Here is a 72,089-nt window from a genome sequence, read left to right on the forward strand (position 1 = left end):
GATGAGGATGAGGGTGAGGATGATGGTGGTGAAGGAGGAGATGATGATGATAGTTGCGGTGTTGGTGATGATGTGGATCAGAGTAATGAGGATGGTCAAGATGATCATGAGGATGATCTTGGTGGTGGTAGCTAGGCATGCACATGCATTGTTTTTTATGAAGAAATTATTGTGTAGAATGACATTGTTATGTTTAGATGGGTGTTGTGAATTTACCCTATATCAATGAGACATTTTGATTTTGTAATCATACGATGAGTTTGATTTATGTATGTTGTTAATTTATCGTAGAATAACGATATTCATGAAATATTTTGATTTGTTAATCATATTTGAATTTTACTTGTTTTGATTAAAAATAATACTGATTTTATTAGTATTATGTTGCTATTTTATACATGTTTTGAAAATTGTTAATGACACATTGTTATTTTTTTGGATGGATGTTGTCAATTTCTCTTAAATTTCTTTACAAATGATTTTGAATTGTGATATCTGCTTTAATGATATTTAGAAACTATCATATATTTCACTATGAATCTATAAAGGGGGTCATATATGTAAAGAAAAATATACTTTATATAAGAAGTCAAATGCGGATGTAACCATGGATGCAAAATTGAAAGTAAAATTGGATGTTAAACTAGGAATTAATACAAAATGCAAACAATTGACATACAAAGTGTTTTAAATTAGAAGTGAAAAATTGTGCAATAGTTGACACAAAGAAGGGAACAAAACATGGCATACAAAAGGATATCAAATTGGGCAAAAACAAGGACACATAAATGGGCACAAAATTAGATGCAAAAAAGGACAACAACTAGATGTAAAATAAGACGCAAAGTTGAGCGTTAAAAAGAAGCAAAAAACGTTATAAATTAATATGCCAAATGATGATGCAAATAATGGTGTAAATTTGGGATGCAAACTTGGGTGCAAAAAAGGAAAAAAAAAAGATGTAAGAAAAAACATAAAACAAGATGCAAAATGGCGCTGAAAAAAGGTGAAACCAAGGATGCCATATTGGATGTAAAAAATGATTCCTAATCACATGCAAATTTAGGCTCGAACTCAGACACAAAATTATATGCAAATGTGGACACAAAATGAGGCAAAAAAAGATGCAAATTTGGATGGTGAAAACGATGTAAAACTAGACACCAAAAAAATGCAAAATTGGATGAAAAAGTCTGTGTAAATAATGGTGCAACATTGGACACAAGTAGACACAAAAAAATTGTGCAAAAAGGGACATAAAATAGCTTAAAATTGGATGCAAAACTTGGTGCAAAAACAAATACAAAAGTAGACGTAAAAAATGGCTCTAAATTGAATGTACCATTAGACACAAAATAAGATGCAAAGGTGGACACAACACATGACTCAACATAAGATGCAAATATAAATGCAAATTTGGATGCTCAAAATGATGTAACATTAGATGCAAGAGATGGTGTTAAAAATGATGCAAAATTGGATGAAACAAATGACGCAAAATATGGTGCAAAATGAGATGGGAAAAATGGAGACAAATCAAACGTAAATGTGGATGTAAAAAATGGTCCAAAAAAAGATGCAAAAATGGGCACAAAAATGGATGCAAAATTTGGTGCTAAATCAAATTCAACACATGGTGCAAAGATAGGCACCAAAGCTGGTGCAAAAATAGAAGCAAAAACTAGTGTAAGACTAGATACAAAACCTGGCGTAAGACTAGATGCAAAAACTGACACAAAATGGATGCATAAAAAGACGTTAAATTGGATTCAAAATACAGTGTAAACTTGATGCAAATGATGGTGCAAAAATGGAAGCAAAGAATGACACAAAATAGGAAGCAAAAGAGAATGAAAAATAGATGCAAAAAATGACACAAAACTAGAAGCAAAACCTGTCATAAAATAAGATGCAAATCTTGGTTCAAAATTTGACGCAAAAAATGATGCATAGTTTGGTGTAAAAAATGATGCAAAATCTAGCGTGAAAAAGGATGCAAAATCAGGTGCAAAAAAGGACGCTTTAAAAATTGTACAATAGAGCCAGATTTAGCGCCAGGTTGCTCATCACAATTACAAAAAAAATGCACTAAAATCTGGCGCTAAATCTGGCGCAAATCGCTGGTTTTGTTGTAGTGAAGATACCAATCCTCTTCTTCGTCATTGCTGAGATCATCATCACTGTTGCTTCACCAAAGTCATCATTACTACACCTTCACTGAGATATTCATCATAACAACAAGATCATTGTTGTTACACCATTGCTGTTGGAAATAGCAACAAGAAATGCTAAAAATAGCATTGCTATAAACAAGATTTCGGGTACCAGTGTTGGACATAGCAACAAGGAATGAAAAATGGAAGTGCTAAAAATAGCATTGCTATAAATAGCATTTTGGGTTAGATTCCTATTTTAGTTAGCCCCTAAACTAAAATAGAGAAGTAAAATTCGAATTTGATCTTAGCAGCTGTTTGTAAAATAATTAATTAATTCATCTTGAGTTAATTAGTTGTAGAAAATCAAACATGAAGTCTATGTGGGGACATGCAGCAATTATCCCATTAATTGAGGAATTTATCCCTTAGTTAAAGAGATAAGGATGAGTTGTAATATTGAGTTGTAATTAGTTGGTTCAGTTAACTGAGTCAAGTCCAGTTAGATTAATTCAAACAGTTTGTTGAATTAATTGTGAGTTCAGTTAGTTAATGCATGCATGCATGTAACTGCTGCACTTCAGATAACTGAATATTCTCTCATAAATAACTCATGCATGTCAATTCAGTCAGAGACCCAGTTGAGATCAGAGGAAGGGACAATGTACTATCAGTTGGAGGATTTTTCCTATATAGGAAACTCATCCATGCAGAAGGAATTATCTCCTTCAGGTTTGTGCAGTTATTTTTGAGCCAAGTGAGCAGTGTGAGGTGGTAATTCACACAAGTGGAAGCACTGGACCCCAAGAAAAGCTGCACAAGGAAATAGGAGGCTTGGAGGGCAGAGGAGAAGGTTGTGAGAGCCTTTGACTGTTTATGAGCAGTATTGTTTGATTGCAGAGAGAGTAGGATAGCTTGAGAGCTGATTCTTTTTGTATCTTGAACATATTTCCACTTGTATGATAATACAGAGATTGGGGTTTTAGGCTGAGGCTTTCCCTGGGTTATTTCTTCTGTGTTATGTGTGATTGATTTCTCATTCTCAGTTATATGTGTTCTCATTGATCTTACTCATATTCGATTAAGCTTCCGCAAAGTTTGTTGTAGAAGTAAATCTTGTATTTTGCTCTATTATATTGCATACTTTGTTGATCTACAGTGGGAATTTCTATAATTGCCACACCTTTACTGAGATCTTCACCTTGTAACTCTATCTCCATCAGGATCATGACTATAGCGAGATCATAATTGAATCTATCATGATTGCATTTGGAAGTATGTCGAGACAGAGTGTGTCATTATGAGATCTCCTCATCACAAATATACCAAGATCATGATTGCGTCCAGGATGGCTTGGATTTCTTGAATTCCTTAGGCATGTAATCATTTTCCTTTCTTTCTTGATGATGATGATGTTGATGATGAGAGTGGTGGTGATGCGTCCTGGAAGTAGAACTAGATGGTATAATGGAGTGATGCACGTAAGTGCTAGTTCTTTCTTTTGGGATGTTGTTGACACTGCGATTAACACCCTCCAAAATTTTTCCTACACTTGAATTTTGGAGCCTACTGAGGATCTTACGATCTGTCCTTCCATGGTCATTTCATTGTTGATTGATTTTTGCTTAATATTTAATGCTTCTTCTCGATTTCTAACTGTCAAAGTCACTTGATCACACATGCTCGTCGTTGACGATTTCATAAGCAAAATTGTTTTATGCAAGCTTGAATAGGCATAGAGCAATCTATCAAGGCAGTGCATGTGCAATGTTCAACCTATGTCAACAATTAGTGTGCTCTCTCCATTGACAATATCCCTCACTTTGGTTGCAATTGTATTTCTATTTCAATGAGTTTTCCCAACTGTGGCTTTTGCACACCTTTGCTTTCACAAGTGTTGCTTTCACGTTCATGGCTATCATTTTTTCTTGCTTTCACTTTAACAAGTGGTGTTTTCATGATTTCTTCACTTTGGCATGTGTTGATTTCAATTTATTTAGCTTTTGTAAGTGTCATTTTAACGTTTTCTTACTATCCCAGGGTCGCTTTTAGTTGTTTTCACTCATATATGCGTTGCACCTTTGCACAACATTATAGGTAACTCTAACACACTCTTCTACATTAGATGGTGGTAGATATAGTAAGCATATGTTCTAGACACATTCTTATAGCTCAGTGCACTTTTTGGTCACTGTCGACCCTTGTGTCACAACTTATATCCTAAGTGTCACAATGTGGTATTTTAACTGTCGTACTTAGAAATTAGTGTTGCTTTGTTGTCGTTTCAAGGTGTGATTGTTGTTCATGAGTCTTGTGCATTACCCTATCTTGTATTGATGGCTTCCATGTGTGTGATCCATGTTTGAGTCTTGTTCGGATGCTTTTCCCTCTCTTACTCTACTGATCCCACACTTAGCCATTTTGGATCTCTTCTTGGTATTACTTCCCAGTGCAAGTATGAAAGATTCAATCCTTATCTAGGTGATGAGCACTGCCTGTTCATGAGTCTTATTGATAAAATATCACCTTCCTATACTCGTGCAGTCTTTTCATGGTCATCTCTTATGGTTGTGTTGGCATTATGGCTAATGTGTGGTCCTTGATGACAACCTACTTGATAAAGATGTCAACATTGTGATAATAAGATGTTTATGAAAAGTGATACATATGCTATAGGTGATATGGACAAAGAAATGTTATTTTGGAGACAGATGGATGGTAAAGGTAAAGTTGGAAAGTATACGCAGGTCCTGAGAATAAAGGTCGCATACATACGTGGGTAGTTTGAAGAAAAATCACGTACACAATCCGTACCATGGTAATATGGATACGAGGGGTCTTTACCATGGTATTGACCCATAGTAATGGGTGTGACAACGATTATTTGATCTCGTCAAAGAATACCAATGACATTACTAAGGGATTGGCCTAAGGTATTGACTAAGGCTAAATATATATTATGAGATGGAGATCAAGGTGTTGGATGTGCAAGTATTGGGTTGTCTATGAATGATTTGATCTGAAACAGGTGTGCACTAGGGATCAAGGAGAAGGCTCAGATCTAAAACATCTGAAGCATGTTTACATATATGTTTGATTGATTTACTTGTTGCAAATGTCTAAGTAGCTAACATTGATGAAACTGTGATGATGGTAATGTTGTGATCTAAATAATTTATTGAGAAGTATGTAGTATTGAGAGTGAAGAGTAAAGGTTGCATAAAGTGATATTGTGTTTGCGTGATTTTTTGTTTTTTGTTTCTTGTTTTAATATTTGTATGCATGTTCGTTTGGGAATAGTCATGTACATATGCGGATCCATCTGTGCAGGGTCGCATATATATTTTGTGAAATATTTTTCAGTATGTGCATATGTGTATGTGGTTTTTGTGCATGGTAAGCACGTCATACGCAAATATTCCTTATGGAAGTCATGTATAGAAACTAAGGTTTGAACTGATGATTGATATTTATGGTTAACGAAGTTTGGTTTATTTGCTGCTGAATGTCGATGATGCCTCTATCATGATGATCTATGACTGACAGTGAAAATTAAGGTGATTTGGTATTCAATATCATTTACTTGTATATGTTGGAATATTGAATAAGTATAAGGAAATTTATGACAACTGGTTGAGATGTATGAGGTCAACAAATTAAATCAAATCCTCTCCTTGAAAAACAAACTCAAAGAAATGAAGATGAACAAGGAAGAATCTGTGCAATCCTACATCATGAGGGTATCCCGCTTAAGGGATCAATTTCATATTGTAGGAGAGCCTATATTTAATAGAGATTTGGTGATGGTGACTCTCCAAGGTCTTCCTCCTATTTGAGAAACCTTCATTACTACTATAAGAAAGAATAATGTTATCCCAACAGTTGATGAGCTCGTTAGTAAATTAACTCAAGAGGAGACCAAGATGGTTGTCAGAGGAAGGATTAAAAAGCATGAAGGGGAGATCCCTATGCCTTTGTTTCTCAATATAAGAAGAGAAAAGGAAGACCATCTAGTTCAAGAAGGCCTTCCCGTGAATCAAAGGACTCCAAGAGAATAGAAAGTAGAATTGAATGCTTTAACTGCCACAAGCATGGTCATTATGCTTGAGAATGCCCATAAAAGAAAACTTATTCAAGGTCCAACTATAACAACAATTGAGGCTTAAAAAACAACAGGTTCAATAATCAAAGAAGAGGAGATTATAAAATAAGAAGATATGATAGAAGAAGAGGGGGTAATAGAAGAAGAAGAGATGCCTTGAATGATCAAGAAGAAGGCTATCGTCCTCAAAAGTGGTCAAGGAACTCTAGGTCCGAAAATAATGCAATTTCTATTCAATATGAATATATTCTTATTTCTGAACTTTCTAGTTCTTCCCCTCCATATTCATATGATAACTGGTTGGTAGATAGTGGGGCTTCTAGATACTTCTCCTGGTATAAGGAAGTCATCTCAAATCTGGTTGAGAGGGAGACAAGTCTAAAGATCATTCTTGGGGACAACTCTACATATCCAGTGAAGGGGTTTGGTTCTATCAAATTTAATTTTGACTCTGGGGAATCCATTCTTCTTCATGAAATAATGAATTTTCCAGGATTAAGGAAGAACTTGGTACCTATTTTTGCCTTGAAAGACAAAGGTATGAGAGTACAATTTATAAGAGGAAAAGTCCTCACATGGCATATGGAACCCCATATGATGGATGCTTTTACCTTGGGATCTAGAATTGAAGTACTCTATAGAGGCAATGGAAGACCTCTACTGGAAATGGTCTATGACAACAATCATCAAAGTGAATTATGGCACCAATGATCAAGTGCTCAAAATTATGCTAAAAAAACATAGTGTTATAATTTTGTTAAACTTAGCTTCAAATCGAAGAGCTCGTCATTCTGATTCCAACAATGCGAACGCCACTCAAATTCAAGCTCGTATGCAGAAGTTAGAGCAAGTCAAATTTTGGGTTTGACTTAGACACATGGCAGGATTAGATGCTAATTGACGAAAAATTTGGGCTAAAGTAATTGTAACAACATAGAAAAGTGGAAAATTAACAATTACATTCCTTCCAGGACTTCTCCCATTAGTTAAAGTCCATAAAGAGTAGGGGACCTTAGTGTTGTGGTGACAATGGGCCATTGTCCTATTGTTGTTGCTTAACGTGGCAAGCACTTCAACAAATGAGGCGCCAAGTGGTAGGACGCCATTGGCCTCCGCATATCGCAATCAAAAATCGCAGGCAGATCATGTAAAGAATCGGCCCTCGAGTAAGGAAGGGTTGCGATGCAAAAATCGCAATCACAGATTGGCGAAGGGAAGGCTTTATGGAAAATCGCCCCCCAACAAGTACTGGGTTGCGATACGATACCACAATGGCAACAGGGCACAGTCCCGCAGACCTTAAGACTCCATGATAATTCTCTTGGCTTTCACATCCTTTTGGTTATGGATGGCTAGCTGTGTAGCATCAATAGGAGGGGTGAGTTTTTGATATGCAAACTATCAAATCTCATTCTCCATCAACACTAATGCTATCTTGTCCTTCCAAGGTTTGTAGTTGGATGCACCCTCCAAATGTTCTTCAAACCTCAACCCTGTTGACCCTGCATACATGCCTTACAAGGATGGAATTATTATATATAAAAGTACATAAGAAGGATCTAAAAATAGAAGGGCACTATCACCCATATGAGCCATCCCTATATACATGGATCTCATGTTGAACTTTGGAACAAATGTGATTATTTTTTTTCAATTCAAGGACAAAAAGAGGAATTTGGTTTGGTGCTAGGATCACTATGGTGATATGGAAATCCCAACCTGGAGAATATTATCAAAGAATATTAATTTGTTGTCTGTTTTTATGAATCAATCTATTTGGGACTTTGAATGAGGCTTTATCCATGAATGAAATATGATTCGATTGATTTGAGTAACGGAAAGGAATAACAACAATATTTCCCACAAAACCCAAGCGCTTGAATCTTTTCACATGTTGCAAAATCATCATGAACATGAAGTGTTACTAGAATTCTATGGGTTGCCACTATTGGAAATGTTGTAGGTGGTGCCACTAGAAATGTTGTACAATAGAACTACCATAATATCCATACACTAGCACTACCAAAATTCATGTAGGTGGATTTCCAGAATTTCTTGGAAATGGCACAAATATTTTCCCCAAGGAAAAATCATAATTTTCATTAATAAGATAGCGAAAGTTAAATGTAATAGATATTGTAAAGCACGTAAAAAATCTGACTGTTGATCATCCAACAATCATCTATATAACACTAACTGTCCAAAGCTATCTGATATATCATATCATCTAGAGATAAATATATATAGTCAAGTTCATCTGTATAAAAAGTCCACTCATATGCCAAACAGTATCAAAAATAATATCAACTGAAAAAGTATGCAGAAGTGTCTCATAAAAAAAATGCATCAATTACTCCATGACAACATTTCCTGTGTTGTGTTCGATAAATGAACGATGATAGTACCGATAGTGCTTCAGAACATTTTGTTCAATAATCATCCAAGTACCATGATACTGCTACATGCCCTCTTTGGATAACTGATAGGAAAGTGAATTTGTTTCCATGTAGATGTGGAGACAAGATATGTTGTCAAATTATATTTTTATCAACAAAGTTCATCTAATAAATTCCTGTGTGTGAGAGTGACAAATAGATATCTGGTTGAACCAATCGATGATCACTTTGGAATCACCAAAGACCTGTTGCTATCGACACCCTTTTTCTAAAGAAAATAGAAGGAGCAACTTCAAACTATATAGTTCTGAAAAATTATTTGTGCCTTAGCCTAAGTCAGTCATCATCTTAAAGGAATGTGAATTGCTTAGGTAGAGTAATGCACCATCATCACACTTTCCATTTTTTTCCGAACCATCAAAGTAGGCCCACAACTTGGATTGATCATTGATTCTAGTGGATATAATACAAGAATTAGTTTGCTAATATTCACTAGGGAGAAGTTCATAAATGACCATAATCTGTGCTGCAATCCGATCTGGTGTGAATAATTTTTCCTCAAAATATTTCCTGTTCCTTCTTATCCAAATTCCCCAACATATAAGCACCAGAATATTCCACAATTTTTTTGGATTTACCCCATGCCACCAATTCTTCCATGCTTCATTTAAATATTCACCCTGCCATTTGAAACAAATGTTTAAGGCTTGTTAAATAAGGTTCAAAATATAAGAAGCAACGAGACACAACATGAACAAATGATGAACTGATTCCTCATCCTTGCTGCATAATGCACACCATGAAGGGCCCTAAAATGATTATTTTTTAAGATTTTCTCCTATAGGTATTTTATTAGTGAGTAAGCACCACAATAATAACTTGGCTTTTGGTGGGAATTTCAATTTCCAAATAAGCTTACACCACCATATCAACTCTCCAGGTTCTCTAGAAGCATATGTAAATAAATAACCTTCCTTAGGATTGTAGGTCCCCTTTTAAAATGTCACAAATATTGTTAGGCCTCCCAAAGTAATTATGGCCCACTACAACTACTCCAAATAATCCTCAAAACATGGTAAATATTATGTTTAATGACCATGTACTTATTAACCTCCCAAGTTGTGCGAATTGGTAATATATGATAAAAGGGGTAATAAATGGATAAAATAAGTGGTAAATGAATTGATAATGAGCATAAATGATTATTGTAAATTTGTCAAGATTGAGGCTCAACATCTCTCCACACAAACAACTTTCATGTCCTTATGCAAAAAAAAATGCTATTTGAATCATAATAATGCTTATAGTTATTAATCTTCCCTATATGAAATGAATTTTTATCAATTTTTTTTTTTGGACCAAATATGAGATGTGATTTTTATATAAAATAGGGTTCTAAAAATACTCTTGTTACAAAATCAAGTGGATGGTAGTAGACTACAAGACTTTGAGTGGAAAAGGTTTTTTTTCCTTCTTATTTTTTTTTTAAAGTTTTAATAGAGTGTCAGGGAATGAATGAATGACTTACATAAGGAATGAATGAATGAAGGTAAAAGATCTTAAAATTACGCTATCTATTAGTCCCAAAATTAGAAGACTGTATAGAAGTAGAAATTACTTACCCAATTAATTTTACCAATCTAAAGAACACGAGTACTGAAATTCAGGCTATACACTAAAAAAGTGGGTTGAAATTTGGCTACTGGCTACTGAAATAAAGTCTATGAATAGTTGAAGAAAAATCTATTATGCATGATTGAAATGAAAGCTACTATGGATGGTTGAACTTTAGAAAGTAAAGGATGGAAATTACGAAAATGAGAAGATAGACTATTGTGTAGATGAGTAGGCAAGGGAAGCTACCTCAAGCTTTGTACTGAGACAATCACTACAAGGTTGAAGCACTTGACCATAACATTGCATTATCTCCCTGTCTTTGAAGAAAAATTTCCTTGCCTCATCCAACAATCAATTTTACCCTTTTTATTTGCAAAGAGTTAAAACAGATGCAACTGTTGAATATAAGATGAAACCGTAAAGTCTTCACATGTTACAAAACCCGCACTATAATTTTCATCATGTGAAATGTGTGTTGTTGTTAAACAACCAACATTCAAGTCGACCTTAAAAGCAAACATGAATCTAGGAACCACTCCTTTAATGAGTCAACCTAGCTTCAAAAGACATATCACTATATAAATCCAGATGGATAAGAATTATAGTGCACATGGGCAAGAAAAATAAGCAAGAGTGACATAAAGAGGTGATTCAAATGGTGAAGTATAGAGTAAATGAAGTCTTAGGAGGATGGGTGAAGTGATCAAAAGATTTAGATCGAGCAACAAAGGGTGAAGAAAATCTTTAAGGAGGGAAATCATTTGTAATTCAAACTTATTTATAACATTGAATCTTCATAAAATTATTTTCTTCTGGGTTGTTTTATTCCATAGTCATAACTCTTGGTATTTCTAGGTGCTTAAGCATAGCACACAATAGCCTAAATCCTTTGACATATTGAGTTATTGGGCTGTTAATGAGAGACTCTTCAATTTCTTCGATAGCCAATATCCCCAACCCCAAATCACAGCTTCTGCTCACAGAGGAGCTAAGGTGTAGCTCTTGGGGCTTAAGACCCTCAACATATTGGCATCTAGACCCCTAGTAGCAAGGTTCCACTCATAGAGTTCCATACCAAACCTCAAAATTTTGTAACAAAACACTTTGTTATCTCTCTCAAACTTCCAATATTATGAGGTCATTCCACTAGAACCTAGACTTTTGATACCATGGTTCCACATTAAGGTTCTACCCTTGGCGAATATTTTTTGCAAGAAATTCCTTTATTAATTATTTTGGTAAAGTTTTGATACATCGGTGACATCACTATTGACAAAATTATTGGGGATGTGTTATATTCTTTGCACGGTTTTCCCCATGCATTGTAAAATGTGTGATACACAATAAGGAGGTCATAGGGAGGGTGGAAACCCACCCGTTTGGGATTTTCACAAGGGGGCATAAATCCCCATATGTGGGGGTTTCAGGATGACACCCAAAAAAAGGGGAATTTTTTTGTCCATTTTTGGCGATTTTCAGCACATGATTTTTTATAAAAGTGGTTTGATGGTGCATGGTGCTTTTGTACTTTTAGTTAAAGAACTAAATTTGCAATATAATCTGGGGTAAATGAATTTGTGATTCATGAATGTTGTAGGATATATATTTTATTTTAATAATGTAGATAATAAGATAGATTGAAAGTTGGTTTTATCGATTTGTGTTTCTAGGATAAAATATTTGTGTTAATGTGTGTATTTTCCATTACATCTTTTATGTTTTAATTAAGAATATTTTCGTAGCAATTATTTGTAAACCTTGTTATAGTGGGAGATCTACGAAAGTGAATCTTGTGGTGAAAAGGAAATGGTGAGTAATTCAAAGCTAGAGATCAATAAATTCAATGGGTAGAGTTTTGAACTATGGGAGATCAAAATGGAAGTTACCTTCACCAGATGATGGAATGGCAAGGTGGTGGAGGTAGAGATGAATTAAACCCCATGGTTTGTAGCAATGATGGAAGTTTTCTGGTGGAGGTAAGTTGGATCTTGTTATGTCCCTATAATACTAGTGCATTCCCCTTATTGTTATTGTTGTGCCCATGTATTCCCTATGTTTTTATTGTTGCACATTATGAAAACCCATTATTGTTATTGTTGTGCCCTTACATTATTATTGTTATGTAGGCTCTGATTATATTGTGACCACTTAGATTCCTATATATACCATGGAGGTCTTATCATTTGTATCATCCAATAATTGTTCATTTATGTAAGGTAAAGGAGGTTTCCCCCTCGAAGAGGATAAATTTTAAGTCATTGATCTATCTTTCCTTCTATTTTGTGAGTTGGGTGCATAACATTTTGTATCAAAGCTTTGGATTCTAGGGTTTTGTTTTTTCAAATAGGTCATCCTGGAATTTTCGCTATAATTTTTTTTACATGGGGCTTTAGAAGCTGAAATTGTGACCATGTGGAGCCAATATCATGGTTAAATTTGTGTATGAATTTAAAATATTGGTTCACTATATTTTCAGAGATATGATTTGAGGAAGTTAGGGTTTTTGCAGGCTTTGAAATTTAATCTCAAACAGGTTACCTAGGTAGCATCATCATAACTTTCTTTATGAGAATCAAATTTTAATTTCATAAAAAGTGAATCAAATTGCATGAACTTTAGTTTCTTGTGTATAATTTTCAAGGCCAAAGGTAAAAAAAGTGACACGTGGCACTCTGTACAAGTTCGCTCTACTAAGCCAGTCGATAATTAGGTCATCGTGGGAGATTGGGCATAACTCTTTCTTGAAGAATCCAATCTTGATCTGACTTGTTAGGTTGGAGATAAGACTCAAAGGGATACGACATGATGAAATTTCAGACCTTGGAGATCTGAAATTATAGAGATACAACAATTTCAAATATGAGCTCCTAACAAACAAGAAAAAGGTGTGTAATATTTTTAAATTGTGCATAACGTTTGTTTGAAAAATCAGTTTGAAGTGATTTAAAGGGTATAGAGAAGCATATTATCATTTTTTGATTCCAAAGTTCCTCGAAACAAAAAATGGACACATCTAGTAACCAACTAGAAAGCTCTTCTATGACACATGAAGAAGGAAGAAAATCAACATGATATATCAATATTACAAGACCAAGTGCAACAAATTTTACTCTCACAAAGAGTAACCAAAAATGAATTGGAAGCGATGATGAATGCTAAGATGGATGGTTTAAAAGGGGCAATGGATGGTTTAGAATCAAAAATAAAAATGGACATGGAAGGCTTGAAGGATGGTTTAAAAGTAGAAATGGAAGGTTTGACAAAGTTTCTATAAGAAATGCTTCCTAATGGAAACAAAGTATTCCATGAAACTCATGATGAGAAAAAAAGGAATATTAATCATTATTTTATAGACTCTAACTTTGGGTTGAAAACCTACCACATTCCAAAGATTGATATGAGGAAGTTTGATGGCAATGATCCAATAACATGGATACTACAGATGGAGTAATATTTTGATATAAATGATGTGAAACCCTAAAAAAGGGTACATATTGCATCTTTATATTTAGAACCCAATCATTTTGTATGGTATAGATGGATTTTTTCTCATAAACCACTTGTCACTTGGTCAATTTTTACGGAGGAAATGATAGCATATTATGAAGATACAAAGAGCAAGACCTTCTTTAGACAATTGATAAATCTCAAACAAAAGGGTTCAATGGCGAAGCACATTGAAGAATTCCAAAAAATGAATATTAGGGTAATTGATATTCCAGAGGAGCATAGGATTGATGTCTTCATAGGGACTTTAAAGGATAAAATCCAACATGAGGTTCGCCTTTGGGAACCTGATTCATTGGAGAAGCCATTCAGGGTGGCAAGAAAAGTTGAAAGCAAAATTATGGCAAGAAGGAAGCCTAACACTCACAACTATAAAGATGGAAGTGTTGCTTCTCCTGGTCTTCCACAAACTAGAATTTTGACACCACAAAAAGTGGAGGAAAAAAGTGCAAAAGGGCTTTGTTACAATTGTGATAGAAAATACACTAAAGGTCATAAATGTGTTAAGAAGAAATTATTCTACATAGATTGTGAAGAGGCGGAAGAAAAGGAATAAGAAACATTAAAAGAGGAGGATATACACCAGGAACCAACCCTAGAGAAAGAAGAAATGAATCTGACCATATCTTGTAATGCATTGGAAGGAATTACCACTCCTCAAACTCTTAAGATAGAAGGATATATCAAGAAAAAAAATGTAATAGTTATGATTGATTTGGGTAGTACCCATAATTTTATTCATTGTAAGGTATCCAAGGAATTTAATTTCTTTCTATACCAGAGTGTCAAGTGATGGTTGCAAATAGAGGAACTATAAATTGCTCTAGAAAGTGTCATAATATCAAGCTAACTATGGGGGAATATGCATTGAATAGTCTAATGATTTCCATTCCAATGGGTGGTGCTGATGTTGTACTAGGAGTCCAATGGTTACATTCTTTGGGGACTATGACTTTTAATTTTCAAGAAATTTTCTTTAATTCTTTTTTAGAAGAAAAGGAACTTGAATTAAGGGGTATCACAGGGAAAACATGAAATATAATAAACTATAATGGCATGAAAAATCTTCTGAAGAAATAACAATGGGGTGTAATTGCACAAGTATGCTCACTAGAGGTTCAAACATCAAAATCATCTATTTATCCGGATCTCCAAAAAGTATTGGACTGTCATTCCAAGGTATTTGAGACTCCCAAAGGCATCCCACCTATTTGTGATCATGATCATGCTACTCATTTGATTCCAGGAAGTGTTCCTCCAAACATCAGACCTTACAGATATCCCTACGCCAAAAAGAGTGAAATTGAATGTATGGTTGTAGAAATTCTAGAAGTGAGTATAATTCAACCTAGTCAAAGTTCTTTCTCTTCTCCAGTAGTATTTGTGTGCAAGAAGGATGGATCATGGTGTATGTGTCTAGATTATAGGAAGCTTAACAAGCTCACTATTAAAGGTAAATTTCTCGTTCATGTCATTGATGAATTTTTGGATCAATTACATGGAGAAATTACTTTGCCAAGTTGGATCTTCATTCAAGATATCATCAAATTAGAATGAAGACACAAGACATTCCAAAAACAACATTCAAAACTCAAGTGGGTAATTATGAATTTTTGGTCACGCCTTTTGGCATTACTAGTGCACCTTCCATATTTCAAGGTTTGATGATTCGATTTTCAAAGCCTTCCTTAGAATATTTGTGTTAATATTTTTTGATGATATACTAATCTACAACAAGTCCTAGAAGGATCATGTCCAACATGTTGACAGTGTGCTCAAACTATTGGAGGAGAAACAATTATATGCAAAATCCTCCAAATGTTTCTTTGGAGTACAAGAGGTGGAATATTTGGGTCATATTTTATCTCATGAGGGTGTTAAGGTAGACCCTAATGAAATTAAAGCCATTAAGGAATGGACAATCCCCACAACCATAAAGCATCTTCGAGGATTTCTTGGATTGACAGGGTATTATCGCAAGTTTGTCAAGAATTATGGGATAATAGCATCACCTCTGTTACACAGTAATTTGTCACTGTCTCCCTGTCAGTCACCCTACTGTGTCAAGAATTCACAATAATCAAGTTCATGCCTTCTGAACTGGCCCAAAACCCACTTTTCCAAAGTTTTCCTCATCAGCGCGTCTGTTTCTAAAATATCCGCGCTGACTGGCGGCTCTTAGTGTATTCAGTGCGCTGCCAGCGCGGAAGCACATCACTTTTCCGCGCTGGTCGCATTTTATGAGCCAGCGCACCTCTCCTTTGTATTGGGTCGCGCTGACATGACTTTCTCAGTTATTGAGGCGCGACGTCAGCGCGTCAGTCTCCTTATAATCCGCGCTGATCCTGTTTGGGCGAATTTGTTCCAACAGCCAGCCTTCCAGATAACTCCAAGTGTGGTTGTTGGCTTTGTGAGTATCGACTCCCTTCTATGGCATGTCTGTTCGACCCTTTGTAACCATTTCCCTCAAAGATAAGCTCATCCTTCCACCCTTTTAGGAGGCTCCTTCTCCTATATAAACTTCCACCATTACCATGAGCAGCTAGTTTGGAATAGCTTGGATTGTATAGGGCTTATAATGCTCAGATTGCTGCTACTATAGGTATTTGGTGTGCTAGGTGTGGAAGTGATTGATAGCTTAGGGAAGGTTGCTTTGTGTTGCTTGTGTGAGAGAGAGTTTCTTGTCTTGGGAGAATCATTTCCAAAGGTGAATGCTTGAGACGCTTGCTGACTGGCCCCTCCTGAGAAGGTTACCGACGTCAGAACATTTGGTTGTACTCTTCTCTGTTTGATTAATAATAGATGACTGCTATTATTGTTCCATTCTCATTTGTACATGCAATGGTTAAATGTGAATTACATCTTTTCTGACCGATGTATAGTTGCTTTTATCAGATTTTACGCTTGTGTTTGTTCCCTCTTCGTGTGTGCAGGTATCTATTCGCGGGGATCGCGGAGGATTGTGACCAGCCAAAGCGAAGGAGCGAAGACAACATCTCTTCGTCAAACAACAGCGCTGGAATCCAAGTAGGTGCTCTTTACCTCTTGTTTAATTGTAATTAGGAACATGCATAGCAACATTGTTTGATTGTTGCTAGACCCTTGCTGGGCTAGTAGGGATCGCCTCTATCCGTAGAGGGGATTTACCTCTCCAACAATTTGGCGACTCCGCTGGGTTTGGGTTATCCTATTTGGCCTCTCATCTGCTCGTTGCCATCATCACCACACCCTTTGCTCATTCGATGTCAAATACTGCCAAATCCGTTATGGTGCCGCCGATATGTTCAAGAGAAGTTGACCTCTGCAATAGTACAACCTCATCTGCTGTCTCACACAAATCATTTTGTCCTCTGTCTCGTGTCGATGATGTGGGAATCATTATGGCCCACCTTCGATCAAGGTCACTTCCTGTCGACTTCAGCTCATTATCTAGGAAGGTGACTTAGAGACTCCCTTAAGGTGCCTTAGAGCCTGCATGCCCTAATGGCAGGTTCTTCGTGTTCGACGTGAGGTTTACATCATTGGCCTCCGATCGAATGATTCCGTGGGTGTTCGACACCAGCTCATTGATTCACATGCCGCGGATTGTACCTATAGTACCTTGAGGGCCATTGTCATTATTGGTGGTACCTCTCGCGTCTGTTAACAGTTCTCATCATTGACTGGTAATCAGACGATGTTCATGCGTGTTCGACTTCAACTCATGTATTCACATGCTTGAACTTGTACTTTGTTCGGATCGGGACGGAGCGCAAGACCCTGGATCCTTGTCTATTATGGTCCAGGCTGCGATTTTGTGGATGATCATTACATGACTCATTGATGGATGGCTGCGCCCATACCTGAGTCTTCATGGATGGCTGCGACCATACCTTATCATTATTTTGGTCTCTTTAGCTGGATGGCTGCGTCCATTCCACAGACCTTTTCGCATGTCTTTTGGATGGCTGCGCCCATGCCTAGACTGCATGTACTTGATTATCAGAGATATTCGGTCCTTCCTGGTGGTGTTCCAGTTCGGCAAAGCGTTGTAAAGCATTTCACCCCTCCCACTCTCTCGGTCTTCATGCTTTAGGGGGCATCTGTTACACAGTAATTTGTCACTGTCTCCCTGTTAGTCACCCTACTGTGTCAAGAATTCACAATAATCAAGTTCATGCCTTCTGAACTGGCCCAAAACCCACTTTTCCAAAGTTTTCCTCATCAGCGCGTCTGTTTCTAAAATATCCGCGCTAACTGGCGGCTCTCAGTGTATTCAGTGCGCTGCCAGCGCGGAAGCACATCACTTTTCCGCGCTGGTTGCATTTTATGAGCCAGCGCACCTCTCCTTTGTATTGGGTCGCGCTGACATGACTTTCTCAGTTATTGAGGCGCGACGTCAGCGCGTCAGTCTCCTTATAATCCGCGCTGATCCTGTTTGGGCGAATTTGTTCCAACAGCCAGCCTTCCAGATAACTCCAGGTGTGGTTGTTGGCTTTGTGAGTATCGACTCCCTTCTATGGCATGTCTGTTCGACCCTTTGTAACCATTTCCCTCAAAGATAAGCTCATCCTTCCACCCTTTTAGGAGGCTCCTTCTCCTATATAAACTTCCACCATTACCATGAGCAGCTAGTTTGGAATAGCTTGGATTGTATAGGGCTTATAATGCTCAGATTGCTGCTACTATAGGTATTTGGTGTGTTAGGTGTGGAAGTGATTGATAGCTTAGGGAAGGTTGCTTTGTGTTGCTTGTGTGAGAGAGAGTTTCTTGTCTTGGGAGAATCATTTCCAAAGGTGAATGCTTGAGACGCTTGCTGACTGGCCCCTCCTGAGAAGGTTACCGACGTCAGAACATTTGGTTGTACTCTTCTCTGTTTGATTAATAATAGATGACTGCTATTATTGTTCCATTCTCATTTGTACATGCAATGGTTAAATGTGAATTACATCTTTTCTGACCGATGTATAGTTGCTTTTATCAGATTTTACGCTTGTGTTTGTTCCCTCTTCGTGTGTGCAGGTATCTATTCGCGGGGATCACGGAGGATTGTGACCAGCCAAAGCGAAGGAGCGAAGACAACATCTCTTCGTCAAACAACAACGCTGGAATCCAAGTAGGTGCTCTTTACCTCTTGTTTAATTGTAATTAGGAACATGCATAGCAGCATTGTTTGATTGTTGCTAGACCCTTGCTGGGCTAGTAGGGATCGCCTCTATCCGTAGAGGGGATTTACCTCTCCAACAACCTCTAACAACATTACTGAAGAAAGATGTATTTTCTTGGACTCTAGAAGAAATTAAGGCCTTTGAAAATCTTAAAGAGGCAATATGTCAAGCACCGGTCTTAGCTATGCCAGAATTCACACAAACCTTTATTGTGGAATGTGATGCCTCAGAAAATGGAATTGGTGTTGTTTTGCAGCAAGAATGAAGACCCATTGCTTTTGAAAGTCATCCAATTAAAGGAAAGTATTTACACAAACCTATTTATGAGAAGGAAATGTTAGCAATAGTACATGCACTAAAGAAATGGTGACCTTACGTAATGGGAAGACACTTTAAGGTAAAAATAGATCATGATAGTCTTAAATACTTTTTGGAACAAAGATTATCTTCAGAAGAGCAGCAAAAATGGGTCACAAAGATGTTGGGTCATGGATTTGAAATCATCTACAAAAAAGGGAAGCAAATTGTTGTTGCCTGTGCACTCTCAAGAAAGGATGAGGATGTGGAAGCATTGCTTTGTGCCATTTCTATTATCAAGCCTCATTGGATAACCAAAGCAAGGGATGAATGGAAGAATGATGAATAGGTGTAGACACTCATTCAAAAGTTGCAGCAAGGTCCCAGTACATTTGATACATTTAGCTTGAAAGATGATTCATTATGCTACAGAGATCGCTTATATCTTTGTAAGAATTCCCAACTCAAGAAAAATATTCTTTTGGAATTGCACACCTCCCCCTTAGGAGGGCACTCAGGATTTTTAAAAACTTATCATAGAGTCAAGAAGGAATTTTATTGGGATTGCCTTAAATCTGATATTCAGAAGTTTGTGGTAGAATGTTTTGTTTGCCAACAAAATAAAGTTGAGACGATTAAAACCCCATGTCTGTTAAAACCTTTAGCCTTTCCAAGTCAGCGTTGGGAGGAGGTCTCAATGGATTTTATCATAGGTTTACCCAAGCCTGAAGGAAAGAATGTCATCATGGTGGTAGTTTATAGACTTACCAAGTATGCACACTTTTTTGCATTATTTCATCCTTTTAAAGTTGATACAGTTTCTACTGCATTTATGGAAACAATTCAAAAGCTACATGGAAACCCGAAGATTATTGTAAGTGACAAAGATCCCATTTTAACAGGAAATTTATAGACAAAATTATTTTCTTGTATTGGTACTCAACTAGCTCATAACTCATCTTATCATCCTCAATTTGATGGGAAAATCTAGACAATGAACAAATGTTTGGAAGGATATCTTCGTTGCTTTGTATCTGATAAAATAACACAATAGGTCAAGTGGTTACCTCTAGCTGAATGGTGGTATAACACTTCCTTCCATACTGTAGCAAAAATGATCCCATTTATGGCACTTTATGGATATCATCCACCATCCATCACATCATTTTTAAGAGAAAATTCTAAGGTTCAAGCAGTGGAAGATCACATCGAGCATCAACAACTAGTTCTACAACTCTTAAAGGATAACCTCACTCTGGCGTAGAATCAAATGAAACAACAAGCATATCAACATCATAGTGAAAGAAATTTTGATATAGGCGACTGGGTATTTTTACAGCTACAACCATATAAACAAATGTCCCTCAAGCAAGTTAAGAAAGATAATAAATTGTTGCCCAAGTATTATGGTCCTTACATGGTGTTGCAAAAGATTGGTACTATGGCATAAAAATTGGAGTTGCCTGCATCTTCCTGAGTACACCCAGTTTTCCATGTTTCATGCTTAAAGAAGGTTATTAGTGACAAGGTCCCAATTCAAACAGTGCTTCCAAAACTTGACGAAGAAGTAAAATTCATATTTGAGCCTGAAGCAGTCATGAAAACAAGAACCCGACAACCACGGAATCGATTAATTTCAGAGTATCTCATTAAATGGAAGAAATTACCCATTGAAGATTCGACATGGGAGGATTTGAATTTTATACAGAAGCATCCAAAACTATGCAAGCGTTGAGGACAACACTTTTTTGAAGGACAGGGGCATGTTAGGTCCCTATAATACTGGTGTATTCCCCTTATTGTTATTGTTGTGCCCATGTATCCCCCATGTTTTTATTGTTGTAACCCATAGAAGCCCACTATTGTTATAATTGTGCCCTTACATTATTATTTTTATGTAGGCTTTGATTATATTGTGACCCCTTAGACTCCTATGTATACCAAGGTGGTCTTATCATTTGTATCATCCAATAATTGTTCATTTATGTAATGTAAAGGAGGTTTCCCCTCGAAGAGGATAAATTTTAAGTCATTGATCTATGTTTTCTTCTATTTTGTGAGCTAGTTGCATAAAAGATATAAAAAGGAAAGGAGATGTGACAATAATAACATACAAATGACAGGGAAATAGTGGATGGTAGTGAATGATAATGTCAGTTAGATAATGGACCAATGGGAAAATTACCCAACTTGAATACACGTGTATAATATTTAATTAGTTAACCAAAATAAGATAACAAATTAAACATTTAAACAAAATTTAAGTGGACACATGATACTTGGGAATGGTATGATACATCCATTCTAGGTGGGCATGGTTCATATAATATATAAAATGGACTTAAAACATTAAAAAATAAAAAAATAAAAATATGAGGGATCCATTTTAGTCACCATACTTTAGTGTATGGTACACCAAATTAACAAGTAGCTTCCATTGCTGCATTAGTTGTAAAAACTTGCACTAATACATCTACCAAGGTGGGGGGGTGTTATCAGGGTGTAGCCACTACAAACAACATGTAGATAGATATATAAAGAAAACACACATTATCATATATATATCTATATCTATATATATATATATATATATGAAGAATGTAGAGATGGTTACGATAATAGTCTCCATAAAGCTATGTCAACAACTAACCTTCAATAGATCATAACAAGTCTATCTATAACTACTTCAATTATGAGGCTTACATGAACCTCCATGTGGCCTTTCCCAATAAAACCTTGTTATAGAATGTGACAGTCCAACCCCTTCCACAACATTACCTATTGATTTCTCATTGTGTGACAATGTTACCCAGGTGCCATGGCACACCAAGGTGTGAGTTAAGGTGGTTACTACAGCCTGGATTTTAACAATCCTCTCCGCTATTAGAGGATGTTGAGTAGGAGGCTAGGCCTTCATCTAGGTGGTGAGAACCTAGTGCTGGGTTATGCATAGCATTCTCTCTGTCTTGGGAAGACCCATGACCCACCCTTTGGAAATCTCCCATATCAAAGGACTTGGCATGGTGTCCTAACCTAAAATTTACCCATAATTTCCTCAATAAATATAGAGGAAACTCCCTATTATTACAAAGAGTTTTATAAAAAACCGTGATCCATCCAATTGTCTGAGAATAGTTGGTAGGTGCACTAGGCCATGAAAATGTGGTTTTTGTTGGCTGATATCTATTGGTTGTTTCTCAGATCAATGAATAATGATAATAAATCTTGTTTCATAATTTTCAAGTCTCTAATTTGGCCTTTATTTAGACCAATTTTATAGTATTCATACATCCTAGACTTATTAATAGAAATGTTAGTTAATAAGCTTTGGGCATTACAAATAGATGATAGGTTTGAATTTAGCAAACTTTTGAGAGACAATCATGAGGTTTTTTCGGTGTTTTGAATATCATTTATGAGTTCCTTCAAGGTAGTCAAGAATGAATCAAATTTGGCATTAGGATTTCTTTTTTCTGGGTTGGTGTTTGGTTGTTTTGAGTTTGGGGTTTGGTGTTGGTGGGTTTGAATTTTCATTATGCTCCAACTTAGCCATGTATCCTATAATAAAATAAATTTCTTGTGTTTAGGGCATGATTTATGTTTTCTATCCAATTTCAAATAAAAAACAACAACAACAACAACAACAAAGAAATTGCATTGAAATGCTTACCTGGAATCTGAAGGAGATAAAATCCATTGATGTATTGTGTCCATGGGAAAATTTGCAGTTCAACCCATTTGGGAAGGTTCCATTTTTCTCATAATGCATGCACAACTTGATTTTATAATTCTGACATTCCAATCACCATAAAATGTTCAAATTTATAAGAACAGGTCAAGTGCCGCTGGAAAAAATAAAAATAAATTTGTTTCCCTGACTCCTCAATCACCATAAAATGTTCAAATGAATAAGAACAGGTCAAGTGGTGTTGGAACTATTGAGCATGACAAAAAGGGAAGTGAACAAAGAAAGTTGTTTCTCTGAGCCATCACTCACCATGACTTTAATATTATGCATGAAATTAATTATGCTAGGGATTAAAGTTTTGTAAGGAAAGGGAGAAGAATAAGTTCCCTCCATACTAGGATGCACTGTTTGACAATATTTAATTTCATCTGCTATTCTACATCACATCTATCATGACTGGGCATGTCATCTGAAACTTAAAGTTTGGTGGGTATTGATGACATTGCATATTCTATTCTACATCACATTTATCATGACTGGGCATGTCATTTGAAACTTAAAGTTGGGTGGGTATGTGATATTAAGTATAAAGCTTAGTAATTTATATGCGGTGTGAAATACAGAAGGAAAAATTGACAAATGATACATTCAACATTATGATACACAAACTGATAAATGAATAAATTACAGAGGAATATGGTAAACTTCTGTATACATTCAACATTATGATACACAAACTGATAAATGAATAAATTATAGAGGAAGATGGAATTTATTTATCTATATGATAACAACATGTTTAGGCACATCTCATCATACTAAAAATAGCAACTACTGAATGCTAAATTTACACTAGTACAAGCAATTATAATATTAGGAGAGCACATCCCAGTTACTGTCCATGTCTAGAGAAGGAATATTGAGAAAATAATTCTCAAGCTCTACCCATTTTGAGGAGGCCAAGAAGGATGGAAAGCTACAAAAAGTATCTGTTTCTGTCTCTGCCCGTGTCTCCGACTTGGAAGCCGAAGGAGATTCTGATTCCTTAGCCAAATTCAATGTTGTAATGGTGGAATAATCAAAGTATCCATTTATGTCTCTACCCGTGTCTTCGACTTGGAAGCCGAAGGAGATTTTGATTCCCCAGTTGAATTCAATGTTGTAATGGTGAAATCACCACTACTATCGGAATCACAAGTCTCAGACTGGATAGACACAACATGATTCTTCTTCGCATCTTCATCCTGCACTGATCCAAGAGAGCTTGAATTCTCATATGCACATGAAATTTCTTCTGATTCTTGAATCTTAAACATGCTTTCCAAAGGTTGTTTCAAGCTTTGGCAAATTTCTTGTAGCTTGGGATCAACAGACGATGATAGCATGGAATTACTAGTCCAGGGGGTGAAGGAATTCACTTCAAGACAACTTCTTCATTCCTTTTCAAGTTATTCACGCAGTTCAATCTCAACCCTCCTCTCCAGATACCGATATGGGAAGGTAAGAACCAATAGAGACCAACCTGCTGCTCCACCTAGGTCTCAATCATTCATGCCCTTCTTGGTTTGGTAATCACCCTTATAACATGGTTGACTTTATACTGTTAGCTGGAAAGAAAACGATGAAAGTGGTTGTTTTCATTAGTATTTTAATAACCTCAACTTGAAAATCTATTTCTTGCTCAGACCAATATATGTGCTCAATACCTTGTTCCTCTCAGCCTATCTACTTGGCTGTAGGTGGTCTCCCCTACTTTCCTCCTCCCTTCTATGATGAAAAAGCTAATCAATCGAACAGGCTTTGAAGATGGCAGTTAAAGGGATGATCAGTTAGATGATTGGTTGACGAGGATTGACACTTTACCCTAAGTTCCCGAGAGGTATGGGGAGAGGATGCTAGGGTTGATCCTATGGCAGACTATGTATCTAATCTCTTTGAGGAGCTTAATCTGGTTGATGTGGAACCTATGAAGTTAGTCCCTACCTGGAGGAATTTTAGGAAAGGAAGAGATGGTATTTCTAAAAGGCTAGATATATTTCTTTGGCTGGGAAAGTGTTATAAGAGGTAGGAAGCTATCAATCTTGGGTAGGGTCTGGAGGATCCTTTGACCACCTCCCAATTCTATTCCAGCTAGAAGAAGATGATGATAAACCTCCAGCTCCATCCTTTTCAATTCAACAATACCTGGCTCCGAAGATGACAAATTTCTTCAGCTCATTTCCAGTAACTAGAGGATATATGACGCCTCATATGGGGAATCTTCCATGTACCAATTTGCTACAAATTGAAAACTACATATGAATGTGCAAGTGATAAATACATCTAGTTGGATGAGAAACTGTAAGGTATTCAACGTAACTCTAAAGGAAAAAAAACTCTCAGATTTGAATAGATTTACATCATCAAATTCCTCATTGGAATAAGATCTTAGAGAAAATGCAGTTGAAGGCCGAGTTCCAACTGTTGCACCTGATAGAAGACTTGATGAAGTTGATAAAGGCCTAAGGTCATTGTGTCCATGGGAAAATTTGCACTTCAACCCATTTGGGAAGGTTCCATTTTTCTCGTACTGCATGCACAAATTTATTTTATAGTTCTGACACTCCAATCACCATAAAATGTTCAAATGTATAAGAACAGGTCAAGTGCTACTGGAAAAAATAAAAATAATTTTTTCCATTGACTCAATCACCATAAAATGTTCAAATGAATAAGAACAGGTCAAGACTTGGTATTGGAACTATTGATCAAGACAAAAAGGGAAATGAGTAAGAAAGTTGTTTCTTTGGGCCATCACTCACCGTGAATCCAATATTATGAATGAAATTAATTATGCTAGGGATTAGAGTTTTGTAAGAAAAGAGAGAAGAATAAGTTCCCTCCATACCAGGATGCACTATTTGACAGAAAACATTACATCTGCTATTCTACATCACATTTATCATGACTAGGCATGTCATCTGAAACTTAAAGTTTGGTGGGTATTGATAACATTGCATCTGCTATTCTACATCACATTTATCATGACTGGGCCTGTCATCTGAAACTTAAAGTTTGGTGGGTATGTGATATTAAGTATAAAGCTTAGTAATTTATATGCGGTGTGAAATACAAAAGGAAAAATTGACAAATGATACATTCAACATTATGATACACAAACTAATAAATGAATAAATTACAGAGGAATATGGTAAACTTTTGTATACATTCAACATTATGATACACAAACTGATAAATGAATAAATTACAGAGGAAGATGGTATTTATTTATCTATCTAATAACAACATGTTTAGGCACAACCCATCATACTAAAAATTGCAACTACTGAATGATAACTTTACACAAGTACAAGAAATTATAATATTAGGAGAGCACATCCTAGTTAATGCCCATGTCCAGAGAAGGAATAATGAGAAAATAATCGTTAAGATCTGCCCATTTCGAGGAGGCCGAGAAGGATGGAATGCTACACAAAGTATTTGTTTTTGTCTCTGCCTGTGTTTCTGAATTGGACGCCGAAGGAGATTCTGATTCCCCAACATTATGATACACAAACTGATAAATGAATATATTACAGAGGAAGCTGGTAAACTTCTGTATACATTCAACATTATGATACACAAAATGATAAATTAATAAATTATAGAGGAAGATGGAATGTATTTATCTATTCAATAAAAACATGTTTAGGCACAACCCATCATACTAAAAATTGCAACTACTGAATGGTAACTTTACACTAGTACAAGCAATTATAATATTAGGGGAGCACATCCCAATTAATGTCCATGTCCAGAGAAGGAATATTGAGCAAATAATCGTCAAGCTCTACCCATTTCGAGGAGGCCAAGAAGGATGGCATGTTACTAAAAGTATTTGTTTTTGTCTTTGCCCGTGTCTCCGACTTGGAAGCCGAAGGAGATTCTGATTCCCCAACTGAATTCAATGCTGTAATGGTGGAATCATCAAAGTATCTGTTTCTATCTCTGCCTATGCCCAATTTAGAGGCAAGGATAAAAATCTTGCCAGAAGAATGGACAACAGAAAATAATAACAAAAACAAATTCGGATGAGGTTTAAAAAAAAATACTCCTCTTCTGTAACATAGGCACTAAAAATGCCTCTGGTAACCTAATTGATGCAGCCTGTAACTCCTTGGAAATCAAGAACATTATCAAGAAAATAAAGAATAATATGGTCACCCATGCGCGAGATCCACCAGGTTTGAGAACGCTTCCACAACACAGGCACCTGGTGAAGGCCATGACAAGAGCCTAGCTCACCAGAAGAAATAGAAACGCCCCGAGGTGAAACAAAAATGCCCTGACTCCATACCAAGTAGAGATGTCACGACTCCAGTGTTCCTCCTGCGCTCTTCAGCCACTGCTGAGCTGAAATCAATGAGATAAAAAATGACGATGATGGACATAAGCACCTTTGCAAAACCATGGCCGATTCAATGGATTCTCCTTTGCATTGGTTCTGCCCTTGAAAACTCAAGCGCCATACCAGGCCATCAGAGTGGCCGAAGCCATTTGATGGTAAGTTGGGGAAAAATGATGATGAAGAACACAAGACTTCATCATTTTCAGAGACTAGAGAAGCCTCTAGCATTCTTAAGTTCTTCCAGGCATCTAAACCCTCCAACCTCGCATCTCCATGCAAGGAGAAGACGAGCTGGATGTAGAGTCCTTGAACACGTCCTACACGCTTGCATTGAAAAACCCCAAATTCTGGACTTGACAGACACAACATCATTCTTCTTCGTATCTTCATCCCACATTGACCCAAGAGAGTCTAAATTCTCATATGCACATGAAATGTCTTCTGATCCTTTAGTCTTAGACATGCTTTCCAAAGGTTGTTTCAAGCTTTGGAAAATTGCTTGTAGCTTGGCAATCAATAGATGATGGCAGCATGAAATTATCAGTCCAGGGGGTGAGGGAATTCACTTCCAAATGGCGTTTAAGGTGAGGAAACTTGAGCCTAGCATAGTCACCTCTCAGCCTTTAAGCAACCTTGACACCATTGTTGTTTTCTTGTTGGTAGCACCTGCAATGAAGATGATTCGACAGATACCTCCTGCCTTCTTCCTGCCTGGCGAGTCTTATAACTAAATTTGTAACTAATTTTTTTAATTTAATACCGATCAAATTAATCAAATCACTCAAACTATTTTAATCATCTAACACTTAAATCAAAGGCACATGAATGTACACGTAATATGAGAGGAGAGTTTTTTTCAGAGGGAAATGCCTTACGACGTAACTAGGTGCTTGGACCATCCTTAGAATGGCTAATGACATCGGAGAAGCTCACCATTGGAAAAAGGCCAAGTGTGTGGGACTCCCCAAATGAGTCTAAAATAGTGGTGAAATTGATGCCAAAACTGAAGATAAAAAAAGATGAGAAGGTTTAACACGTTGAATGACGCTCAAAATTATGTCCAACCAAACAAGAAAAGAGATGGAAAGGGGGAAAATATGAAAGTATATGCAAGTGCCACATTGATACAAGTAACAATGAACACAAGATATTTTTCAGAATCTTTATTTGACATGGGTGGATATCATTATGATTTCATCCAAGTAATCGCTTGATCTTGATTTGATATATTCGGTTAACTACAAGATTTGAGTACAAGTTATGGCTAAGTAATAATAGAGTAGCGAGGCCATAATATAATATCAAAGAAAATTGTACCACTATCAACTTGATAAGGATATTTTTGGGACAAATATCTGAATTGTAGATACCTTCAATATGTCGTATTTTTACAACGTGAGAAGAAACTTCAATGTGGAGTTGTCGTACTTGAAGTGACAGGAGAGGTCGTTGCCATGGGGTTTTCATTGATTGTCCACTTAATGAATGAATTTAGTTATCAATTATTATTTCTCAACGCCATTTACGAATGGCGTTTTCTTTAGTGCAACTTTTTGGACTTTCTGGTGTCGGAATCCAGTGGAAAAAATTGAGGTGAAATCTTAATTTGTGTTATTTAAATTGGGTTTTTTACTGTATATATGGATTCATGTTAGGTCTCTATAATACTAGTGTAACCCCTTATTGTTATTAGTACAACCCCCTTATTAAATTTTTGTGCCCATGTAGTCCCCATATTGTTATTATTGTGCCCCATAGAAGCCCACTATTGTTATTATTGTTCCCTTACATTATTATTGTTATGTCGGCTCTGATTATATTATGACCCCTTAGACTCCTATATATAGAAAGGAGGTCTTGTCAGTTGTATCATCCAAGAATTGTTCATTTGTGTAATGTAAAAGAGGTTTCCCCCTCGAAGAGGCATATTTCTAAGGTGTTTATCTATCTTTTCTATCTTTTTGTGAGCTGGTTCCATAACATTTGGTATTAGAGCTTTGGATTCTAGGGTTTCACTGCTCCAAACAGGTCATCGTGGAATTTTCGCTATAACTTTGTTTCTGCGATGTTTTAGAAGTGCAAAAAAAAAACCCCATTTGAGATGAAATTGCGTTGAACCTCGGATCCAAATTTCAGATCTTGCCTCGCTATATTTTCGGAGATATGATCTGAGGAAGTTAGGGTTTTTGCAAGCTCCATAATTTCATCTAAAACAAGTCATCATGGAATTTTCGCTATAACGTTTTCACTACGAAGTGTCAGAAGTTAAAAACAAAACCCATTTGATATGAAATCGGTTTGAACCTCGAGTTCAAATTTCAGATCTTGGATTGCTATATTTTCGGATATATGATCTAAGGAAGTTAGGATTTTCGCAGACTCCCGAATTACATTGTAAACAGGTGACCTTGGGAAAATCGTCATAACTTTCTCTCTGAGAATCAGATTGAAAATTTGTAAGAAGTTACAGAAAGAGGATGCACTGTATTTTGTTTGAGTATAGTTTTCAGAACCTAAGGTTAAAATGGTGACATGTGACACGTCGTACAAGTTCACTCTACTGAACTAGTCTATAATTAGGTCATCACAGGAGATTGGGAATAAATATTTCTTTAGGAATCCAATTGCAATCATACTTATGGAGTTAGAAAGAGGACTCAGAGGGCTATTACAGACCAAAAGTTTAGAACTTAGAGATCCGAAATAACAGAGTTACAGTTGTTTCAAGATCAAGATCCTAAAATCAAGAAAAAACGAGATGAGGAAGTTTGATGGCAAGGATCCAGTAAATTGGATACTACAGATGGAGAAATATTTTGATCTACATGGTGTACCATTGTTACAAAAGGTACATATTGCATCTAATTATTTAGAACCGAATCAATTTTTATGGTATAAAGGGCTTTGTTCTCGTAAACCACTTGTCACGTGGTCAATTTTCACAGAGGAAATGATAACACATTATGAGGATACCAAGAGCAACACCTTCTTTAGCCAATTGATAAATCTCAAACAAAAGGGTTCAATGGCAGAGCACATTGAGGACTTTCAAAAATTGAATATAAGGGTAAATGATATTCTAGAGAAGCAAAAGATAAATAGTTTTATCTATGCCATGGAAGCTAATATCAATGGTATGAAAGCATATTGGAAGAAAGGCATGGAAGATTTGAAGAAAGACATGGAAGGTTTGAAGGAAGGTGGGACAAAGCTGCTACAAGAAAGGCCTCCTAATGACGAAAAGGATCAAGAAACGTCAAAAGAAGAGGATATACATCGGGAACCAACCCTAGAGAAAGAAGAAATGAATCCAACCATATCTTGTAATGCGTTGGAACAAATTACCACTCCTCAAACTCTCAAGATAGTTGGACATATCAAGAAGAAAAAGATTCAAGCAGTGAAATATCACATCAAGCATCAACAACAAGTTCTCCAACTTTTAAAGGATAATGTCACTTTGGTGCAAAATCGAATGAAACAACAGGCAAATCAACATCGCAGTGAAAGAAGTTTTGATGTAGGTGATTGGGTATTTTTACAGCTACATCTCAAGCAAGCAATTTATGAGAAGGAACTATTGGCAATACTACATGCACTTAAGAAATGGCGACCTCACCTAATGGGAAGACACTTCAAGGTAAAAATGGATCATGATAGTATCAAATACTTTTTAGAACAAAGATTATCTTTAGAAGAACAAAAAAAATGGGTCACAAATATGTTGAGTTATGACTTTGAAATCATCTACAAAAAAGGGAAGCAAAATGTTGTTGTAGATGCACTCTCAAGAAAGGATGAGGATGTGGAAGCATTGTTTTGTGCTATTTCTATTATCCAAACATATTGGATACACGAAGCAAGGGATGAATGGAAGAAGGACGAAGAAGTGTGGCCACTCATTCAAAAGTTGTAGAAGATCCCAGTTCAAACAATAACAGAACTTTACGAGGAAGGAAATATCATATTAGAACCTGGAGCATCCACAGAAACAAGAACCCGATAGCTACGAAATCGATCAATTTCAGAGTATCTCATCAAGTGGAAGAACTTACCCGCTGAAGATTTCACATGGGAGGACAAGAATTTTGTATAGAAGCATCAAGAGCTACTCAGGCGTTGAGGACAACACTTTTTGAAGGAGAGGGGCATGTTAGGTCCCTATAATACTAGTGTAACCCCTTATTGTGATTAGTACAACCCCCTTATTATATTGTTGTGCCCATCTAGTCCCCATATTTATTATTGTGCCCCATAGAAGCCCACTATTGTTATTATTGTGCCCTTACATTATAATTGTTATGTCGGCTCTAATTATATTATGACCCCTTAGACTCCTATATATAGAAAGAAGGTCTTGTCATTTGTATCATCCAAGAATTGTTCATTTGTGTAATGTAAAGGAGGTTGACCCCTCGAAGAGGCTTTTTTCTAAGGCGTTTATCTATCTTTTCTATCTTTTTGTGAGCTGGTTTCATAACAATTCAACACACTGAAAAACCCCTAGGGCACTTCCATTGTGCAGGGTTACCCATCAAGCTTGTGATTTCAATAAAATCCTGCCAGATTTTAAAGAAATTAGACTAGAAAAACCCACTGGAAAAGCTTCCAAAAAGTCGCACTAAAGACAACTCGTTTACGAATTATCTGAATGGAAGTTTTTGTCAGAATAATTGTTTATGTTGACTAGTTAAATCTTGTTTTGTATATAATGATTTTCTTTATTTAGAATGATTTGTTTTGTTTAGAAGTTTGTTACATCTAAGAGAGATCTTAGATTGTATTTAAGTGTGTAGTTGAGATATTTTCTCAATACACTGATTGCGTGGTTAATATAGTATTTTAATCTTAGACTAATATTTGATGTATTTATATATGTGTTTATAACAATGTAAACATATTTTTGGTATGAAAATTGGTTTCACAAATTTGTGTATCCCTTTTGGGCTTGCCTTCCTCATGAGAGGACCTATGGTTCACAAATTGGTATTAGAGGCTTTTTTTGGCTTGCCTCCCTCATGGGAGTGTCTAGGGTCCTGGAGGGATAAGATAGTGCGTGTTGGTTTGTTCATTTGAGTTTGTTGTCCATAAAATAAACTCGTTGCAGTTATATGCTCTTTTGTATCTCGCCCACAGTGTGTTGAGCGTATGGAAGTTGTTCACAGTGATGCATTGAGTGTATCATTATTCAAGTAGAGAAGGAGAGGATGTCTCCAAATGGACATTACAATAGAAAGACAAGTAGCCAACGATGACCTCCATGCTTTGGCATTTGGAGAATCAGTGTTAAATGATGCGATGGCGATATCCTTGTGCATAATGATGAGATCAGTTTTTGTTATTGCATTGTCATATTCCCAGTTGTCTAGCATATTAGGAATTTGTGCCAATACATGTATACGAGGGGTAACATGAATCTGATGAAATTGACTCTGTTCAGCACAGTGGAAGCCATGGTGGAGCAGCATTTTGGGTAGTTGTTGCAGCCCAAGAGTGGGACAAAGTTGTGCGTGAACCTTGCATGTCGCCTTCACATGTATTGTATTTCGTATTGCTCATTGCTGTATTGTGGTGGTGTGTCCAATCTCAATGAAAGCTTCCCGCCATTTAATGCTACTAAGGAGAAGGAAAGGATATGGTGATGTGAAATCAACACTAACAAAAATAACATTATCATGGCCCCCTCAGTTTCCAACCACGAGTTTCAAGCCAAGGTCAAGGTTAGTCGTCGCCAAGGACAATAGAGTAATTGCTTGAGAAGCAACTATGATGAAATTGTATGGCCATTTATTTTATTTTTTGTCAGATAATTTTTAATTATATTCAATATTACTCTGGTTTGTAGTCTACAATGCAAAAGAGGTCAATGAATTGGTTTTATGGTTTCCAGTGATTTATAAAAGGAACTAGGTGCAGGTAAAAGCTCAAAATGGGTGGTTGTTTAGTTATTTTGGCAATTGGAGATCTAGGGAAGATGTTATGAAACCAGCTCAAGAAAAGATAGAAAAGATAGATCAACGCCTTATAATTCAGCCTCTTCGAGGGGGCAACCTCCTTTACATTACATAAATGAACAATTCTTGGATGATACAAATGAAAAGACCTCCTTTCTATATATAGGAGTCTAAGGGGTCATAACAAAATCAGAGCCGACATAACAATAATAATGTAAGGGCACAATAATAACAATAGTGGGCTTCTATGGGGCACAATAGTAACAATATGGGCACTACATGGGTACATCAATATAATAAGTGGGTTATACTAATAACAATAAGGGGTTACACTAGTAGTATAGGGGCCTAACATGCCCCTCTCCTTCAAAAAGCGTTGTCCTCAATGCTTGAGTAGTTCTTGATGCTTCTGTATAAAATTCTTGTCCTCCCATGTGGAATCTTCAGCGGGTAAGTTCTTCCACTTGATGAGATACTCTGAAATTGATCGATTTCGTAGCTTTCGGGTTCTTGTTTCTGTGACTGCTCCAGGTTCCAATATGATTTTTCCTTCCTCTTCAATTTCTGGCAATATTGTTTGAATTGGGATCTTTTGCAACTTTTGAATAAGTGGCCATACTTCTTCGTCCTTCTTCCATTCATCCCTTGCTTCGTTTATCCAATCTGGTTGGATAATATAAATAGCACAAAACAATGCTTCCACATCCTCATCCTTGAAGAGTCTTCCATTCGGTAAGGTCGCCATTTTTTAAGTGCATGTAGTATTGCCAACATTTCCTTCTCATAAATAGCTTGCTTGAGATGTAGCAGTAAAAATACCCAATCACCTACATCAAAACATTTTTCACTACGATGTTTATCTACCTGTTGTTTTGTTTGATTTTGCACCGAAGTGGCGTTATCCTTTAAAAGTTGGAGAACTTGTTGTTGATGCTCGATGTGATATTTCACTACTTGAACCTTTTTCTTCTTGATATGTCCTTCTATCTCTAGAGTTTGAGGAGTGGTAATTTCTTCCAATCCTTTACAAGATATGGTCGGATTCATTTCTTGGTGCTCGATGTGATCTTCCACTTCTTGAACATTTTTCTTCTTGATATGTCCTTCTATCTTGATAGTTTGAGGAGTGGTAATTTCGAACAATGAATTACAAGATATGGTTGGATTCATTTCTTCTTTCTCGATGTGATCTTTCACTTCTTGCACATTTTTCTTATTGATATGTCCTTCTATCTTGAGAGTTTGAGGAGTGGCAATTCTTGCCAATGCTTTACAAGATATGGTCTAATTCATTTCTTCTTTCTCTGGGGTGGGGTCCTGGCGTATATCTTCTTCTTTTGATGTTTCTTGATCCTTTTCTTCCTCCTCTTCATATTCTATGTAAAATAATTTCTTCTCAGCACACTTATGACCTTTAGTGCATTTGCTATCACAATTGTAACAAAGCCCTTTTTCTCTTTTTTCTTCCAATTGTTGTGGTGTAACCCTTGTAGGTTGTGGAAGGCTAGGAGAAACAACACTTCCATCTTTATAGTTGTGAGGGGTACGCTTCCTGGTTTCCATAATTTTTCTTTCCACTATGTCACAAAGCCCTTTTACTCTTTCCAATTGTTGTGGTGTTGCTCTAAAGAAGGTGTCGCTCTTTGTATCCTCATAATGTGCTATCATTTCCTCTGTGAAAATTGACCACGTAACAAGTTGTTTACGAGAACAAAGCCCTTCATACCATAAAAATTGAGCTAGTTCTAAATATGAAGATGCAATACATACCTTTTGTAACAGTTGTACACCATGTAGATCAAAATATTGCTCCATCTGAAGTATCCAATTTACCGGATCCTTGCCATCAAACTTCCTCATCTTGATTTTTCTTGATTTTAGGAGCTCGACCTTGAAACGACTGTAACTCTGTACTTTCAGATCTTTAAGTTCTGAAATTGTGACCTATAGTAGCCCTCCGTTTCCTCTTTCCAATGCCACCAGTCTGATCCAATTTGGATTCTCCAAGGAAGAGTTATGCGAAATCTCCGACAGTGACTTGATTATAGACTAGTTCAGTAGAGCAAACTTGTACGACGTGCCACGAGTCACTGTTTCGACCTTTGGATCTGAAAAATGCATACAGGAAACTAAAATCCATCCTCTTTCTGTACCTTCTTACGAAATTGCAATCCGATCCCCAGAGAGAAAGTTATGACGATTTTCCCCAGGTCACCTGTTTGGAATACAATTCAGGAGTCTGCAAAAAGACCAACTTCCTCAGATCATATCTCCGCAAATATAGTGCGAAAAGCTTTGAAATTCAGATCCGAGGTTTAGCGCGATTTCTTCTCAAATGGGTTTTTTTTGCAACTTCTGAAACGTCGCAGAAAAAAAGTTATAGCGAAAATGCCACGATGACCTGTTTGGAGCAGCAAAACCCTAGAATCCAAAGCTCTGATACCAAATGTTATGAAACCAGCTCAAGAAAAAGATAGAAAAGATAGATCAACGCCTTAAAATTCAGCCTCTTCGAGGGGGCAACCTCCTTTACATTACATAAATGAACAATTCTTGGATGATACAAATGAAAATACCTCCTTTCTATATATAGGAGTCTAAGGGGTCATAACATAATCAGAGCCGACATAACAATAATAATGTAAGGGCACAATAATAACAATAGTGGGCTTCTATGGGGAACAAGAGTAATAATATGGGCACTACATGGGTACATCAATATAATAAGTGGGTTGTACTAATAACAATAAGGGGTTACACTAGTAGTATAGGGGCCTAACAAAAGAATCCCTCATTTTTTGAAGACGTGTAGTGGTATTTTGGTGAGGTTATTCGACAACTTGGGATGTTGTTCAGTAATTGAATTCGGGAGATCCATGATTCTAGAGTTCGATGGTGGAACTCATGAATCTAGCTTGTCGACTACACCTTTACGAGGGTTAAGAGACAACTTGATGGAGTTAGTAGCTTAGAAGATTTCAAAATGATTATAGGATGCTCATGAAGACCTTACTTGATGGAGATCAAGACAAGTACTCGTTAAGGGAGGGTGTTGGAGTAATTAACTCCTACGTATCTTGTATAGAATGCTTTGCTTTGTTTAGAAGTTTGTTACATCTAAGAGAGATCTTAGATCCTATTTAAGTGTGTGGTTAATATATTCTCTCAACATAATGATTGTGTGGTTAAGGTAGTATTTATATCTTAGACCAATATTTGATGTATTTATATATGCATTTATCATAATGTAAACATTTTTTTGATATGAAAATTGGTTTCATGAATATTTAGATATTTGTCTTCAGATCCATTATATAAAGCATTGATTGCCCACAGGTTTTGAACCGGGACTTACAAATTGTCGACGCTATTTAGAAAGTAGAGGTTAAAATGAAAAAGAAATCTACTTTTCTCCCTTGCCCAAACATTTTCACGCATTTTCCATTTTAAACATAAGCTATAACTATAGCGGGTCAATTATCACTCTTTGCATGCGAATAAGTGTATGTAATGTCTCACCTACAATGTTATGAAACCAGCTCACAAAAAGATATAAAAGATAGTTGAGCGCCTTAGAATTCAACCTCTTTGAGGGGGCAACCTCCTTTACATTACACAAATCAACAATTCTTCGATGATTCAAATGACAAAACCTCCTTTCTATATATACGAGTCTGAGGAGTCACAATATAACCCAGCCGACCTAACAATAATAATATAAAGCCACAAAAATAATAATAGAGGGATTCTATGGGGCACAGTAATAACAATATGGGGACAATAAGGACACAACAATATTAATAAGGGATACAATTACAATAGTAATGGGGTAATCACTAGTATTATAGGGACCTAACATGCCCCTCTCCTTCAAAAACATGTTGTCCTCAATGCTTGAGTAGTTCTGGATGCTTCTGTATAAAATTCTCATCCTCCCATGTGGAATCTTCAACGGATAAGTTCTTCCACTTGATGAGATACTCCGAAATTGATCGATTTCGTAGCTATCGAGTTCTTGTTTCTATGACTGCTTCTGGTTCCAATATAATTTTCCCTTCCTTTCCAAGTTATGGAAATATTGTTTGAACTGGGATCTTGTCACCTATAACCTTCTTTAAACATGAAACATGGAAAACTGCGTGCACTCAAGAAGCTGTAGGAAGCTCCAATTTGTATGCCATAGTACCAATCTTTTGCAACACCTCGTACAGACCATAATACTTTGGTGATAATTTATTATCCTTCTTATCTTGCTTGAGGGACATTTGTTTATATGGTTGTAGCCGTAGGAATACCCAATCACCTACATCAAAACTTCTTTCGCTGCGATGCTGATCTGCCTGTTGTTTCATTCTATTCTGTGCCAACATGAGGTTATCCTTTAAGAGTTGGAGGACTTGTTGTTGATGTTCGATGTGATGTTCCACTGCTTGAACCTTAGAATTTTCTCTTAAATATGATGTGATGGATGGTGGCTGATATCCATAAAGTGCTATAAATGGGGTCATTTTTGTTGCTGTATGGAAGGAAGTGTTATACCACAATTCAGCCAGAGGCAACCATTTGACCCACTGTGTCTGTTTATCAGATACAAAGCAACGAAGATATCCTTCCAAACATTTGTTTACTATCTCAGTTTGCCCATCAGATTGAGGATGATAAGATGAGCTATGAGATAACTGAGTACCAAGACAAGAAAATAATTCTGTCAAAACATTTCCAGTGAAAATGGGATCTCTGTCACTTATAATAATCTTTGGATTTCCATGTAGCTTTTGAATTGTTTCCATAAATGTAGTAGAAATTGTACTAGATTTAAATGGATGTGATAATGCACAAAAGTGTGCATACTTGGTAAGTCTTTCAACTACCACCATGATGACACTCTTTCCCTCAGACTTGGGTAAACCTATGATAAAATCCATTGAAACGTCCTCCCAACATTGGCTTGGAATGGATAAAGGTTGTAATAGACCTGGGGTCTTAATTATTTCAACTTTATTTTGTTGGCAAACCAAACATTCCGCCACAAACTTTTGAATATCCGATTTAAGGCCATCCCAAAAAAATTCCTTCTTAACCCTGTGGTAAGTTTTTAAAAATCCTGAGTGCCCTCCTAAGGGAGAAGTGTGCAATTCCATAAGAATCTTTTGTTTGAGTTGGGAATTCTTACAGAGGTATAACCAATCTTTGTACCATAACGAATCATTTTGCCAGCTAAATGTATCAAATGTACTGGAATCTTGTTGTAACTTTTGAATAAGTGCCCACACTTCTTCATCATTCTTCCATTCCTCCCTTCCTTCGTTTATCCAATCTGGTTGGATATAGAAATGGCGCACAACAATGCTTCCACATCCTCATCCTTTCTTGAGAGTGCATCTGCCACCACATTTTGCTTCCCTTTTTTGTAGATGATTTCAAAGTCATAACCCAACATCTTTGTGACCCACTTTTGTTGCTCTTCAGAGGATAATATTTGTTCTAAAAAGTATTTAAGGCTATCATGATCCGTTTTTACCTTGAAGTGTCTTCCCATTAGGTAGGGTCGCCATTTCTTAAGTGCATGTAGTATTGCCAACATTTCCTTCTCATAAATAGCTTTGTGTAAAAACTTTCCCTTGATTGGACGACTTTCAAAAGCAATGGGTCTTTCATCTTGCATTAAAACAACACCAATTCCATTTCCTGAAGCATCACATTCCACAATAAAGGTTTTTGTGAAGTCCGGTGTAGCTAAGACCGATGCTTGGCACATTGCCTTTTTAAGATGTTCGAAGGCCTTTGTCGCTTCTGGAGTCCATGAAAATGCATCTTTCTTCAATAATGTTGTTAGAGGTGCTGCTATTCTCCCATAATTCTTAACAAACTTATGATAATACCCTGTCAACCTGAGAAATCCTCGCAGATGCTTTATGGATGTGGGGATTTTCCATTCCTTAATGGCTTTAATTTTGCTAGGGTCTACCTTAACTCCTTCATGAGATACAATATGACCCAGATATTCCACCTCTTGTACTCCAAAGAAACATTTGGATCTTTTTGCATATAATTATTTCTCCTCCAATAGTTGTAGCACCCTATCAACATGTTCAACATGATCCTTCCAAGACTTGCTGTAGATTAGTATATCATCAAAAAATACTAACACAAATTTTCTAAGGAAGGGTTTGAAAATGGAATTCATCAAACCTTGAAATATAGAAGGTGCATTGGTAAGGCCAAAAGGCATGACCAAAAATTCATAATGACCCTCATGATTTCTAAATGCTATTTTCGGAATGTCTTTAGTCTTCATTCTGATTTGATGATATCCTGAACAAAGATCCAACTTGGTGAAGTAAATTGATCCATGCAATTCATCCAGTAATTCATCAATGACAGGAATGAGAAACTTATCTTTAATAGTGATATTGTTGAGCTCCCTATAATCCAGACACATGGGCCATGATCCATCCTTCTTGTGCACCAATCTACTGGAGTAGAGAAAGAACTTTGACTAGGTTGAATTATACCAGCCTTTATCATTTCTCCAACCATACGTTCAATTTCACTCTTTTGGGCATAAGGATATCTGTACGGCCTGATGTTTGGAGGAACACTTCCTGGAATCAGATGAATAGCATGATCATGATCACGAATAGGTGGGAGACCTTTGGGAGTCTCAAATACATTGGAATGATTGTCCAAGACTTTTTTGAGATCTGGAGAAATAGATGATTCCGATGTGGAAACATCTAATGAACATAATTGTGCAATTACACCTCTTTGTTCCTTTTTTAGAAGCTTTTTCATACCGTTAGAGCTGATTATCTTTCCCAGTTTCCCTGCAATACCCCTTAATTCAACTTCCTTTCCTTCCACAGAAAATTTCATGAAAAGTTCTTGAAAATTAAAAGCTATTGTACCCAAGGATTGTAGCCATTGGACTCCTAGTACAACATCAACACCTCCCATTGGAATGGAAAGCATTGGGCTAGTTAATACATATTCTCCCATGGATAGCTTGATATTATGGCACTTTCCAGAGAAATTTATCGTTCCTCCATTTGCAACCATCACTTGACACTCTGGTGCTAGATATAGGAAGCAATTCAATTCTTTTGCTACCTTACAATGAATAAAATTGTGGGTACTTCCTGAATTAATCAACACTATTACCTTTTTCTTCTTGATTTGTCCTTCTATCTTAATGGTTTGAGGAGTGGTAATTCCAGCCAGTGCATTACAAGATATGGTCGGATTCATTTCTTCTTTATCTAGGCTTTGTTCCTGGAGTATATCCTCTTCTTTTGACCTTTCTTTCTCCTTTTCTTCTTCCTCTTCACAATCTATGTAGAATAATTTCTTCTCAGCACACTTATGACCTTTAGTGTATTTGCTATCACAATTGTAACAAAGCCCTTTTGCTCTTTTTTCTTCCAAATTTTGTGGTGTCAACCTTATAGGTTGTGGAAGACTAGGGGCAACAACACTTCCATCTTTATAGTTATGAGTGGTATGCTTCTTGGTTGCCATAATTTTGCTTTCCATTTTTCTTGCTAACCTGAATGCCTTCTCTAATGAATCAGGTTCCCAAAGGCGAACATCATGTTGGATATTATCCTTTAAAGTCCCTATGAACACATCAATCCTATGCTCCTCTAGAATATTTTTTACCCTTATGTTCAATTTTTGGAACTCCTCAATGTGCTCCATTATTGAACCCTTTTGTTTGAGACTTATCAATTGGCTAAAAAAAGTGTTGTTTTTTGTATCCTCATAATGTGCTCTCAATTCTTCCATAAAAATTGCCCAAGTGATAATTTGTTTACGAGAGCAAAGCCATTGATACCATACAAACTAATTTGGTTTCAAATATAAAGTTGCAATACGTACCTTTTGTGTGTTTTGCACATTATTGAGATCGAAAAATTGCTCCATCTGTAATATCCATGTTGCGGGATCCTTGCCATCAAACTTCCTCATATCGATTTTTGGAATATGGTGGGTCTTCGATCCAACATTAGAGTATATGAAATCATGATTAACATTTCTTTTGTTCTCATCATGAGTTTCCTTTACTACCCTTTCACCATTAGTAAGCATTACTTGTAGAAACTTTGTCAAATCTGTCTTCAAATCTTCCATGCCCGTCTTCAAATTTTCCATGCCTGTCTTCAAATCATCCATCTTAGCTTCCACGTCATTCATCTTAGCTTCTACACCTTTCTTTAAACAATCCATCTTAGCTTCTACGCCTTTCTTTAAACCATCCATCTTAGCTTCTACATCTTTCTTTAAATCATCCATCTTAGATTCTATTACTTTTTGTGCAAGTGACACTTGTTGCACTTGGTCTCATAATTTTGATATATCATGTTGCATTTCTTCCTCTTCTTCACGAGTCATGCTAGAGCTTTCAGGTTGCTTACTAGGTGTTTGAATTTTCTTACCTCGGGGCATCAATTATTGATAATAATGCTTTACTATGCCCTTTGAATTCCTTCAAACTAATTTTTCAAACCAAGCTTATGCAAAAATTTAAAAAAAACTACACACCTTTTTTCACTTTTTAGGAGCTTGATATTGAATCTGATGTATCTCTGTAATTTCGGATCATCCAGTTCTGAAATTGCGACCTACGGTAGCCCTCTGTGTCCTCTTTCCAATGCCACCAGTCTGATCCAAATTGGATTCTCTAGCGAAGAGTTATGCTAAATCTTCCACAGTGACTTGATTATAGACTAGTTCAGTAGAGCGAACTTGTACAACGTGCCACGAGTCACTGTTTTGACCTTTTGGCTTTGAAAAATATATACAAGAAACTACAGTCTATCCGCTTTCTGTACCTTCTTATGAAATTTCAATCCGATGCTCAAAGAGAAAGTTATGACGATTTTCCCGAGGTCACTTGTTTGGAATGTAATTCAGGAGTCTGTAAAAACACCAACTTCCTCAGATCATATCTCTGCAAATATAGTGCAAAAAGCTCTGAAATTCGGATCCGAGGTTCAGTCTGATTTCGTGTCAAATTGTTTTTTTTTAGCTTCTGAAATGTTGCAGAAAAAAGTTATAGCGAAAATGCCATGATGACCTATTTGTAGCAACGAAACCCTAGAATCCAAAGCTCTGATACCAAATGTTATGAAACCAGCTCACAAAAAGATAGAAAATATAGTTGAACACCTTAGAATTCAACCTCTTCGAGGGGGAAACCTCTTTTACATTACACAAATGAACAATTCTTCGATGATTCAAATGACAAAACCTCCTTTCTATATATAGGAGTCTAAGGAGTCACAATATAACCCAGCTGACCTAACAATAATAATATAAAGCCACAAAAATAACAATAGAGGGATTCTATGGGGCACAGTAATAACAATATGGGGACAATAGGGGCACAACAATATTAATAAGGGATACAACTACAATAGTAATGGAGTAATCACTAGTATTATAGGGACCTAACATACAATTACAAATAGAATGTGAATATTAGCATACATATGAGCCACCCATATGATAACTACATATGCATGACCCACATGTAGTGCAATAGTATACATAATGACTAATATTGGAAAATATCTATACCTAAGTTAATAAATCGATTATCGAAGTAAATTTATAACTCACCATAATATATATATATATATATATATATAAACAACAAAAGTAATAAATTATGAATTAAATTTAATCGATGCATAATTTAATTTAATTATATGCTAAGAATAAAGTGAATTATTAAAAATTATAAATAAAATAACTAACATATTTCACAAAACATTGTATTAAACTACATAAAAGAAAACTATAATATAAAATCAATTCACTCAAAAGAAAGGCAACAAAGTCAGCAACCTCAATGAGTCACATAATCTATATATACTCATTTAACATAGGGAAGACAGACAAACATTATAGGTGGTAGGTAATGAAGAAGAGTCAAGGAGATGACAGGTAGGGCGGTGGAGAGCTCGAGACGGTGGAAGGGAGCTTATAAGGGAGTCGAAAGGGGGTTTTTAGGGAGGATTTTTCTTTTGGAGAATAGTTGGGAGAAAAATAGAGAAGGAATTTACAACAGAGAGCCACAAAGTGACTGAGGATTACTGAGCCTTGATTGTTCTTGATGCTTTTGGGCACGGGGGCCACAGTGCTGAAATTCTAAAGTATTCTGAAGCTGGGTACCAAGGTTGTGCCCAGTTTGGTAGGGAGGTTTTGGTCTTTTGGTAATAGGAGTGAATTGGGAATCATCAAACAAGAAAATTCTTCAAATTAACTTCCAGGTATTCTTCTACATTTTTATTTTCAAATCCATTGTCTGGTTAATGATAAATTTAGGTCAAAGTTATGGATTCTGGTTAAATTTTTAAAGCAAGTTTCATATTCTGGTTAAATTAAATCTCTGAGTAAATTACAAACTTTGGTATATCTTATATAATTTAGGGCCCTACAGTCTGGTATCAGAGCATTGGTTGAACTCTTTTGGACCTTTAGGCTCTCCATACGGTATGGAATAACTGTGAAACTCAACTATAATTTCTGTTTATCATAAAAACAAAGTATCAGAATGGTTATAGCCAACATGGGTATCATTCTTGTCGTAGGTATGTTCTCAAACCAGTACCCATATTTCCATACACCCATAGTTGTGTCCTCAGACTTTTACCATACTTAAAGTTGTGAACACATCAAACTCATATGTATTGGGCAGAAATCATGATTTTGTCAAACTCATATGTATTGGGCAGAAATAGTGATTTTGTCAGAATTGAGAGTAGAATAAATATAGACAGAAAAAAAAGTCATCTTTGGAGGTTACAAATTGACCTGAAATCATAGCTCCTAATGAGTAGCGACAATTGTATGGTGGCAAATCAATACAGATGGTTCAACGTTGGACATTTTAAAATAGGAAACCCTAGGACATCGATTAAGTGATGATAATATGTTAAATCGCTTCATTCACTTTTAAATAATTTTAGAAATATGTAATGTCGTGTAGAAATTAACGAATTACATGTTTTTCTGGGTTAGAACTCCAACTCTAGCAGCTTCATGCAAAGGGAATTTGGGATGCAAAAAAATTGTTTATGTTGGGCTTACTTTCCTTGTATACGAGACACCCATTCTATTTGCGTCATTCATATACAAATGATTGGCGAAAAGTCAATTAAGTGAGTATTATGGAGAACATGAGAGTTCCATAAGAAACAAAGAGAGAATGCCACATAAATGAGGAAGCGAATCAACTTTCCATGAGCAACGGAAAGTCAAAACTACAACATGCGTTTGAGTCTGGTCTCAGCGGTCCTGTCTGTCGATCTCAATAGTAATACAGATAAGATCTTGTTCTATGAGCCCCCGTCAAACGAAATTTCGCTTAGAACCTTTCCTTCATTTCTTATTTAACAACTATTATGCTTTGTAGAACATGGCTTGCTGTGGGATAGCCTATGATATTTTTTCAAACAAATATGTAAATGAGTCGCTATTAGGATAGAGATGCCATCCTCATTCCCTAATCGTTGAAGAAAGAATCGTCCACAAAAATTATTGGAGAGAGAAAGCCATGGAAAGTAGAAAACGAATGCACATTCTACATTTAATTTTTAGTGACCCATGCGCTACCACATCCTACCGAGAAGGCCAATACTCCCTTGATTCCATGAAAATCCTGATTACCAAACATAGAAAAAGACAATGAAATGTTACGTTGTGGGGACAACTGGAATGGCAATGATGTAATCTACTCTTTTCAATACTGTTGCGTTCAAATTGTTTCAGTGTTTGTCGTCCTCGCGTCTCGCGTGGCGGTGGTATCGAGTTTTAGGGGAAGCAACTCCATGTCGGGGGTTAAATTTGATGGAAAATTTTATTTTATTTTATTTCACATTTGGATATTGTTAACATATCTATATCTATATATATATATAGAGATAGATATATATAGATATAGATTGATATATATATATATATATATATATATATATATATATATATATATATATATATATATATATATATATAAGTTATAGACAGTTTATAGTTATTAAAAACGAGTTGGTGGGAATAAAAGTTTGGCAGTGAGTCTAGTTAAGGTGTTTTCTTTTAATGAAAATAATTCATTAAAATATATTTAATTAAAATAAATATGAAAATGTATATATATATATATATATATATATATATATATATATATATATATATATATAAAAGTTATAGAAAGTTTATAGTTATTAAAAATGAGTTGGTGGGAATAAAAGTTTGGCAGTGAGTCTGGTTAAGGTGTTTTCTTTTAATGAAAACAATTCATTAAAATATATTTAATTAAAATAAATATGAAAATGTATAATAATAAAATTATAAAAAAGATAAAAATACAAATGTCATCTTCTCACCATTTATTTAGGAGTTAGCAATCTGTGTTGTATTAACAATTCATTAAAGAGTGATCGAATTGACATTATGTTCATATTGATGATTTTTTTCTTTAAACATATAATAATTTATATTTATTTTTTATTTGTAGCGTTTTAGCCTAAATCAGTGAAACAACTTATGCACTATAGGTGAAACCAATGAATAACCATTTGTGGTCCAGCTAATTATATATATATAGATATATAGATATAGATATGATTAGGAAAGCTTAAAATCCCACCACATAGACATCTTTAAAGTATAATCTATACTTGCAAAGAGGGCGATTGTATGGAAAATTTGACTCGTGGCCCTCACAATAATATAGGTCGACCCCAACTCATGTCCATTATGCTTAATGACCTCTTCTTATACAGAACCTTAGATTAACATGAAAAGACCTCCCTTTCATATAATAATAATATAATCTATCATTAACATGTGTGCTTTTATTTGCACATGGAAAAAATAAAAGGGATCATTTAGGACAAGTAGAGTGTAAAGGGAGAGTACTTAGGATAAACAATTTTTCTATTGGCATGATATTAATTGAAGGGTCTATAAAAGGGTGTTCACATGAGCTATCAAAAGTATACATTTTGTACCATGGTGATAAAGGTGTTATTTTCTAACAAAATCATCGTAAGCCAATCAATAACACTAAGATGTTATTATGTTATTAATGAAGATATTATTTGAACTTTGAAATTTTTGGATTTTGATAACTGAACATCTAGTTATACTATAGAATGAAACTAAAAATGTCAATAACCCCTTCTGCAATTAGGACTAGAATTTTTTAGGCAAATATTATGAATTAATATTATGGTCTATGAAGACCCTTGCATTCAGCTAAGAATTATTACGCATGAGGATAGAACACCATGCAGTAGGAAAAGGAGGTAGCGATACCACCCTCCTTGACCTCGGTACTAGTAAGACCTACCTATAGGTAATAATAGAAAAAAAACTATACTTGTATGTGACCTTTAATTTATGAAAGTTATACTTATTAAATCTAAAGTATACCTTAGATTTTCATAAATCTTATTATGTATCTAGGAAAAGCTACGATGGTAAAGACATACTAACGATGGTGACGCGATTGGGTAGCATCACCATTGCTAATGCCACCACCTTCGTCATCATCATCTCCATCGCGACCACCGAGACCGTCATCAATTCCAACCACTTCAACGCCTGAGTTATCCATTATAATGTGCTCATTGGAAGCCATTTTCGAAACATTAAAAGGTCGCCAATAGCTAATACCAAAGAAGAGAAACTTTGACTTGAGGAAAGAAACCCAGGGGAGCCCAAGGGTTTTGATTATAGACAACCGAAAGAAGATATTTCTAGTGAGATTCAAAAGATCAAACTCCCAGAATTTTCAGGAGGACAAGCTGGAGAACGTGCCGAAGCATGGCTAGAAGGAATGAATAGATGTTTTTCACTAAGAGAGTACTCTTCTACATCCAAGACCAAGATTTCCATCTTTCAGTTAAGGGAAAGTGCCTTGATTTGGTGGGGAAATCTGGAAAAACAATTACACCTCATAGCGGATAATATTCCCTTGGAATTGTTCGAGAAAAGATTCCGCGCTAAATACTTGCCACCTTACTTTCAAGAACAGCAAGCCAGGGCCTTTCATATGCTAGTCCAATGTAACAAAATAGTGGAGGAATATGAGATAAGTTTTATGGAGCTTGTGAAATATATTCATTATCTAGGCACAGAAAAACATCAAGTTGAGCACTTCGTATATGGAATAAATCCTCAAATCAGGGCCATCATTAGGATGTGGAAGCTATTGTTAGTAGCTGAGGGAGTTGACTGTGGTCGTTATGCAGAAAAGCATCTAGGGATAAAAAGGGATGTCAAACTGACAAGATCCTCGCAGCCACTTTTCCTTGGGAAGGTTCCCCGAAACTTCTTCAGGGGAAGTAGCTCGAGAACACGTCCTTATGGTAATAGATTTTCCCCAAGAGGAGTAGGAGAAAGATCTCCCATGACAATCAATACTATAGATGATGAATTGTCAAACAAAGTCCATGTAAATATCGAGGAACTACTAATAGAGGAAGAAACGTGAGAGGAAGTAATACAAGAGGGTGAAGTTCCTTGTCTAAAAACTCACAATCCAACTCAAGGGGACCATCTCAGGTTAATTGTTAGGGATGTGGAGGACCACACTTTCAATGTGATTTTTCGGAAGCCTCATTAAATGTAATGCATCGAGAAGGAAAATAACCATTATCAAATACCCAAGGCAATCACAGAATCCATGTAGTATTTTGTCTTTGAGGTTTCTATGAGCTTCATGATTGTGTAGATTATCTTCCGGATACATCACATTAGGTTTCTTGTTGATCGACGTTTCGAACCGCAACGGTGGTTCATCTTCATGATGTGAAAGATTATTGAAAGGCTGGTCTTATTTTTCAATTTAGTATATATAGAGATGTATGAGATGCTTTGCCGACATATATTAGGATTTATTAAATTATTATTAAATTATTCTATTTGTATTAATTATAATTTAATTATTCTATTATATATTTTTTAATTTAATTATATTTTTGTGATATTTAGGGTTTAAAATTATTATATAATTAATTTAATTATTCTATTATGCTTTGTTAATTTAATTGTATTTTTGTGATATTTAGGGATTAAAATTATTATAGAATTATTATTTCATCAGGGTTATGGTTGTATTTATTCCTTTAGACTTCTCAGGGTATATTCTATGTCAGGAGAGTACTCATCTCTGTGTTTCTCATCTGATCTATAAGGAGTTTTTCATGAATTGTAATCCACCTTTCTGCTAGTGATCTCTAATCTTCTTCTTCTTGCAAACATACAATGACAAATAAACCAAATATAAACATAATTAACATACCTCAGTTAAGTTCAAGGGAGGTTATCTCGTGTGCAAAATAAATCCAAATTAGCACAACAAAGATATATACATAATGACATTGACCCATTTATCATCATACACAAAAACACAATACTGTAATGATGATCATATGCATGTTAACGATAGCCACTACGATGCATGCATAACAAACACATAGACACTAACATGCATGTATAATAATCACTTTTACCCCAAGGTCTAGTGTTTCAACCTCACTCTGATACCACCCTGTAACCACCTCCTCCCACATTTACCCAATTTCACTAGCCTGCCAGGGTAAATATGAGACAAAGAGCTACTATGACATGACCCGACCTCCTAACTCTAGTTAACTGAGACTTACTAACCACAAAATAACATCCTATAGCGATTACAGGACACTTAGGGGCCAAAGAACCACCCCAGGTGACCAAACCCTGAGTTGAATTGCTTTTTCATTGACCTAGACTCCCAACTGCATGCACAATCCTGCAAGGGGACAGTTATAGGGCTCCAATTCCATGCATGACACTACTTCCTGTAGAAATTTCACCATATATTAAACTGATTATGCAATGTACTAAAACAAAATACTTAATCTACTTCTACGATCATACTTGTGGAAGCTTAATTTATTTTGAGCAAGATCAAACATAACACATATAATAGAGAAGAAGATTCAATCACACATGAAACATAGAAGATTACTCTGGGGAAAGCCTTAGCTAAAAACCCCGCTATCTGTATTATCATACAAGTGGAAATATCTCAGGATTACACAAAGCTTTAGCTCACAAGCTATCCAACTCTCAGTACAATCCCTCACTGCTACTCATAGACAAAATAGACAACACATATGCCTTCCGTCAGTCCTCCAAACCTCCTATTTCCTTGCATAGTTTCTCCTGGGTCCTCAAGCTGCCACCTGTGTGTAATTACCTCACACACAACATTGGCCTCTGAAATAACTTCGCAATCCTAAAGGAGATAATTCCTTCTGCATGGATGAGTTTCCTTTATAGGAAAATTCCTGCAACTGATAGTACATTGTCCCTGTCTTTAATCTCAACTGGGTTTTTCTCTGAATAGACATGCATGAGTTATTTATGAGAGAATCTTAAATTATTTGGAGTACACTAGTTTGATGCATGCATGCATTAACTGACTGAACTCACAATTAGTTCCTCCAACTGTTTGGAACTAATTTAACTGGACTTAGCTCAGTTAACTTAGCTAACTAATTACAACTCAAATACAACTCATCCTTATCTCCTTAATTAAGGGATAATCTCCTTAATTTAAGGAATAACTATTGCATGACTTCACAAAGACTTCTAGCTTGAATTTATCCAACTAATTAATCCATAATGAATTAATTAATTATTTTTCAAGCAGCCGGTGAGACTAAATTCAAATTTTAATTCTCAATTTTAATTCAAGGACAAATTAAAATTGGAATATTCTGAATGTTATTTTTAGCATTTCTTGTTGCTATTCTCAACACTCCCTCTCGACAAGAAAGGAATTCAACTCAATCTCGATCCTGAACCTTTGGAATGTTCTGCATGCAGCACTTATCCCTAGTGTTGTTGCTCCAGCAACTCAGAAACAAAAAAATATCCAACCTGAATCAGAATGATGCCTTTGTCATCAAAGTATCTGAATGTTATTGCCTCTATCGATTGAAAACTCTGCACCTCTGTGCTCTTCAGTATCTGACTGCTCTAGCCTTTGTCACTTTGATCTCTGACCGCATCAATCACATTGATTCCTCCTGCTGCATCCGTTCTGCTACTGGTCCTGTCTCCCAGCACTGCATCTGCACTGCACCTCCTCTCATCATGTTGCATCATGTTGTGCACTGCTGTACTGCAACTCAGTTACTGAGAAGTAAGTAACTGATCTCCCAATTGACCTACCTGTTGGGCTAGAAACACCCTCTGATGCTGAGGCTCCCTCTGTCGCTCCATCCACATCCATCTCTACCCACTCAACCAGTCCTGCTACTCCTCGTCGGGGCTCCCATAGCAAGGTCTAATCAAAGAGGCTGGGTACCTCAAGGATCCTACCCCTATTTCAGCCTTCTTGGGACTATCACTTCACATCGCCCCACCTCACACCTGGAGGTATGGATGCATGTGATCCCTCTGCCCACTTGGCTCAAAATTTCCCCCTACTGGAGGTCTCTACATGAGTGGATGCCTCCACTTGGTCTCCTCTCGGCTTCTCTAGTTGTGGCTGCTCCACAACCTCCTGAAGCTACTTCACCAATTGTGGCTCCTCCACAATTGCCTGAGACTTCTTTTGGCATTGCATGTTGAGAGGTAATGTACTCTCTCTCTCAACCACCATGTCTCCAACATTTGCCTTGCTCCTTAAGGCTTTGCATGCATCTTGAACCTCAAGAGCATACAGGTTCTTGACTCATGAACCGATCTGATTCACTTGTCTTGTGGTGATGTCTCTAAGGAAAAACTTTCCCTTATTGAAGGCTACATCATAGCATTTGTCCTCCAACATCACGATCGATACCGATTTCTTCTTTAGTCCTAGCACATACTTCACATTTGTCAAGGTGATGCGAGCTCCATGTTCCCTCTGAAAAGCAATCATACCTTCACCTAAAACACGGTACCTTTCATTGTCACCCATCTCTATGAGTATCTTGAGGTCTTTCTCCTCCAAGGTACTAAACAAACTCTTATCACCGGTCATGTGAAATGAGGCTCCACTGTCAAGAAACCAACCACAACCCATCATCGATGAAACCATGCATACAATGAGGGTAAAATCCAATTCGAACTGAGAGGCCAATGCCTCACCTTCAGATCCTTTCGAGGATCCCTTATTGGATTTCTTCAATGGACAATTAGTTGCATAATGGCCCACCTCATGACAATTAAAGCATTGCACTTTAGATTTGTCAATCTTCTTCCCTCCATGAGAAGAACTTGATTTGGGATGAGAATCCTTCTCCTTCCCTTTCCTTGCCTTACTCGCTAAGGCGAAATTTTCTTCATCCTCCTTTGATGAAGAACCATCTCTAGTGCTCCTCCTGATCTCCTCCTGCATGAGATCCGACCACAGTCGTTCCCAATCCGACAATTTCTCTCTTCCATTCAATGAGTCTTGGTAGCTATGCCAGCTCCTAGGAAGACTAAGGAGAGCAAGACTCACTATGTCATCATTGGCTATCATGATTCCTACACTTCCAAGCTCATCCCTGCAGGTGGTGAGCTTGTTCAGATATGTAGAGATCATGTCGCCCTTTTCACACTTGATTTTTCGAAGCTTGTCTTTAAGTGCCAGCTTCCTCTGATCACTGCGGTTTGATATAGATCCTTCAATGTCTTCCACATTGAAAACGATGTCTCCTTCCCATGGAGACTCGAGACAATATGGTCTCGAACTCCTTCCAGAAGAATCCTCCTCGCTCTAGCCACACATTTCTTCCATTCCACTAATTCTTGGGCATTAGCTGCTGCTAGTTTGGGGACTTCTTGATCAATGAAGTCCTTCAAACCATTGTCCTCTAATACCGCTTCCATGCCATCCTTCCAGGCTATATAATTGGAGTTGCCATCCAAGGCATACTCGAGTCTCAAACCATTGAACGCCGTCGGTGAACTTTGAGATGTGATAAGAATTTGATTTCTAGAATCAAGAACTTCAAACTTTGAACTTCTCCCTTCTTATATTGTTCTCTGCGTTGATCACCTTTGCTCTGATACCATGTAGAAATTTCACTGTAGATTAAACTGATTATGCAATGTAATAAAGCAAAATACTTAATCTACTTCTACAAGCAAACTTGCGGAAGCTTAATCAATTTTGAACAAGATCAAACAGAACACATATAACAGAGAAGAAGATTCAATCACACATGAAACACAGAAGAATACTCTGGGGAAAGTCTCAGCTAAAAACCTCGCTATTTGTATTATCATACAAGTGGAAATGTCTCAGGATTACACAAAGCTTTAGCTCACAAGCTATCCAGCTCTCAGTACAATCCTTCACTGCTGCTCATAGACAGAATAGACAACACATATGCCTTCCTTCAGTGATCCAAGCTTCCTATTTCCTTGCGCAGTTTCTCCTGGGTCCTCAAGCTGCCAACTGTGTGTAATTACCTCACACACAACACTGACCTCTGAAATAACCACACAATCCTGAAGGAGATAATTCCTTCTGCATGGATGAGATTCCTTTATAGGAAAATTCCTCCAATTGATAGTACACGGTCCTTGTCTTTAATCTCAACTGGGTCTTTCTCTGAATAGACATGCATGAGTTATTTATGAGAGAATCTTCAGTTATCGAGAGTACACTAGTTTGATGCATGCATGCATTAACTGACTGAACTCAAAATTAGTTCCTCCAACTATTTGGAACTAATTTAACTGGACTTAACTCAGTTAACTGAGCTAACTAATTACAACTCAAATAGAACTCATCCTTATCTCCTTAATTAAGGGATAATCTCCTTAATTTAAGGGATAACTGTTGCATGACTTCACAAAGACTTCTAGCTTGAATTTCTCCAACTAATTAATCCATAATGAATTAATTAATTATTTTTCAAGCAGCTGGTGAGACTAAATTCGAATTTTAATTCTCAATTTTAATTCAAGGACAAATTAAAATTGGGATATTCTGAATGCTATTTTTTGCATTTCTTGTTGCTATTCTCAACACTTCCATGTGGTTATAGACTAAAATTGCCAATTCAAAGGGTTTGGTTCTGATATCTAAGCCACCTTTTTGGGGAAGCCTCCATACCATTGCCTAGAACTGCCTGTAACTTCTCAGAATGATCAATGACATTGTGAAAATGCTAATCACACAAAACTTGAACAAGAACTTGACCAAAGAAGGCCTAACCATGACAATCATTTTGTCAAACATATGGTGAAGATGCAAGCTACAAGTCATGAATGCATATATGATCATAGGAGTCTAAAAATTATCTGAGAATCACCAAGAAGGTCTAATTCCCTCATAATAGTTACAATAACACTTGATAGCCCATGCATTCATTAACCATTAAATATTTATCAAATCTTGAACAATCCATAGCTAAAGTACATTACAAATCCATGCTCATAACCAACATATAACAAAATTACTAACCATGACAACCATCAGATAACCATAATAGTAATTACAAGTGTTCATAGATTACAATATGAAAATAACTCTTATTAACTTATGAAAAATCCAACCATGTCAAGGACTTCCACGTACCACTAGAACATAGATTGGGTTAAACCAAATATTTCTTTCAGCCAATCACCCTTGCGCCATATTCCAAGCATGAATGTGGGATCTGAAGACATAAAAAACCAAGGCTTTCTGGATATTAAACCACATCCACCCTCAAGTTACTATGATCTCACAAAAACCAGTTAAGAGATCAAAAAGCCCAAAATAAGCTTTGATGCCTTATACTTTCTTCACCATTACCTTGAGGAATTTGATTCTCTCCACCCACCTGTCAAGGGCTTCCCATAGATTAAACCACCTCCACCTGTAACCCTTGGGGATTTTCTTGAAACCACCTCACTCAGTTCCAAATACTTTCAATAATCTAAAGCTCAACCAGAAAAGAGTCCCATCACACCATGGCTAAACAAGAAATGGAAAGGCAAGGATGAAACAACTGTCAGACCCGAAAAAACCCATGCCAATGACATCAAATAAATGAAATGAATAAATTCATGTGCCATGCATTTGCACCTCAGCTAGGAAATCACACATGCAACCCGTTTCCTACAAAATCTTCCCGTTGATGTTGTTGATCCAACATTCCTTAATTTTCCTTTTCTTTCCTTGTCTTTCCTTTGCCTTCCTTTCTTTAATGCTAGATTTCTCCAATAATTCTCTATGTGTGTAAGAGTATGAGAGAATGAGAGAATAGAAGAGAGATCCCAAAACCGAACTAAAAAAGGTTGTGAACTGATCCTCAGAATCCTTTTTATTATTGAGGCCTCTATTTTCTTAATTTTCCACTATTTCTCTTCAATTTTCCTCTCATGCAAATTTGTGACCCTCCATCTCCATTTTCTCATATTTTCCTTTATTATCATAAATAAATGACAATTATGGACTCTTTTCCTTTGTCAATGCCTTTTCCAATTTCCTTGGCCATAATAAACTGAAAGTGACACTTTGTTGGGTCCCTATAATACTAGTGATTACCCCATTACTATTGTAGTTATACCCCTTATTTATATTGTTGTGCCCCTATTACCCCCATATTGTTATTTCTGTGCCCCATAGAATCCCTCTATTGTTATTTTTGTGGCTTTATATTATTATTGTTAGGTCGGCTGGATTATATTGTGACTCCTTAGACTCCTATATATAGAAAGGAGGTTTTTTCATTTGAATCATCCAAGAATTGTTCATTTATGTAATGTAAAGGAGGTTGCCCCCTCGAAGAGGCTGAATTCTAAGGCGTTGATCTATCTTTTCTATCTTTTCTTGAGCTGGTTTCATAACACACTTGTCAGGATGTTTTGCCCAACATTTAAATTAGAATATGCATCCAATGACCTTGGTCTTATTTTACCTTTATTAACCTTTATTACATGAAATTTTAACCTGGGGCTATTACAAAAGATCCATGGAGAACAACCATGTTAAAGGAGTTCATGGATAATTCAAGCAAAGTTGTTCCTAATTGGTGAATAGATTATGAGACAAAATTCTTGGACTTTTCATTGAAGATAAGAGAGTTAGCCTAATTTAATATGAACATTATGAGAATCTTTGATTCTAAGGAACATTCCTTTTTTCGATATTTTTTGTTATAACTCCCCTTTTTGTAATATAAAAATAGAGGAATTTAACTCTAATGGGGTTGTACTTTTCTATAAAAGAGAAAACTATGAATAGAGTTTTCTGAATGTAATCATTTCTCTATGAAGAATTATAATGAAAATACTTCTCATTTGATTTCAACGTTATCAATTACTTCATAATTTGAGTTTCTCTTAGAGGCAGTATGACTCTGGGCAGTTTGGGCACTTCTTGGATGAAGCACTATCTTATATGTGTAAAGTAAATTAGATTAGTGTTTTTTATCCCCTTTTTTAGAATAGTTCTTTTATGATAGATGGTGATTAAAGAGTTTCTCTTATGTTTTGTTAGCAACCGAGTTCATAGGATTTTTTATTTTATTTTATTTTATTTTTATTTTTATTTTTTGTGTGTAGAAGATAGTTGTTTCATTGATTTTCTGTTGTTGTTTCCTTAATTCTGTGTTGTTGTTTCCTCATTGTTTTTTCCTGAAGAATTGGTAATACAATAGATTATTTTCCATATTATTTTATGAATGGTTAGATCGATGATAAGTTTAGAATCAAAATTCTTTATGTTGTTTTTAGTTAGAATGTTTATTCAGTAATTAGCTAAGAATTTGAATTTCCTTTCCTTAGTTGGATTTGATTTCGTTGGAATTTCTTTATTGATAATCAAAATCAGTTTGCTTGCATAAGAAACACTTAGACCTTAGATGAACTCATATGAAATCATATAGCACTATCATTAGGTCTTGAAATCCTCTTGCATAGATTTTTTTGACTACCTTGAGATAGAAAGATAGATCCCTGGATAGATAAATTGATGGTTAGTACTTGGTTGTTTTTAAATCAATAAATAGTCATGACATTTTGGCGTCGTTGTTGGGGAGCATGTTATAAGAGTGTTACATACTAATGACTGGTTGTAGATGCATACCTAATTCCACGGGGGTTCGATATTGAAGAAGGAACGTAAGAACCTGTGCACACACCCTCGAATAAACCTATGGCGGTGTCTGCCCTCAGTCAACAGTTTCAGTTCATTTAGAGTGCATGCCTAGGAAAGAAAATAAAGACAAAAATAAAAAAGAAATAAATCCAAAAACCGCTTTTGTGAGTAACAAAACCTAAGGTTCAGTTAGCCTTGGGATATCAACCTTTATAGATGACATCATACAGAAAGTTGAGTCTCAAGCTTTAGTAGGACCCCAACCAAGAAGATCCACTGAACGATCTACTTTTGTTATTACTCCTGTGACAGAATATTCTATTGTAGCAGAAGCTAAGATTCTTGAACAAATCTCAAGATTAACAAAAAAAGAAGAAAGGAGTTTCCAATATCCATTGCTTTTACATCTCGACATTCAAGAGTGAGGGGTACTCTTGCAACTTAAGAGAAGGAGGAGGAGAAACAAGTAACTTGAATTTACAACCTCCTGAACAAGAGCCTACTATAAAACCAATATCGAGGGAAGGGATTGTGATTCCTTAATTAAGTAGTATTGTAAGACCTAAACAAAGTTTGTTGCTTCAGCATCGTGCTAGTCCAGCTCAATCACTGTCTCTTGACTTTGAAATACTAGATGGGTATTGGCGAATATTTTACAAAATGGCAGGACTAGTAAACACATCACCCACATCTACTTCATCAATAGAATTTCCTATTGTTGATCCACAAGAAAATGCACCCATGAAATCCATACCTCTTCAAGGTGTTATAAAATTACATGGAATGGCCTTGGAAGACACTGATGCGTTCCTGTTTGAATGTGATGTTTTGTACCAAGGATATGATTACACCACTAATCCCTAAAAATTGAAAATTTTCCCCTCAACTTTGAAGGGAGCATCATTACGATGGTTCATGGGATTAGGAGGTGGTACCATTAATTCCTGGGATGAGATGAAGGAAGCCTTTCTTACAAAATATTAGGACTATTGTTGATCTAGGGATTTAAAAGAGGAAATATTTAAGATGACTTATGAAGAGGACAAAACTATAGAAGAGAATATAGAACGATTTTAGTATAACCTATAAAGGTCGTCATACACTACCCTTCCTAAAGAAATATTAAGAACTACCCTTATTAGAGGAATGAAAGATGAATGGTTAGAAACACTTAATTTAATGGGGCAAGGAGATATCTCTAAGGAAGCAAATGATGATATTATTTAATTATGTATTAGGTGTTCTTGAGGAGGTGAAAGGAATAACCATGGACCATAGGATCCTTTGAGAAGAATCAATAGGACTACTGGTGGAGGAGTTACATGGGTAGAAATCGGTAACTTATTAGAAAATTTCAAGACCGATATCCTAAGTATTTTGACCACGCATCTAGACGTTTTGCAGGTGAAACAAAATAGGTAGAGGTAGAAAAAGCATTGGTAAAAATTTTTCCCCATTGTCATCGAAAGAATGACCGCAAAGAATTCCCAATGGATGTGATTGGAGTTTGTGTTATCTTTGCAAAGAAACATGCAACTGATCACTGTTGATCCTTGTTGAGATTAAAATTTTCCTATCAGGAAGTTGAGGGAGAACCTCAACCAACACACTTAGTGGCTTAATGATGATAGTGGCAATCGTATCCCCCAAGTATGACACAAGACTCTCCTATGTTACTTTATGGTAAATATAATCAACAACAATATCCCAGACCAACCTAGCAAAATCAACAATATCCTGAAGCATCATGGAAAAATCAACAATACTCAACACCATCTTGGCTAAATCAACCATACCCTAGGTATGCATGGAAAAACCAATATTATTGTGTATCGCCTTGGAAAAACACACAATATCCTTCCCAATGGATGAATCAGGTCACTTAAGGGATAATATGACCTCAAAATTGTGAACGCCCTTTTGGGCAAATTAATCAACCTCTAGGGGTGTTACCTCAGTCACAACCACTATCAAAATTGCAACCATCCCAACCGTAGTTTCAATTACCTTTGAAAACTTCGGCATCACTATGCCCACAATTACCCACACAACTGTAACACCCTACTCCCACATCTACCCAAGAAACTAGCCAGTTGGGGTAAACATGCAATAAGAGGCCACTATGATATGATTCAACCTCCTAAGTCCCGTTAAGGAAGTGGAACTGGTGAAAACATACCATACATACATTCAAAAATAGCATTAGGACCCTCACGAACCAACCCAACTTTTCTACCAACTATCCCATGGGTCCCACTGAGATTTTGAATCACTTGACCCTCAAACGCTCTCATGCTATAGGTCTGTCAGCGTCCAGAAGGCTTTGGACCCTCTCATGCTATAGGCATGCCTACGTCCAAAGACTACTTTGTCCAGTTTTGTTCCATCGTCCCCAATATTTGAGCCACTTTTTCAGGCCGAGAGCCTAGGTCACTGCCCATAATGGAATGACACCTTTAGAATAGTAGAATAACATGTAAACAATGATGCAAAAAGAATTAGTTGAACAAGCCCTTAACCAGGCCCCTACTAGCCATGACAGGAATTTCGTCAAACGTATCACAAATATGTAATCTAAAGGTGTAAATAATAGATTCAAGCATAGGGATTTCATACTTATCTAAGAATCGCTAAGAACCATTGTTCCCTCATATCATTTGTTGCATTATCATCTATTAGGTCATAGATACATTGTCCATTCATTTATAAGTAAAAACATGATGAGAGCCATACACAGTTGTTTCCATAAAACATATACATAGCGAGTAGAGTAACGACAAAAATACCATAAATACATCAACCATAAAATCCACATATAAACCAATACATTTACACATGAAAACCAAGAGAATGAATTTCTCATTAATGAATGTAGAAACCAACTGGGGACGAGACTACCATGTTCCACTCGACCATAGATTGGCTAAGACAAATCTCTCTTCATCCAATCAACCTCATGCCACATTCCAGGCATGAATGTGGGACTCATAACCAACCGAAAATAACCAAAAATGCATGGATTCTACCGGAGTTTTGCACCTACACTGTGAGGAATTTGAGCACCTCCTAGTCTCTTAGGATTTACCATAATCCATAGTCTGATCCAGGGATCACTAGGCCCTACACTGAGACCCACTCTCTAGGCTTTAATGTACATCCCATCCTGGAACTACTAGGCCCAACGTAGAGAAATCCACCTCTTGGCTTTACTGTATATCTCGCCATCCACCAGAAATGATTCCTAGGCCCACCGAGGCACACAATCCTGTTGGCTTGAGGGGGCTTGGACCCAGGTTCGGAGTTAGCTGTGCTAACCAACAAATCCCTAAACTACCAACCCTTTTGCAAACAACCCGCTTAGGGCAGGTTGGAGTCTCACCCGAGGCAGTATTGGGGGATGCTAGAACCCAGTTTATGCATTTAGAAGGCTATGTGATGTGGGGTTAGGTTGTTTCTTCAGTTTCAGGCCTGATATGGCCTTCGCAAATCCTTATTCATAAAATCCACAAACTTAAAGTGATTTTCCATTTAAACAAAGTTATGAACTTCGCGTAACTGTATAGTCATGTATAAAGTAACGTATTATAGTAGAACCAGATATTCGTGGAGCACTTAAGACATTCAATTGCACATAAATACAAAAACCACACAAGTATATAAATTGGACACATAATTACTTTAGATTTTCCTCATACAAACATCCCAAATCCTGAGCACACAACTGTAGGGGTCTGCGCACTTAGATACAGACTTACCAAGGTCTCTTTTCACTCAGTTGCAGGAGCCTTCCCCTTCGCCAAAAATATAGAAAGATCGTACAGACTCAAAACATCTCAAAATCATATTCTACTGATTGATTGATTCCATTAGACTCGCTAAGACACCCTTTTATATACTTTTTCCCATTACAATACCATGGTCCACAAACCATGGGTGGATCTCAAAACAATACAAAAATTAAGGGGCTTTGACCTTCCTAAATCCCCTTGACTCCTAGTGACTTGCGCTACTCACGCTCCTCTCCTAAAAATGCGGATACTTTACAATATTTTATCAAAACTTGACCTAGGGGACCCCATCCCAATAGGCCCCCAACACAAAGATGTGAATTGTCCTCGAGTCACTCTACTGGTATATCCTTGATGCGTGATTTGAGGCCGCTACATTCAGATTTCGAGGCTTGAAGTTTTGCTGTACTCTGTGTGATGACCTGGCGGACTTCTTCAACCAACGTTTCTGTAGTTGGCCCTACGATTGCTAAACTCACCATTTTTTGCATCTGCTGAAGGGATTTTAATTTACTCTAGATGGTCTATGACAATTGGCTTGATTTGTCGGCCCATGGCTGCATCCTTGTTGAAATGATAGAAGCCTTCCGACGCAACTCATCAATCTGGGTCTGTATGAATTTCCCTTCTTGGATTCTGGTGAACCTCTGCACAAGTGCTAAGGTCCGCGTTGTCGCCCTGACCTCATCAAAATAGTTGATTTTCACATATGTCAGGTTCAAGTTTATGTAGATGCGATTCCTTTTGCAAAGAGGCCCACATTTCCATTATACTTAAAATTTTTTGGCTACATTCATTAACTCCAGTGGCAAGAACTTCCATATTAGCTTTAATAGTAGTGTCACGCTACTCTCGGACTTCTGGAGAGGTGGTAGGCTACAGCTTCATCTGAAGCTTGGAGATTTGCAATTTCCGCTGAAACTGCACCTTTCCTAACTCAGCCTTAGATTCATTGACTACGACTACTAGCTTCTGTAATTTCTCGGCCGAAGTTGCCTCTGCCAGAATCTGGAGCTCTAGAAGCTCACTGCATACTTGCGCTATTGCTGCCTCTCTTGGTGCACTAAGATGACTTTATAAATCAATCTTAATCCTACATTAATATGTCAACCTAGGATTCATCTTTCTATTTCAAGGTTGTAAGCACTTTTTGGGCAATAACAATCATAGATTGGAATGCAAGTAATTAATTCTAACTAATCGTTGTAGAAATAAACAATTGCTTAACAACACATTAACTCTTAAAAATGAAGAACATGAATTATTTTATAATTCGAAATCGGAAAGACAAATCATTTGCAAACTACTTTCAGCAAAGATCTTAATGCAATATCCTAACGCAAAAGAGGAAATCAACCCGAATAATCAAATCCACACATATTAAAGAAAACTGTTCAAATCATGCTAATCACGAGGAACATTCAAAACTAGAAGTAATTGCAGAAAGCATATACTAAGAGGAAACAACAATCATATACAAAATTACTTTCTGTAAATTATAAAAACGATATTAACCGAGCTATAATATTTACTCTAACTCAACATGTAGAAGGAACAACAATATAAATCTTGACAGTAAAGCGTAAAAATCATAATACAAATGAGCAGTAAGTCTTCCAGCGACTAGGCCCAAAGCCTCTAGAAGAAACTACTATAGAAACTCAATACGTGGATTTAATGTGAAACCTCAAGTCTTTCATTAACTGTCAAAAAGGAATTACAAAATCACTTCAACCCTTAAGGTTCAATCTGCATTCACAGTCTTGTTGGAATTTTACAATGATTACAAAAGTTACTTTTCTTTTCTATTTACTAGCGTTATATATGTTCTATGAAATGCTAGCAAAATCGAAGCTTATCTTAAGGATCAGAAGACCCTTAGGATTGCTCGGCTGAACAATCAGATTTCCACATCAATTTCATATTTTTCCTTTGTCTTTAGCGTGGTTCGCACAACTGTAACAATGACATCTTCCTTTGTTGGCATTGTTGTCTTATCCAAAAGGAACTGTTATCACTCAGGTTGTTCCGAAAAGTTGTAAGAAAGGGAATACGGCCGAGGTAACCACAGACCAATCTTTTAGATACAGAATCTAGCCAATCTGTATCCAGAGAGGGCTCTCTCTTTATGATTTAGCTTTGTTTTTTAAAGGTGTTAGGCTAGTTATGAAGTACAAAGGTTTTGTTTTGAGTTTGGGTGGTGAGATTCAATAGAACAGTGAGGTAAAACTGAAGAGTTCAGTCCATTGGGCATGATGGAGTCAAAGAACATGGCTTTCTGGATTTGGTTTCTTAATAGAGGATGGCATCATAGAGCAAGGTAGTCAAACAGAGAACAATTCAAGAGCTGAAAATAGATGGAATGGGCTCAAATGGGTGAAGGGAAGTTAAGAATCCTTCAACATATTGAAAGAGGGAAAATGGATGATTACTGATAAGGAGCAGTTAAGAATTCCTTAGCAAATATTCAACATGAGAGAATCAGGAAACAGGAGCAATTAAGAATTCACTGTTTATGCTAATTCTGAAGAAAACACAGAGAATAATAAAGATTGAAAACAGAGTGTAGTCAAGCAAATTCTGAATTAACCATTTTCTTTATCATTCAGTTTATGAAACATAGATGACATAAAAACTCAGAAAACTGTAAAACATAAGATATAGGGGACTTATTGATCCGGAGTTTGATTCAAGAATTCTGTGACAAGTCCTCTGCATCAATTCTTCATCCGGTAGGCCAGACAACAGTTTGTTTCCAAGAACTCTTTATTCCAAAGTTTCAATATTTACAGCAAAGTCTAGAAAATCCGCGCACACCCAACCTCTTCAAAACTCTGATGAAGGGGGTATTTATACAACAAAATATGTACAACAAAATATCTCATCACAACTGTGAGATAATATCTATATTTTAACCTAAAGTAATTTACAAGCAAAGTAGAAATAGTTAACTGATGTTGTGCCGGAGGCAGGCTTTTAGGGTTCGGCTTGCAGCTGTACTGTAGTAGCATTGTGCCGACTGTTTGTCTTAACTCTGCATTAATTCTGATATGATTTTCTTCAATGCCGACCTGATACTCTTTAATACTGATCTGACAGTCTTCAATTCTGATCTGATACAATTTGACTTTGATATGATACTCTTTAATGCTCCTCTGATACTCTTTAATGCTGAGCCGACCCTGCTCACCGCTGTCCGGCAAAAAATAAGACTGCAACGTGTCTTCTGATCATCTTTCCTCTGGAAATTCATGTTTCTGCGGGTTTCCACTGGCTAGGGTAGCAAATATCCCCGTTTATCTCTGTTTCCCTCTTCTGCGGGCTTGGAAGTCCCTCGGCGCTGGTTCAACTGTTTGTAAGAGGGAGAAAAACTGCAAAATGGTGGGTTTGTTGAGGCCGAGCTCATCGATGGAGATTTTTCTTGGTCGGAGGCAGTCAGGGATGAACATCGAACATCGGTCAATTTTGTGTCTAGAGTGCATGGGGCGCTGTATGAAAAACATAACAAAATGACCTTTTCACCCCTTTAATTGACAAAAAGAATTTTTGGCGGGAAAATTTGGTTTCAAGGACGAATGATGTCAGCATGACTTCAGCGAGGGGTACGGGATAGATGACGTGGTAGGGGACATGGCAGTATGGATGGTGAAATGGCGGGTGACGTGGCAGGTGACGTCAGTAAAGGACAACTGATATCAGCGGATGACGTCAGCAGGGGGAGGGCGGTAAATGGTTTTGCCCGCACTGCTTTTGGGCTTGGGCGGTTTTGGGTGGAGGGGCAGTGAACACGTCGGGAGAGCGACATGTGGATTTGGTACGGTGCCAAAACCGTCGTTTCCCCGGGAGTTAACTTTCGGCAGTCCGGGGGGGTCGCGAAATGAATATCAGCCGTCCGATGTGCGATGGTAAATCGAACGGTGGGCGCTCGTTGGAGATGGCGGAGGTTTAAACAGCGACAGACAGGGGGGTCGCGAAATGATTTTGGACCGTCGGATGGATGGGCCAAGATCCAACGGTAGACGCTCATAAAAAGTGGCAGGAGGTTAACGCTGCGGGCCCGATGCATTAAACAATGTTTTTTTAATGGTGTCGGGGGCATTTTGATTGGTCTGCGGGGTTTGGATATTAATCAACGTGGGGTTAATTAATCCCAAGGTTTTGTGCGGCGGAGGCTATTAATAAGTTCCAAATGAACCTATTAATCCCTTTTTCAAACAGTTTTATGGCTGTATTCAACCGGGGCGGGAATATTAAAACATGGGGCTTTTTATTATATTTATATACAATACGGGATGGGTAAAAATTACATGGGATTTATATAATAAAAGTTAGGAAATTAATATGATTTATGAAATGGGAAGCGCTAAGTGATAAACTTAGGCTAAAGGGGAAAAAAGGGGTTTTTTGTGATATTTGTACAATTTCCTAAGTAAAAGGGGTTTTACTTAGGCTTTTTATGAAATGAGATGGATGGAAGGAGTTGTTTGGTGATATTAAGCAGATCTTAATACCATTTGGGAAGTTAGTGAATGACTATGGAAAAGGATGAAGGGGAGTTAGTCATGCCTCGCTTGGGCTGCTCCAAAAAATATCTGCCATGGCACTTGTGATAGAAGTGTAATTTAACACACATTTTTAGAGACAAAACCTATCACAAGTCTCATTCTGCAACATCAATCTACTTACCCAGCCTACTTTGCCTAACATTTTTTTCTTCTTTCTTGGGTGCACTTAGACTAGCAAACCCTTTTCAACTTTTCTTTTCTTTACATGGTAAGCCTACCTAAGTCTGCACTTATTTCTTCCAAGGGCTCAGATTAAACAGTTGAGCTCCTTTGCTTCTCTACCTATCTACTTATTTGCCAAGATTAAACAGTTTGGACAAATTTTTATTCTCTATCTCTAAAACATGAAATTCAAACATGAACTGGCCAAGATTAAGCTGTTTGGCCATTCATTAATTGTGGCAAAAGTTCAACAAGTTGTACATGATGCTTTATTTATAGAAAATGAAATAGTAGTGGCATTTTGGACTAGGACACTTTCCTGGTCTTTCTTTTTTTGGGGTTCATTTCTTTTCATTTTTTCTTTTGACCATTTATTCTTTTTACCCTTTGATTTTTCTTTTAGGGCATACCCTCTTTACATTTTTTATATATTTTGATTTTTTTTATAATATGGAAACCTTTACAGAAAGGAAAGGTATGAACATATTACAGAGCTCAACCAGTCAATCATGAAATATGACACCTATAACTGTAGGAGTATAACACTGGCTCCACTTGGGGATGGCTTTCCCTGGTGGAAAGTCAAGAACAATAGGGCAGATGGCCTTCTGCATAACTTTTGCTCTGCTCTAAAATCTTCCTTTTGCTGGTTGCTTTATTGTATATATGACAACACACTTCTGGAGCTTAGGGCCTTCTCTTCGGGCTTCAACTGCAGCAAGTTACTATCCAATCAACACCTAAACACATTTTTTCTTTTTTTCTTCCTCCTTGAATCCTGCTTGAGCACCTTGTCACTTGGGTAGGAACTTGCAGCCTTGGTCTTTTCATCAAAATCCTCTCAACTTTCTCCTGCACAACTTTGAGATCTGACCTGAAACAAAAGAGGTGCTGCAATCTTCAAACCAGATTAGCAAATCATCAAAATCTTTAGGCCTTTGGATTGAATTCAAACATTTAAGGATTTATTTTCTAACTTATTGAAAACTGAATTAAAATAAACTAAAATACTACCTACTTTACTCTAATCAGCTTTCTGACTGCTGGTTAGGTAAAATGAAACAACCAATGCAACCACTTAAGCATTATATACATTAGTGACCTGTGTTGCTTATGTTTGATGGTGTTTAAAATTGAGATCTTGCAATCAAATTTGGCTTTGTTAAACTTTGAGAAGATAAGGAAATTCCTGATCTCCCTTGTTGAATCTAGAAACTGTACAAAAGGATCCTGCAAAATATATACACTATTCTTGAGCTGATTCAAACAACAACTGTACAAATGTCCTGGATAGCCTACCTGCCATGAAACTGAAATATCACCTTTGTCTTTGACACTCTGCATGTTTTCAATTGCTCTTGGTGATGATATTTCTAATAACTGTAATGTCTGTCTTGTAAAACCATTGTCATCTTGATTTTTACTCTCACAGTCTGTTAATGGAGAAGAATTCTGATTTCTTTCATCATCCAACCTGTCAGCTGATGGATCATAAAGAACTTGGAAGATTTCTTGCAACTTATTACATACAGGTTCAAATGGAACTTGACAGATTTCTACAAGCTGCTCCTCCCTTTCTTTAAAAGTTTCACATGATTCAAAACAGAGAGGCAGGGAATCACCTTGGATCGTTTGATCATATGTTGCTGCTTCCAAGTCTTCTTCCACAACCTGACATTTAATGGCATTTTGGGGCTGTAAATCTAGATATGATAAATCTTGAACAAAGATTTGATTGCCCTCTAGATGGTTAATATCAAGACTTGTTGACATTTGATTTCTAATTGCCTGATAGTTATCTCTGATAAACTGAAAAGAATCAAAACAAAATGGTAAAGTTCCTTCATTGATTTCAAATTTTTTTGCACTTTCCTCCTCATCCTCATAGCTAAAATGAACAAGCTGATCACTTCTTTCAAGCTGTTGAACCTGAATTTCCTTATTCCCCAAATTAACTTCTGATTCCTTTGCAAGGTTAAATTGGATTTGAGAAACATAATCATCATCATATTGATCATACTTGGGCGAATCATCAGAAGAAGCCATGTTATCAAATGCACACATTAGATCAGGAGATTGCTCCTCCACATATTGCTCTATGAATCTGTCATCTGATCTATGGTAGATCGAGTTGGTAGGAATTTTTTCATGAATATCAACCCTTTCCTCTTGTGAAACAAATGTGTCATGATGATTTTGAACAAAAAATTCAACTTTCATTGTGATCTTCTGCATCATTTCCTCTGCTTTCTTGATCAAAATGTCAAGTTTTTCCTCTTTCTCTATTTTCAACTTCTCTTTTCTAATTTTCAGATTAACCTCTACATCCACTGCCATGTTCTGCATTTGTTCCATAGTGGAGGGGTTTCTTTCTCTCAGATGAAATTCTATCTATGAATCAAATGCTCTTGGGTAATGTAGTAGAGCTGAATCAGGGGGAGGTTTTACATTTAATGGTATTGAATGATAGATTTGATTGAATTTGTCTGAAAATTGTTGCGCTGTTTCATCTAAATGTCTTTTTAACTGATTATATTCTTCTATGATCATGAGGAGATTGACTTTGATTATCCATCTATTAAGGAAAAGTTTGAGAAACTGCTCAAGATTTGAGATGCTTGCTTCAAGCAGGGCTTTGAACCAACTCCTGACTTTGCCTTGCAAAGAAAGAGCAAAAAGCCTAATACTAACATCCTCTTCATCCACTTCAAATAAGTTAAGATAATCTTCAAAAACTTGGATATGTTTTTGGGCAGTGACACCATTCTCTCCATCAAATCTAGGGAGATACTTGGGATAATCGTTAGGGAAAGCATGGAGTGTAGGAGGCAAAATGAGTGGTTTATACCTATCAGGAACTTTATGAGGTAGCGGAATATGTTCAGGGATTGGATGATTGGTCTTGATTTTTGGGTTCTCCTTAATTAAAAAATGATCTTCATAAGAATTAGAAGACTGCTGTTCAAATGTGTAAGGAGACTTTTCATCTACATTTTTGGAAGGAAAATAATAAAAACTTAATCTAAAATCATCTCTAAAATACAATATACATTGAAAAATCTTATAAATGAGAAAGAACATAATGTCTTGGATAACAATCCAAGTCAAAAGCCTGATCTTTTCATACAGTTCTTTCAGGTTCATTTCTCCAGTGGAGTCTTGATTGTGAAACTGATGTGGAGTCGCCAGGTGGATGATTTTAACTTTTGTGTGCCTGATCCTTGTCCACCATCATAGATCAGATCTAAACCTGTAAAATAGTTCTGAAGAGAAGGCTTAGTTCTCCAAGAAACCAAATTTTTTTGAGTATTTTCTGATTATTTTGATTTTTTCAAAACAACTTTTATGATTTCTTTAAGAGGCTTTAGATATGAGATTTTAACTTTCTTAAAGACTTTATTTGACAAGAGGAACTGATCAGGTATTTGAAACTAGATGTTTAATCCATAAGCTAGACCGGAGATAGACTGAAGCAAAATTTATTTACTTTTGCAATTGCAAAGCAAAAGCAGTTTCAAAGGCTACCTGGCTAACTTCAGGCTCCATCTGTAGCTTATAAAATAAACAACAGTAACAAACAATTATTCAGGTCCCCAGTGGAGTCGCCAATGATGTTATCACTCAGGTTGTTCCCAAAAGTTGTAAGAAGGGGAATATGGCCGAGGTAACCACAGATCAATCTTTTAGATACAAAATCTAGCCAATTTGTATCCAAAGAGGGCTCTCTCTTTATGATTTAGCTTTGTTTTTTAAAGGTGATAGGCTAGTTATGAAGTACAAGGGTTTTGTTTTGAGTTTGGGTGGTGAGATTCAATAGAACAGTGGGGTAAAACTGAAGAGTTCAGTCCATTGGGCATGATGGAGTCAAAGAAGATGGCTTTCTGAATTTGGTTTCTTAATAGAGGATGGCATCACAGAGCTAGGTAGTCAAACAGAGAACAATTCAAGAGCTGAAAACAGATGGAATGGGCTCAAATGGGTGAAGGGCAGTTAAGAATCCTTCAACATATTGAAAGAGGGAAAATGGATGATTACTAATAAGGAGCAGTTAAGAATTCCTTAGCAAGTATTCAACATGAGAGAATCAGGAAACAAGAGCAATTAAGAATTCACTGTTTATGCTAATTCTGAAGAAAACATAAAGAATAATAAAGATTGAAAACAGAGTGCAGTCAAGCAAATTCTGAATTAACCATTTTCTTTATCATTCAGTTTATGAAACATAGATGACATAAAAACTTAGAAAACTGTAAAACATAAGATATAGGGGACTTATTGATCCGGAGTTTGATTCAAGAATTCTGTGACAAGTCCTCTACATCAATTCTTCATCCAGTAGGCCAAACAGCGGTTTGTTTCCAACAGCTCTTTATTCCAAAGTTTCAGTATTTACAACAAAGTCTAGAAAATCCGCGCACACCCAACCTCTTCAAAACTCTGATGAAGGGGGTATTTATACAACAAAATATGTACAACAAAATATCTCATCACAGCTGTGAGATAATATCTAGATTTTAACCTAAAGTAATTTACAAGCAAAGTAGAAACAACTAACTGATGTTGTGCTGGAGGCAGGCTTTTAGGGTTCGGCTTGCAGCTATCCTGTAGTAGCTTTGTGCCGACTATTTGTCTTAACTCTGCATTAATTTTGATCTGATTTTATTCAATGCCAACCTGATACTCTTTAATACTGATCTTACAGTCTTCAATTCTGATATGATACACTTTGACTTTGATCTGATACTCTTTAATGCTCCTCTGATACTCTTTGACTTGTTTTGATTCTCTTTAATGCTGAACCGACCCTACTCACCGTTGTCTGGCAAAAAATAAGACTGCAACGTGTCTTCTGATCATCTTTCCTATGGAAATTCATGTTTCTACGGGTTTCCACTGGCTAGGGTAGCAAATATCCCCGTTTATCTCTGTTTCCCTCTTCTGTGGGCTTGGAAGTCCCTCGACACTGGTTCAACTGTTTGTAAGAGGGAGAAAAACTGCAAAATGGTGGGTTTGTTGAGGCCGAGCTCATCGATGGAGCTTTTTCCTGGTCAGAGGCAGTCGGGGATGAATAGCAAACGTCGGTCGACTTTGTGTCTGGAGCGCGCGGGGAGCTGTAGGAAAAAACATAACAAAATGACCTTTTCACCCCATTAATTGAAAAAAAGAATTTTTGGCGGGAAAATTTGGTTTCAAGGACGGATGTTGTCAGCATGACGTCAGCGGGGGTACGGGATAGATGACATGGCAGTATGGATGGTGACATGGCAGGTGACGTCAGCAAAGGACAGCTGACGTCAGTGGATGACGTTAGCAGGGGGAGGGCGGTAAATGGTTTTGCCCGCACTACTTTTGGGCTTGGGTGGAGGGGTAGAAAACACGCCGGGAGAGTGACACGTGGATTTGGTACGGCGCCAAAACTGTCGTTTCCCTGGGAGTTAACTTTCGGCAGTCCGCGGGGGGGGGGGGGTGGGTCGTGAAATGAATATCAGTCGTCCGATGTGCGATGGTTGATCGAACGGTGGGCGCTCGTTGGAGATGGCGGAGGTTTAAACAGCGACAGACGGGGGGGTCGCGAAATGATTTTGGACCGTCAGATGGATGGGCCAAGATTCGATGGTAGATGCTCATAAAAAGTGGCGGGAGGTTAACGCTGCGGGCCCGATGCATTAAACAATGTTTTTTTAATGGTGTCAGGGGCATTTTGATTGATCTGTGAGGTTTGGCTATTAATCAACGTGGGGTTAATTAATCCCAAGGTTTTGTACAGCGGAGACTATTAATAAGTTCCAAATGAACCTATTAATCCCTTTTTCAAATAGTGATACGACTGTATTCAACCAGGGCGGGAATATTAAAACATGGGGCTTTTTATTATATTTATATACAATACGAGATGGGTAAAAATTACATGGGATTCATATAATAAAAGTTAGGAAATTAATATGATTTATGAAATGGGAAGCGCTAAGTGATAAACTTAGGCTAAAGGGGAAAAAAGGGGTTTTTTGTGATATTTGTACAATTTCCTAAGTAAAAGGGGTTTTACTTAGGCTTTTTATGAAATGAGATGGATGGAAGGAGTTGTTTGGTGATATTAAGCAGATCTTAATACCATTGGGGAAGTTAGTGAATGACTGGGGAAAAGGATGAAGGGGAGTTAGTCATGCCTTGCTTGAGCTGCTCCAAAAAATATCTGCCATGGCACTTGTGATAGAAGTGTAAGTTAACACACATTTTTAGAGACAAAACCTATCACAAGTCTCATTCTGCAACATCAATCTACTTACCCAGCCTACTTTGCCTAACATTTTTTTCTTCTTTCTTGGGTGCACTTAGACTAGCAAACCCTTTTCAACTTTTCTTTTCTTTACATGGTAAGCCTACCTAAGTCTGCACTTATTTCTTCCAAGGGCTCAGATTAAACAGTTGAGCTCCTTTGCTTCTCTACCTATCTACTTATCTGCCAAGATTAAATAGTTTGGACAGATTTTTATTCTCTATCTCTAAAACATGAAATTCAAACATGAACTAGCCAAGATTAAGCTGTTTGGCCATTCATCAATTGTGGCAAAAGTTCAACAAGCTGTACATGATGCTTTATTTATAGAAAATGAAATAGTAGTGGCATTTTGGACTAACACACTTTACTGGTCTTTCTTTTTTTGGGGTTCATTTCTTTTCATTTTTTCTTTTGACCATTTATTCTTTTTACCCTTTGATTTTTCTTTTAGGACATACTCTCTTTACATTTTTTATATTTTTATATTTTTTTTGATAATATGGAAACCTTTACAGCAAGGAAAGGTATGAACATATTACATAGCTCAACCAGTCAATCATGAAATATGACACCTATAACTATAGGAGTATAACAGGAACAACAGTATTCCAATCCAGTCAACCTGCGCATAAACAAGCGAAAACTTAGGATTTTAATACTAAAAGCATGTAATTAGTTCAACACTAGCTTTTATTTTATTTTCACGGTCTTTATTCGAGAATGTGCTCAAGACGAGAATAAATTCATGAAAACCATATGATTAATCAAGTAAATGAGGAGGAAAAACATACCTTTTTCATGACCCAACATACTCCCCAGCTTACCTTTTTGCATGTCCTCATGCAATAAGATAATTAAGATGCAACTGAGTCAGAGAATAGGCAAGATATGTTTCTTCCTTGTAGACCCAAAAACCATTTTTTTTTTAAGTACTGCAAAGGCTCGACCTTCCTGATATTCTGATAGCTCATAATTACA

The 72,089-nt window shown here is 36.7% G+C and overlaps 2 protein-coding genes across 4 annotated transcripts in view; one reads left to right on the forward strand and one right to left on the reverse strand.

Annotated features, from left to right (window-relative positions):
* LOC149219792 (uncharacterized) overlaps positions 1-285 on the forward strand; it is a 10,141-nt gene extending 9,856 nt beyond the window's left edge. For 2 of the 3 annotated variants that reach the window (XM_089384488.1, XM_089384487.1), the window contains exon 5: positions 1-276. This exon is cut by the window's left edge and continues 63 nt beyond it. In XM_089384488.1, the coding sequence (XP_089240614.1) occupies positions 1-135 (135 nt within the window). In that variant the 3' untranslated portion in view covers positions 136-276. The other variant, XM_089384489.1, reaches the window with a different exon arrangement.
* A 23,495-nt stretch (positions 286-23,780) lies between these two features.
* Positions 23,781-46,896, reverse strand: LOC149219793 (uncharacterized). The gene is made up of 3 exons (XM_089386916.1): positions 46,748-46,896; positions 24,011-24,335; positions 23,781-23,924 (listed from the first exon to the last, which is right to left on the reverse strand). Exons 1-3 carry the CDS (start codon positions 46,894-46,896, stop codon positions 23,781-23,783), a joined length of 618 nt encoding a protein of 205 aa, XP_089243042.1.
* Positions 46,897-72,089: the final 25,193 nt, after the last annotated feature.

This window comes from Pinus tabuliformis, chromosome Q, assembly GCF_031772625.1.
Source record: "Pinus tabuliformis cultivar Carrire ecotype Pingquan chromosome Q, CPIR1, whole genome shotgun sequence".
Lineage (NCBI taxonomy): Eukaryota > Viridiplantae > Streptophyta > Pinopsida > Pinales > Pinaceae > Pinus > Pinus tabuliformis.

What these genes read in the sequence shown, in the direction of transcription:
- LOC149219793 (XM_089386916.1), bottom strand. Translation starts at nt 46,896, where the DNA reads ATGGCTTCCAATGAGCACATTATAATGGATAACTCAGGCGTTGAAGTG. An exon ending in CAATCGCGTCACCATCGTTA is followed by an intron (nt 24,336 to 46,747) that starts GTATGTCTTTAC and finishes GGAATGAAGAAG; the next exon opens with TTGTCTTGAAGTGAATTCCT. An exon ending in CTTCCAAGTCGAAGACACGG is followed by an intron (nt 23,925 to 24,010) that starts GTAGAGACATAA and finishes TCGGCTTCCAAG; the next exon opens with TCGGAGACACGGGCAGAGAC.